Source organism: Macrobrachium nipponense, chromosome 30 (assembly GCF_015104395.2).
Source record: "Macrobrachium nipponense isolate FS-2020 chromosome 30, ASM1510439v2, whole genome shotgun sequence".
Classification (NCBI taxonomy): Eukaryota; Metazoa; Arthropoda; class Malacostraca; order Decapoda; family Palaemonidae; genus Macrobrachium; species Macrobrachium nipponense.
Window position 1 is genome coordinate 62233413 of NC_087218.1, and position 72089 is coordinate 62305501.

Consider the following 72089-nt stretch of genomic DNA (forward strand, 5'->3'; position numbering starts at 1 on the left):
AGTCATGAGGCATGAATGAAGGGCGATAGGCTGGTGAAACAGTGCATAATTTAATTAGTGTTAAGAGGAAAGAGCACAGGAGGCCCCAAAAATACATGGATAAATGAAATAAAAGAGGGATTGAAAAGAAAGCATAAGAGTGCATGCAAGTAAGAAGTAAATGCTGCAGTATGTGAAAGGTGATCTATGTGCCTTTGTGTTGATGTATGAAGTGGCTAATGAGAACCTTTTCTATACACGGTGGATTTATTCTTCAGCGAATCTCGTTTCATATCCAATTCGCTCTACCGAAGAATTATAATTGATGAGTTTCGTCACCTGAAGAACTCGAATCCCTGATAGCAGCTACCTCCGGCTTCCGTGACGAGTTTTACTTCTATTTGAGCCTTGTCACTTCGAGACGAGAGACAGTGCGGGAAGTTTCTCAAACTGGCGCCACAACATCAGAGGGAAGGGAACACATTAAAATTTATCATTTGTTTCTTGATAAGGAAGAATGCCACTAGACGTAAAAGCTATCATTTAAGCCTTGTTATAAAAACTTGCTGATGTAATAAATTGCATTATGGTTAAACTCTTCAGAAAACTTGAACTGCTAATCATGGACATATCAAAACGCAAATAAAGTTTTAGAAATCATCAGGAACAAGGCATGCTCCGACCTCCAGCTTTCTCACCAACGAAAATTAAAACAAATATTAGAAAAAATTTGTCTGTACTGCTTAATATGCACATTACTTATTGTTTACAAAGTCGTTTGTAGGCTTACTCCACGAGTAAGCGAAAATGAGATCTCAAATGAGAGTTCAGTTCTTCGACTGGTCATCAGGCAAGACTCAGACTTCATGCAGACGGGCTAATAGCGGCAATTCCCAACACCACCTTTCATGATTGATTGTCAAGGCAGCGTTTGATTGGAGTTAGTGGAGCTAGTATATGCCGTCTAGACCTATAAAGAGTACTGTATGCATGAGAGAGAGAGAGCACATACGTAATGTGTTACGATTTTTTTTTTTTAGCTTGAAACAAAAAGAATGTATGCATAGTACAATTAGTAATGAATATTATCTAATGCCTTAGGCAAACGTGAACAGAGCGAGAGAGAGAGAGAGAGAGAGAGAGAGAGAGTGTCAATGTAAACAAATGCAACAAGAGCAATCCGTTACACAGAATGTTATTACACAACTTGGCATTCGAAAATGTCCGAAGTTGACAATTTCAGTCACTTCGGACAGAAATAATACTACTGAACGAGCAATTTGCATTATCCTTAAGAAAGGAAAGAAATGAAAAGTAAATAATATATAATATTAAAAGAATTTTGGAAAGGTTTTACACTGTAGAAATGTTAACCTAACGTTCAACTCTCCATACAAAATTGACCAAAGTATATGCAGCCTTGAAATGGTCCACCATAATTAAATACTGGATTAAAATAATTAAGACTTGTGATTCGGTACGCACTTTATTTGTTAGTCGCGGCTATACATCAGAATCAATAACACGTTATCATATTAAAGAATTAATGATAGCTTACTATCTGCGAAGCAATGAAAAAAAAATGCTACCATTGAAATTATTTGCCAATGGAAATGAAAGTAATCTGTTAATGGATACTTCGCTACTTGTGTAATGGGGGAATAAAAACCTGGTGACATTTGAATCACTTCGATACAGTTGGAATTGTTTGGTCACTTTAATAAAAAAATAAGCATACATATAACCCCCCATATATATATATATATATATATATATATATATATATATATATATATCAATAAAACGTGTGTACTTGACTGTCGTCTAAATGGACCCTTCTTCCTTTATATTTAGGTCTATATATATATAATATATATATATCAATAAAACGTGTGTACTTGACTGTCGTCTAAATGGACCCTTCTTCCTTTATATTTAGGTCTATATATACAATATATAGATGTGTGACACACACACACGCACACACACACCACACACACACATATATATATATATATATATATATATATATATATATATACTATATACGTATATATATATATATATATATATATATGCGTGATACATATACATATAAATAATATATATATCTATACTATATATATTCATATATATGTATATATCGAGCTACAATGTCCTTTAATATCTAATTCACTCTACCTCGGAATTAATATATTTTCATATATGCTTACCGAAGGGGAATTTTTTTCTCGATAATAGATTTGCCTGGACCAGGGCGCGAACCTATGGATCCTTTCAAACCCAGGAACGTCAGTGAAGCGTTACCTACTACACCACCGCGAGTAGGTAACGCTTCACTGACGTTCCGGGGTTTGAAAGGATCCATAGGTTCCGCCGCCCTCGGTCCAGGCAAATTATTACCCCCCCCCCCTCGAGATAAAAAAATTCCCCTTCGGTTAAGCATATATGAAAATATATTAATTCCGAGGTAGAGTGAATTAGATATTAAAGGACATTGTAGCTCGATATATGTATATGAATCACGGAAATGTGATATGACTTATATATATGTATATATATACATATATATATATATATATAATATATATATAGATATATATATATATATATATATAAAGAAAGAGGGGTTCATTCAGGCGACAGTCAAGTACACGCGTTTTATTAAGAAACGTTTCAAGTTGTCACCGACACCTCGTCATCTCTCTCTGGCGAGCAGTTTACGTTGTGTGCAGACCTTAATGTTCATAGTCACTCAACTTTCTTCCCTTTCATTCTTCTAGATTAGGTAGTTTTCTCCTCATTCTCTATTTAATCTTTACTATAATTTGCAAGTTTACTTTAATTGAATTTCAATTGCAGACTGATGATGATGTGTTGATGACACGTGAAACGTTTCTTAATAATAAAACGCGTCTACCTGACTGTCGTCTGATTGGACCCCTCTTCTATTATATATATATATATATATATATATATATATATATATATATATATTCATTATATATATATTCGTATATATATATTGTATAATTCAAATTATTTAAAAAAATCAGCAATGCAAAATCAATGCAATCTACCGAATAAACTTTTGTACGTCTCAATATACTTGCAGAAATGATGAGAACAAATAAATTTACAAATAACTCAAAAAATGACTTAAACTGAAAGGGAACTGTTTCAAGCGCACGAGCTCAGTTGATCAGGTACTGCTTCCTTCGTATTTGACCTTACTTGGACAAATTCTGAAAGTGGTCAATTCCCACCGAATGATATTTGCTTGCAAAGGTCACAAGTTAGGTTATTTGATCTCGTTGACACAGGTCACTTGATCCTATACAAAGGGACTAGATTTAGAGAGAGAGAGAGAAACTAGTTGTTATGAAAGGAAGACTACTATTTTCTGTCTTTATTTCGTTATTACCTTCTTCATAAACTATAATTTGATCCCACAAAATTGCTCCTCTCCAACACATCATTGGCAAAAATAGAAAAAGCAAAAAAGATATTAAGCCAACGTTACGACTCTTCTACATTCGCAAGAAAAAGTCAGAAGTAGGAGTGCGAAAGAAAAAATGATTATCAACAGACTTTTTATTGAAAACATCAGTCGCCAGCCATTTAAACTGCGAGTTAGGGTGTGGTTTAAGGCAACTGTGTTCTTTATAAAGGTGGGAGCTGTTCTGGCGTAAGCCAAACAAGGGAGCCAAGCGATAGGAGGAACAAAGGCCATAATAATAAAACTCCTTTTCAGCATCGTGAAAGATTTCATTTTCTAATGCAACAGCTTCCAACCAACAACCTTCTCACACATTCTTGGCCAGGGTCTGGTAGTTCCGATGATGTGGAATTTTTTTTTTAAGGTATTAACGGGTTAGCACCTGCTCTTGCAACCTGCAACGGCTGTTGTGGTCACCTTGCATCAGCGGAGCCAGCTTCTTGCATCTGCCTGCTTGGAATAGCCAATCACCAATGGGTAACCCTGGGGTGATGGCGAACATGACTCCAGGGCGTTTGCGACCGGGTTATGGGAGCCGGATAGGGTTGGATGTTCTTGGGGTCGGGTTATCCGGGTTGCCAAGGAAGTAAGGGAGGGAGGGAGGGAGGGAGGGGGAGGGAAACTGAGGCTGCATTCATCATAAGATGGTTTTTTTAGGGACTGTCTGAAGAGGAATGGGAGAACGAAATGACGAATGTACAGCAACGGAATGAGAGAAATAAAAACAAAAGACGAAAGTGGTTGCGAGAGAGAGAGGTTCGGCGAAACCAAGGGTTAGGAAAATGAGGTGAGGTTGCACTGAAGTCTTTATATCAAAATAGAATAGCCAGCGGAAATAAAAGAGAGAGAGAGGAAAAACGGTGGAAAATCTGAATATATGATATTAGCAAAAGGTGATTCTGTCTGATTATGAGTTCGGATTTTGTGAGCAGCTGCATCCGAAACAAAGGTACTGGACGCTTGGCATTTTCGTATATGTTCCTCCACCTCTCCCCACATTTTTTTTTTTCTTTTGCGGAGGTGTAGCCGGGGGGGGGGCCCTTGGGGGGGGGGGGGATACTCACTCAGGGGTTGTGCGCGTGCTTGGCTCGCTCAAGGACGCAGAAAAGGTGTCTCTCCTGATATCAAGATGTTGCAAAGATGCCAGAGCGAATGAAACGACGGCAGAAAAATGCCAGGTGATGGGACTCAATTGCGTGCTAGTTTTCTGAGAGAGAGAGAGAGAGAGAGAGAGAGAGAGAGAGAGAGAGAGAGAGAGAGGGTGGGCGATGTGAGGGTAGAGCGTACTTCGTCAAGGCCGTTTCATTTTAATTATAATATGACGGTATCCATTTTTCACGGAATACCAATTATTCATATCTGTTATTTCTCCCTAGCCGCTTCATTTGTGGCCAACAACAGTCGACTCAAAGCCTAGTGCTATCTCATGCCAGGGGTCAAAAGAATCATTCGGTATTAAAGGAAACGTGCCCATAGTGATCCTTTCCTTGAGCAGCATAAGGTATCGATTGCGGGTTTCCCGACTCTGAGCACCACGAGAGAGAGAGAGAGAGAGATTAGATTTATGAGGAAAATGCATCAGGAAATATGCTGAATTGCGAAAAAAAAAAATACTTGTTTGGTTCTATCTATTATTAGTGGTCACAGAGTGAGCATTTCGACCAGCCTCTCGTGCACCTCCCTTGACGACGCTCACAGCAGCCTTCTGGCTCTCTCTCCAGCGACTTCATTCTTGGACACTTTCCTCCCAATGATTTATTTAGCACTGATAGATTACACCTCGAGCCTATAGAGTGGTGCAAAGGAGCTGTTGTGACTTTCGTCTCATCTTTTCCGTTTCTGCATACAATATTTTCTTCGAAATTCGACTGTCATCCATTCTTCCAAAACGATTTATCCAATAGCTTTTTCCTACTTACACGAGAATAGACTGAATCAAAATCTGCACGACTCAGAACTTCCACACCGGTCGCCAAGTTTCTTGATCTGAAACGCAAAGGTGAGCCATCTCTCACTACTATAAAAACAAGCAGGATAATGCCCAATCATTGCGATACTAACCTTTTCCTCTTACTGAGAGCATTCTGTTGAACCAAACTCTCCAAATATCTCCAGCCGTCTTTCTAATTTGGGTGGACATTTTTTTCCCAAACTAAGGTTTGAGCAGAAGACAGTAGAACGAAGATGGTGGACATTTCAACTGTTTTCGCTTACTCGGGGCAGTAAGCCTACAAACTTTGTTGTTGCTGTTCTTGCTCTTGTTGGGGGTTAGGAAAGTGTATGGAGCCTAAAAAGGTCTGAAAAATGTGTTTCGTGTTGAGTTAAAGATGCAGGAATTATAGGATAGGGTATTTTTGCTTTATTTATTAGAATGAAAAATTTAAAAAATAAATAATGTACAAGTTAAACTAAAGAAGAATGATTTCTAATAAAATAAAATATAGTGTATTATAATTTTCGTTGGTGAAACGAGGCTCTATTTGACCATAGATTTTAGCATTTTTAAGTTATTTGGTGAACTGAATTTAGAGGTTCTGTTCATTTACCTTGTGTTTCCAATTATAATTGAGAATATATGATCGTGTTTAATTTGCCCTTTTTATTTGACACTTGCTGTTGGTATGAGTGCTACTAATTATGAGTATTAATTACAAAGACCACTTCACTTTAAGTTGGGAGTATAATGTTTACAACTTATGAGTCAGGGGAAAATTTTGCACGCGTCTCGAGTAAGCTGGAAGTCGGATCACGCCTTGCTAATTAACTCACCACCCATGCACAAATCAATCTCCCAATGCATTCATTCTACCAAAACGACAGCTTGCTACAACCAATAGTGAGGCAAGAGATTTCATATGAATCTGAAAATGACATTCAGACCATACTTATTCCGCTCAACAAAGACATCCTCTTAATTCTCTACCATGCTAGTATAGTTGACATTGTAAATCACTTTCTTACACATGAATATCAACGTAATCAGTGGTTCAATGGCAGGATAATTGCAACCCTCATGGTGTCTGAGCGAAGTATGCAAAATTATTGACCATATGATAACAGAAAACTTTTTTCTCTCTCTCTGAGGTCAGCGCCACATTTCTGCCAAACCAATTTAAGCTTCAATCGTACTTTCACGGAGAGCTCTCTCTCACACGACAGTATAGATGATGATGTGAATGGCTTGTTTCCAAGCAGAAGCAGTTGGCTATAATAAGTAGGGAGTGAATGTAATGGATGATGACAGGAAGAGAACAGGTGAGTCACAGCATAAGTGAAGCTAGAAAGGTAGCAGGTATGAGCAGAACATTGGGAAGAGACTTGAATTGTTTGTGGAAATAAAAGATGGAATTTACAAAGGTATTATTGAACAACTCTCATTTGTAGTATAGTTTGGAGACTGAACTAGAAAGAGAGTGCAAATAATTTTTAAAGATGTTTGAGATGAATTGCCAGCACAGTATTTGCAGAGCAAGAACTGACTGAGTGAAAAACGTGGAGATACACAGAATTGGTAAAAGAAAAAAAAATAGCTACAAAATGAATCAAGGGCATTTTGAGGTGATTTGGCCATTTGAAAAGAATGTACAATATTAGCTCGGTGAAGAGTATATAATTCCAAATTGTTAAAGGGAAGGATGAGAGAAAGACCTAGGAACGGTTGAACAGATGGGCATAAAAAGTCACTGGGTAGGAAGGGCCTTCATATCCAAGAAGTTCAGGAATGAACATAAGATGGGATAATAGCGCAGTGTGTATGCAAGGGTGTTCAACGTGCTGCTGATGAGCCTTCTGTGTAAGTGCATGAAGTGGCAAATTTGGTAGAAGTTTTACTAACTCAGAGGTTTGTCAATGATTAAAGTATGAATGGGACAGTGACTGAAGCGGTGGACTGCATGTATGTATCTAGGTATACTATACTATGAGCATATAATCCCATGGTCACGCAGGGATCGTGTTGGACTATATGCTTATTCGAAAACCTTGGGATGAAAAAGCATGAAACCGAGTGAGTGGCGCAGTGTACGTAGGGAGGACAGGTTTCTACCGATGAATCTTATGTACAAGTATATGAAGTGGCTGATATCAAGGACGTTTCTGCACAATGGCTTCATCCTTGATTGGGCTATGAACAGATATACATGGTCGGCATTGTTGTCGGGTGTTTTTCTATTCCAAACTGGTTTTAAAAAGGGGGATCAGTGGGTTGTCATACATCAATTGCCATTCTTGGCATCTTCTGTAAGAAAACCTGCATATTCTTATTGGTAATAAAATCCGAGCTTAATCTACAACGACTTCGTTTATAATACAATCTTGCAAACTGAAAACATCGTAACCGTAAGGAAAATACATCCAGTATGCCTAGATCAACTCCTCTCTTCGTATACCCCTCACCTTCCTATACATCAGGAACAAAACGCGCGAGCTCTTACACACACACACACACACACACACACACGAAAAAATTGCGAGACTGGAAATAATTTGTGCGACAAGACCGTGGATCATAGCAGAGACGAAAATGATCATACTTCAGTTGCAGACTCTATGAAACCATGACATTGGCAGGGAGCGAGGCTTTCTTTAACTGCTGATAGTGGATCTCAGTGCAAGGAGATCTAGAATAAACCAAATTCCAAGATTAGTAACCTTCCGGCGTGGCACCATCGATGGGTAGTGGGAATGTGCTTGTCTTAAGGCTGCGATTACACCATGGGAATCGAATCGATTCGATTCATGAAGCATCAACACAATTCATGATTCCTCTAGATTCTCCACACTCATTTCAATGTAACCGTTTACACCGAGCGAATCTGCATGATCTGAATGGACTCTATTGGCTTGGTGTAAACGGGTTTCATTGAAATTAGTTTGGCGAATCAAGAATCGTGTTGATTCTTCATGAATTGAATCGATTCGATTCGCACGGTGTAAACGCAGCCTTTAAGGAAGATGACATACGCAGTGCTACAAATCTTTTCGCTTTTTCACTTCTCTTTTAGTTGGTCCGCTTGAAGCCACTGATTGGTTTTGATACCCTTTTATACATCCTCTTCACCACATCACTTTTATTATTCAGCCTAGTTTCAATTTAATACACTTGTCTCATTGTTTATCTGAAACTGGACTAGTATTGACAGCAACTGTTAAGTAATTATCTCACTGATATCCTCTCTCCCGGCTCTGCCAACGCGGATTCAGAGGAATTTATCTCTGCTGATAGAAATTCATTTATCGATATAGTGTGGTTCGGATCCCACAATAAGCTGTAGGTCCCGTTGCTAGGTGACAATTGGTTCCTAGCCACGTAAAAATATCTAATTCCTTCGGGCCAGCCCTAGGAGAGCTGTTAATCAGCTCAGTGGTATGGTAGAACTAAGATATACTTAACCGATATCTTTCCACATCAATTATTCAACAGATATTCTATGGGCATACTTATATATTTAGCCATCAATTGACATCCTAGTTTCTGAGAATATTCAACTTCAAAATATACTCTACTGACCTAACTATCCACTTACAATTTTGACAGACGGGCTTTACTACCACATTTCTTTGCAATGATATCATCAACACCTCAATTGGCCGTTCACTGTTAGCAGTTCAGGCGAAATAAGAAGTCATAATGAAATAGGCATGGCAAGATCTATCTGTACATGAAGATGACCCTAGACAAGATGGATAAACTTCCGTTAACTTTTAGGATACAAGTGACAGTTTGACTAACCTGTGACCTTGTTCAGTTACCTTCATATTTCTCATGTTTTTATTCTTAGAATCGGTTTCTCGACTGACTGTTGTCGTGAAATGAATTGGGTGTTCATAAAACTGACAGAAACTACGCTGTCAACCTGAGGGGGCTGTTTTGACAAACCTCGCCCACCTTCCTTTCACTCTGCTCTTCCGCCAGCGCCTCCTTTCCGCGCGAAAACAATCTTTCTTTTAATCACTCCTCAACTGACATGTATCGTGATTTAGCCATGACACATCAATGAAAATCAAACGTTCCCAACCATCAGACCTGCAGGAAATTAGCCAACATACGAAATAGAGCAGTGGTTTCCAAACTGGGGGAAATAATTACACTTTTTACTAACTAAAAAAAAATCACCCTTCTCACTAATTTAATTCTGAAGTAGAAGAGCAAATAAAGTCGTTTTATTTGTTACTAACCGCTCTCTATGGCTATGCGGTTAGTTGTTACCAACCGCTCTCTATCCACTTTACTCTGTAACTATATGTTTATCAGTATATTTGTACATTTGAAAAATAATCTAGTAAATAGTCACAGTGTGTTTTACCTGCTCTTTCCCTCATACACAGGAAGGGGGAAATCTGGATGGCTGTACTAGGTGCAGGGGGAAATGACAGAAAAAAGTTTGGGAACCACTGAACACGAGGATCATCACAATTACCTCTCGATTTTATTACTCTTTATCTTTTTTTCTTTCTTTCATCATAGCATTTAGGCTACATAACAGAAGTGGCATAACACTGCTTATTCTGTTACTTCTACAGGATCGCATCATAACTGTTAAATCTATAAGCATCCGAATTTCAAAAGGATATGATTCGGAGATGAACCGCGTCGCCCTGAGATCATCGGGTAACTTCGGTCACTGCTCAAAATATGATTACTGCTTGCAGTAGATAACGTTTTGCAGCAACAGCGCTCGGATATGTTAAGTCAAAATCGAAGATTTATCTTTAGAAGTCGGGTAACTTCATTATGCTTGTACTTTGCTCCTGATTTGTGCGACAGCCTATTTATTGCATTCACACATCTGTCTGTTATTTTCCGTTTCTCTGTATACCCACTCACATCGCATCCACTGTATCAACATATTTGCAGATTGCCAAGGGCCTGAATGATTCTTCGAAATCTTGAAGTTATTCGTTGAAAGTTTAAAAGTATTACATATTCATAAAGGAAGAGAAGTATGGCTTCAATAAAATCCATAAAAATAACTAAAACTGAAAAATAACCGCAGCATATTCAAGATGTATTCGATCATAAAATATCTTTTATTGATTTAACTATTACAAAGATGCATTTTTAGGGTAAAGAGACCGGAATAGACATGGCTGCCAAAATCAGACTCGTGTATTGAAAGCCAAACTATATACTACATGTAAAAATAATTTTCCATTTCTTCTCTCTCTCACTCTCTCTCTCTCTCGTTCAATGTCTTTCTTATGCACAGCACCGTGAGATGAGAAATAGACGCAGCCTGAGGATTAAAGGGAAAAACAGAACCTCGCGTAGTGCCAAAAAATAATACGTTGGGTTGCTCTGTTTTTCCACGTTCTCAGTATTTGGCTTACTTTTTTCCCTTCCATAATCCTAAGTCAAAGTCTCTCTTCGGGAAACTGGTTTCGTTCAGTACAGATACCAAACAGACAACAATCACTATTGACAACTGTTATTTGTAAAATGCAACGAAGAATAAGAGGGAAAAAGTAATGACAGATGCACAAAATTGAGAGGAAAAGATTCAAGGAAGGAGACCATTCCAGAGAAGCTTCAGATACGCCATCCGAGAGTCATCGAATAGGGGCGATTTACCATAGCGATATTTCCGTTCACATACAGAAGGGATGACACTGCAAGGACTACGACCTATGTATGCTCTTCCCTGCCTGCCCGACTTATAAATCACTACTTATTTATTCTACTTATAATTTCATCTACTTAGATGAAAAGCACCATTAAACTTTCAGATTATACATATGTGTATTATATATAATATATATATATATATATATATATATATATATATATATATATATATAGTTCAGGATTTAAGCCCAAACCATGGCAAAATAACTCATTTTAGAAGAAAATTCAGACTTTTTCAGTCGCCCCTCTTCACCAGCCTCCGTTCTCTTTGAATACTTCTTTGTCTCTTCCAATTGGCTGCCATGTGAGACTTTGGGCAGAGCTTATAGTGCAAGGAGAAAGTGGACGTTGGGCAGAGCACATGTTGGAAGAGAGCTGGAAGCGAGGTTATAAAGCCAGGAGGCAACCAACGAGCAGCCTTAGAATTTCTCCAGCAGCCACAGCGACCACACCTTGTGTTCATATATTTTCCATAGTGAGAAATTTCGGCCAGCAATTCGGAAGAAGCCAAGACCAGCACAGATACCCAGCTACTGTAATGGAGTAATTTCGAGTGCAGTCACTTACCGTTTTTACTTCTTGTCTGTACTTCAAGACAACTTTTCTCCTATTGGCTCGGCATTGCATTCACTATTTGGTTACTGTAATGCAGTTCCCTATTTCTACCTTTGATGATGTAAATAATTCCCCTCGTTGTTGAATCTAATTGTGATATTCCCATTTGGACTAGCTTCTGCTACATCGGGAAGTAACATTGTTGTTTCATGCTAAGTATCCCCTTAGTTAATAAAACAACGCAGTATTCTTTTCTGTGTAAGCTCCCAGTCATTCTATAACCCTGTGAGAGAAACTTGGAACCCCTTGGAAGCAGTGCCAGGAACTATTACACAATGTGCCGTGCACAAACCTTATATCTGTGTCTGGATTATTTTCCAGCCATATGGCCCGGTTGACCTTCAATCAACCACATTACATTTAATTTCTAGACCATTACGAGTCCCTGTCATCCTTAAGGAGTAAATCGCTTACTCATGTAATTTTGTGTAAATATACTTTCGGTAAGACTAAATCTCTAGTTTTATATCATTATTCCCTCCATTGATACTGGACTTCATCCATAGAGTTTTTTGTTTATGTTTTCTAACAAGCCTTTTGGGAGTGTCAGCAAGTCACCACCACAGTCTTCCAGGCACACAGAACTAGAAAACAAATATATATTAATATATATATATATATATATAGATATTATATATATATATATATATATATATATATATATCCAATGTAGCATGAATGAATGCATACTTGGGAATGTCCCAAAATCCAGCAAGAAGGTGAAAACTGGGACTCTGAACATGAGCCAACTACCCCTTGCAAAACCATTAACTTCTGGCGTGGGTATGTTTGACCTGCGATTGGTCAGATATCCCTGGTAGGAGTAATCAGCAAATTGCCTACCTGAGAGGAAAAACGAGGGGCTGAGAGAAAAGCCTGTGTATCAACATTAGACCACCATTGAGAAGATTGAGTCTCAAGCACTCGTAGGGCAAATGACATGTGTCCATCGCCTTCCTCTGTTCTCCGGCTGTAGCTTGTGCCCTTGTGTGAGTTTTAGATAATAAAGATAATTGTAAAATTTACCCACTGTGAATTATTTAAGCATGACCCTAAGTACTGCAGCTGGACCAGAGTAAGTAGACCTGACAGGATGGAGTCATATTTATGGTGTAATCCTTTCTGGAATGGCTCATATATATATATATGGCATAGGGCCAAGTACATTAGACACTTGTGGACAAGTGCAAGTACAGAAGATTTTCCTGAGACTAGAATCCAAGTCCAAGTACTTGACAATACTATACTTAAACACAGGTACATTTCAGTAGATTTTCTATTATTATTAGTGATATATTTAATTTAGAATCAGTAGCAAAGATCTAATAAAAATTCACATGCAAATATCTAATGGAGTGAAAATTTGGTGTTATACTATTGCAGTCTTTATAAAGAGAAGCCTCCAAAAAGGACTAAGTCAGTGAACTTTAGCCTATAGTGCCGGAAAGAGGTGAAGCGATATCCATAGGGTTTAATGAACAAGTGATCAAAATTGGTCTACCCACAGGTTAAGGTAATGAACAGAAATTTTTTCTTCATTTTCACAATTTAATTTTACAATGCTATTCTTAATACTATAATACTAAGTAGGTTTCCAACGCAAAAGAAAAAAAATGTGGTACTGTTCAGAATAATTTAAACAAATTGTGTTTTTCAGAAAAACGTAAACTAAATTATACTTTTCAGAAAAGTTCTAAACAAAATTATATTTCTTTCTCTTTGATACAATTGATAGTTCTCTATTATCTACTTGTAGGATTTATCATTGCATTTTACAAACATCACAGACTCAAAATTCTTGTCAGTTAGACGACATCTATCTGGGCGAAATACTTTTCCTGCAATACAGAAAATCCTTTCTACTTGGGCAGAAGAAGCAGGGACTGATAAGAACTTTTCTGCCATCTTAGCAAGAGTTGAAAATGCTGCTCTGTGGTCTTTCCAGTATGCTAGCACACTCTCTCTGTGGCGGGATCACAAGCTAAAAGAACAAGCTGGCAAAATCCCCCCCACATAAACCTAATCATTCCAGCTGCCTAATTCGCACTCAGCCACACTTTCCTCTTTACACAACAAAATTCACGCAGGACAATTGACCTATACCAACACAGAAAAAAAAAAAAAAAAAAAAAAAAAACACACATGTACTTACCAACCACTCCAGATACTCCGGGCTATCCTGTGCTGTCCGCTGGTCGAGGTCACAGAGATACCAACAACAACAACCAAGAACCACAACCCAACAACACAACAACCAAGGACTACAACCAACAACTCAACAGTCAAGGACCACAACAACAACCAAGGAACACAACCACAACTCAACAACACAGCAAACAACCAAGGAACACAACCACAACACAACAACACAGCAACCAACCAAGGAACATAACCACAACCTCACACATAACAAAAACTCAACAACACAACAAAAGACCACTGCACAAACAACACAAAAAGTCACAACAGCACAGGCACAACAACTCTAAGCAAACAATATCAAAGCAAACAAAACAACAAATCAATAACACAACTCAACTGACTTTCAAGTCCTCCAAGACTGCTCCTGACACTACTAACTGTCACCAGCCCACAACAAAGACTGACCCAAAACTAACCAAAACACAGAACTCCAACAACTAACAGGACCAGCAGACAACCCAGAACTCACCAACAGCCAATTCAGTCGTTAACGATCCATACACTAATTACACCCTCTCTCTCTCTCTCTCTCTCTCTCTCTCTCTCTCTCTCTCTCTCTCACACACACACAGACGTTGTCAAATGGAACTCCATAACTCCTCCATATCTCTTATGAAATGCATACTTGACTCAGGTATCTTTGAAATTCAATATTAATAGACTCCTGAATCTGCTTCACATCTGCTGATTGTCCAACTGGGTTACCCATAAAACTAAAGTTTCTTCTTTTTTGGTTCAGTTGAACTAGGTCCTGGTGTATCCTCTGTGGCAGGATCCATGCTTGCACGAGCTGTAGTATTTTTGGACATAAACTGGGCTGCAGTTATGACAGAAGGCTTAAGATTCACCTTTTCCTCTTCTTTAGAACACCAATCTAATTTAAGTTCTGGATCAAGAATAGTTGCCATTCGATATATTTTTCGTTCTTCAAATACCTATAGGTGTTTCTGTAATGACCTCTTTAATCCAAATACCAAGCGACTGCTGTACTTAGATTGTATTTTCTCGAAGTGAAACTTGCGCCCTCACGGACATGGAATGTCTAGGCTATAGGAAACAGAATTCTGCCTTTGGACACAGTCGGTGGCCTCTTCAAATGGCTCAAAAACTTCTAGCATGTCATCAAGAATATTTTGGTCATAAGTGCCAAGCTTTGACACACCATCCAAGCTGATCATCTTTAATTGCGAATTCTAACGAGCAGCACAACCTGATTCTTAATTTTCTTTCTCCTTCTAAAACACCTGTTGCTCTTGTTGATTTATGCACATAAGAAACCAATTTTGATGCTTTGCTCAGTGATTAACTGTCCTGCTTCTTTGAAGCCATCTTTCACGACCAGTTGCAATATATGTGCAAAGCAGGAATTATGCTCAGCTGGTAAAACTTCCACCAGTTCAGCACAGTCAGTACCACTACCATCCAAATCATCGAGATCCTCTTCTTCCTCATCAGTGTCACCATTTGCTTCTGAGATAGCATCAGGAAATCATGGCAGAGAAAATGCAGTGATCATAATAGTAGCATGGTCAGTTATGATGTTTATAATATTGGAGCTTAAATCAAATTCCTTGATGGCAAACACATACGCTTCCATGATACTGCTTTCAGTAAGGCGTCCACGGAAGCACTTGCAAACTAGCATTACATTTTCAAATGACCAGTTTCTAATGTAATGAGCTGTGATTCCCAAGTGTGATCTCATCTGTTTGGATGTAACCTTTCTGGAACATGATATACGACAATCACACTCCTTACAGATTCCCCGGAATGTGCCAGAGGATACCTTGAATTGGCTCCATATACCCGAGTCCTTAGGTGATGCCATAATGACACCAGCACAGCTGGGAATGATGGCTACTGAAAGACTAAACTACTGTACTACAGAACGGATCATATTGCCTGCAGCTGCAGACAGGAGGTGAAGAAAATATTGCAGGTTCATTCTTGAATTGATTGTATGAAAATTGACTGATAATCTGTTGACACAATAGTAATCATAAAAAGTTTGAATTAAAATTGGTATGTCTTTATTATTGTAATACATAATTCATTATAAAAAAATCACTGTTAGTGATGTTTTTGTTATACGATTAGTTATGCAATACAGCCTACTAAGTATGTCATGTACTTAAAACATACTTAAAAGAACTTGATTTTTCAATTATTTTTGACCAAGTACAAGTACATTGAATTCTAAAATATCAAGTACAAGTACTCAAAATTTCGTATTTAAAGACAAGTCCAAGTAAGAATACTTGTACTTGGACCCATGCCTGAGTTTTATATTATTTTTATATATATATATTATATATATGGATATATATAGATATATATATATATCTATATATAATATATATATATATATAATATATTTTATATATATATAGCAGCAAATGTCTGTACAAAAGCCAGATGATAGAGTCAGCCTTGATTAAAACAAAGAGGTAATGAACTTCTCAAAGGGTACTTGGGATTCAGATATCATAGATAAAATCTTCCTTCAACCAATGTTTAAGATTGAAGAGGAATTATCAGCGGGGGTGACTTAGTAAAATGTGCTACCTGTGGATGGATCTCTTGGTATATACTGGCTTTTCTGTAACTTTCCTCATTCATTACCTACCTGAAGAGAGAGACAGCAGTCTCTGAAATATAGTACTTACATTCTATATTTTGGTGTTTTTATGGGCTCATTTTATTAGATACATGCGTATATATATATATATATATATATATATATATATATATATATATATATATATATATGTATATATATATATATATATATATATATATATATATATATAGATATATATATATATATATATATATATATACAGGGTGAACCAAAAGTAGGTGGATAGTTAATGATAAAATTTATTTTGAGATTACATATACAGTTGTATTAATTAATACAATTATTTTTTTATAAACAATTATTCCACTTACAATTAAATTTTAGTATATACAATAGTACAATATAAAGGCACTGAGAATCTTATTATTGCAGGTGCTCAAACTCCATCACAATTCACGCAACTCTGAAGTCTGCCTTTCACGCTTTGACAAACATCTTTGCACAAGTCTCTTGGTGTATTAATTTCTTGAAATGCATCTCTGATATCATTTTTCAGATCACCAACACTTTGTGGTTTTCGATTATAAACTTTGTCCTTGAGTACTCCCTGAAAGAAATAATCCACTGGGGTAAATTCAGGTGAACGTGCTGGCCAATCAACTGGCCCTCTTCGGCCAACCTGTTTCTTGGGGAATATTTCATCGAGATACTCACGGACTGCTCTTGTATAAGTTGGAGGGGTCCTATCTTGTTGGAAACGAAGGTTATGTGAATTACCCTGTAGTTGTATAAGGCTAACACAAACCCTATTCCACCTTGTGTCCGCCTACTTTTATTTGGGATTCTCACCACATGTATTCACAATCGATTAAGTCAAGGATGAACCCATCATGCAACTTCCATTTGCAAGAGCAAACGAGAGTAATTAACTAACACACTGTCATTGACTGCACCAACGTTGGATTGTCAGTATAAAAAAAGATCTCTTTTCTTTTTCAAGTAAGATCTCATTATGTCGCTGGGAAAAGACAGCATGCCATACCCGTGCATGACAGTAATAGAAGGTAAGTTTCCTGAGATCCGAAGTTCCAGAATTCCTATAAGCAGTCTACTTCATAATACAAACCGTCAAAATTGCTGGTCACTTTGACTAATGAATACAATATTTTCATAGTATCAGACAATATGTTATCACAGAAGGGTATGGTATAGGAAGGCAAGCAACAGTGCAATAAAAACAGTTGCCAAAACAATATTCATTACAGTTCGATTCCTTACCCAAACTTCACAGCTTTAAAATGTGGATTTGTGGATTATGTAGGGTAGATATCTACTCGTTTGATAAAACGGGCAACCAAAATAATAATTAAAAACTAAAGGAACAGACAATAAGATATGTATACTGTTACAGGTATAATTCTATTATGGGAATGGGACTTTTGCTTTCTAACATACATTTCTACAGTTAAATGGACAGCCTTGAAACAAGTCTCAAAGCTATTTATACCTGCAACTCGAGAGATCCTTTTGAATTGTCTGTAGACAGAAAAAATTAAAGTGTTTCCTGACCTTTCTCTAGTTGGTTAAGGCGAAGGTATGTATGCCTGTGGTGAACCATAAACCATCCAAAACTACAGTATATACTACAAATAGGGCTTCAAGATCACAACTACAGGCATAAACATTTGCAGTTTTCTTGCTGTATGCAGATTTCTTCTATCAAATTGAAACTTATCTTAATATAAGAAGTTGTATAAATAAATGAATAAATTATATTGCGTGTGTGTGTGACCGCGCGTGTGTACACACACACACACACACAAATATATATATATATATATATATATATATATATATATATTTGTGTGTGTATAAAATATAAATTTACGGAGTAATGACGTATTGTTGAAATGGAGAAAGGAATACCTAACTGACTGAAATTTCTTTCTGATTATCACAGGGTTGCTAGAATAAAGAGTATCTTTCTTAAGATGTGGGAAAGTGACTTTTCTGAGCACAGTTCTGATGTTGGTCACGACTCCCTCAGCTGGACGTTCCTCAGGTGAGCTTGATGCTGCAACCAAATGAGGACAACCCTTTCAGGTTACCCTTGTAACCTGAAAGGGTTACAAGGGTAACCTGAAAGGGTTACTCATTTACTTCTTTTCGTTTTAGTTTTTTTATGTCGATAATACATACTCTTAATTTTTCGAAACCTTCCTCATTCGCCTTTATGTCCCCCTTTAGCTTTCGTGAAGTAATGAAGTAATAATGCAAAATCGATATAGGATCCCAGTTGTCGTTCGCCCCAGATTTCTTCGGGAGGAAGGAATGTGCGATTATACTACGAGTATGAAATGACATGATAACCAGTCGTTTCAGGATAAAACAAAAATAATAATAATAATAAAAAATTACCTGAAGATATTGCCGCAAAACTTTTTTTGTCCAAAATTGAAATTGATTAGGAAAATTGAAGATCAGAATATATATTTTTTTTTAATCTGAAATCTAAGAAACTTGAAAACAGACTGACTTACTGATTGATCTCCAAGCTAGGGTGACAACAGCAAAGGTCATCGTCAAAACTGAGTGGTGCTTGAAAATGGAAGATATTGTAAACAAATCATCTTTTTCAGAGGCCACTTAATTAAGCAACTGGCGCCCACGGAGGGCAGGGATATCAGAGGTCCCAGGTGGCCACAGGGAGTTGTCTTCGAGATGAGAGAGAGCCCAGGGTCGGGTTAGGAAGGGAGGGTGATAGGGAAGAGACTTTCAGCTGGGATGCAGGGGGCCGGTGGAAGGGCATCCTGGCAGCAGGAGAGGGCAGAGGTAAGCAGGTGCCGACACCGAAGATTACGACGACTTCCCAAGACGAAGAAGGTAAGATGTTTGGCCGGGCGGTTGACGGTTCTTCAGTATCATTTGGGACGCGGGCTGGGTTGGTTGGGTTGGTGTGTGAGGCCTCAAAGAGAGAGAGAGAAAGGACCCCACTCGAACCATGGTTAGTTGTCATCCTCAGTTCTACAGAGTTCTAGTTTTAGTCTTCTTCTGTTCTTTAACGGTTATATCTCTATATCTCAAGTGTTTGAAATAATATGCACCACAGATGAAAAGCATAATTTATTGGATGGATCGTAGAGACGAAGAGTGTGCCAACGTTGGAAATGGCACCACGACTGTTCCTTTTCAGGAAAAAATACGACCTTTTCGCAAGAAGGATAAACATTTTATTTCATACTTGTTGGTGTCCATCCTTAGACAGCAACAAGTTCCGGCCAGCACCATAAAATCGTTATACGAAACCGATAGATAACTCTACAAAGAAACTGGCGACCATATCGTACCCAGAGGCATTCCTCTACGAGTCTCAGGTATGGGCAGCTGGGCAAGAAAGGCCAAGATACAAGAGAAGGAGGAGGAGGAGGAGGAGGAGGAGGAGGAAGAGAACGAGGCAGGTGTTGGTTTCCATTTCTTGTTAGGAGATGTGTCACCTGCCTCTCCGTCTCTGACTCAGTGATTCGCTGATGCCACCTGCGCGCGCTCAAGCACGCGCATATTAACAGCTGCCAAAGTAGAAACTCATAAAAAAAGATCATCTTAGGAGGCCAGCTGGAACTGTAAGGTCCAGCATGTGCATGTGGTTGTGGCCTCGAGAAGAATAATAATATTACATAAAAGACAGTATCCCTCAGACAGCAGCTCTCACTCATACTCTGTCTGTCCCACCGACTCCTATGTCGGAGGCCTCCTCTACCCACAGTTCGCCACGCATACGCAAGCTCTGCCTGCCTGCCTGCCTGCCTGCCTGCCTACGTACGTAGTATGTATACTCAGGCGCCTCTACCTACACCATATATACATTTATACTTACCTATAGCATATGCATGCATGCGTAATACAGACCTGATCTTACATTGACACAAACATTTCATATACATATATGTGTATATATATATATATATATATATATATATATATATATATATATATATATATGTAATGTATATGTATATGTTAACATATACATATAAATGTACATACTACATGAATGTACACACACACACACAATACTATATAATATATATATATGAATATATATATATATATATATATATATATATATATATATATACTACATGAATGCTACACACATATACACACACACTATATATATATATATATATATATATATTATATATATATATATATATATATATATATATATATATATATATATATATATACATATATATATATATATATATAAAGCATATGTGTGCAAAGATACAATCGCTTAATTGTACATGAACATAAAATGTGAGCTCTCTCTTCGGCATTACTTTATATAATTTCATCCCCATTATATCCTTTTTCCGTTCATGCTTGGGCTCGAAAATGGCTCCAAGTTGTGCAATTAAGACTATATTAGGAAACGGAAGAACGGCGACGTTCCCAAAAACTTGGCTGACCTCTTCAACAAGAGTATCTTTTTCAAATCAGTTTTTTTTTTTTCTAAAGTACTTTGGACCAAGCAGGGATGCAACATTCTCCCTAAAATAATAAAAAATGCAATTCATATCCACGTAGTGTTCTGTGTAACAAAATCTAAGGGAAAAAACTCCATGTTAGTACTTGCCATCGTCTAGCCTAGGGCCAACCTACCCCATCAATGGCGGCTTCATAGGTACTAAAGAATGAAGAATACTTAGCTCGACCTTAGGGATGGTACGTAACGTCCCTATCGTCGAAACTTGTCGTCACTAAGCCTATTGTATATTACTGGCATTTATGACGTTGTAGGTACACTAATAATAATAATAATAATAATAATAATAATAACAATAATAATAATAATAATATACACTATCTCTACTACAATGTCTGGCTCAGAAGCTTTGCGTTTTGAAGTTGGCGAACAGGTCAGCTTCATTTGCTTGAAAATACAAAAGAAAAAAAGAAAAGTGCAGTGAAGAAAATTACAACAAAATGAAAAGTAGAGTCCTGTTGATAAGGAAATCGCTTCATAAGAGAGGAATCTGTGACTCAGAATATGTACTTTTGGTACTTTTTAATGGCATTTATATATATATATATATATATATATATATATATATATATATATATATATATATATATATATATTTATAAAGTGGGAGCAAATGTGTTCCTACATAACAATTATGAAACGAATCTTTATCACATTTTCTCTACCTAGCTAGTAGAAAACTCACAGACATGGCCTTAATACATCCAATGATAGGCTATTCGTTCACTTTAGTTGTTTGGCAGCATTGTCGAAACAGACAGTCCCAGGAACTTTAACACCAGTGAAATTAACAGAAACAGCTCGTGCTGGCATAAAGCCAACTAGATAAACAACAACAACAACAAACACAACACGAGGGTTTTATTGTATGGTATTTTTACGTTGCATGGAACCAGTGGTTATTCAGCAACGGGACCAACGGCTTTACGTGACTTCAGAACCACGTCGAGAGTGAACTTCTATCACCAGAAATACACATCTCTGACCCCTCAATGGAATGCTCGCGAATCGAACTCGCGGCCACCGAGGTTGTACGCCAACACCATATCGATCACGCCACTGAGGCGCTCACAACACGAGGATTTTAACGCTTAGTCATCTGACAAGTTGGACATTTTGCGAAAACGTTTTGATGACAAAAACTGGTGTGTCCATGACCTTGAATTATGAATGATTATTAAGAAATTCCTGTCAGAACCTTCAAGATTTGGACATTGTTTTCTTGGTTTTTCTAACATACCCTCCTTCATGGGCGAATTTCATCTTTCTCGGTTACTACGACGACTCTTTTGCGTTTTCGTTGCGTAATTTCGCTCAGGATTGGAACTTTTTTTTCTCTCTCTCTCTCTCTCTCTCTCTTTTTAATCCCTGTTTAACATAGTTTACTTCGATCTTCTTTACACTTTCAGTTATGTATCTAGTTCGTTAATATATAATATAAAGTCTCAGTGGTTAGTGCGAATTCGAAAGTTATTCCTTATTTCAAATAAACATTCTTTTTTTTTCAAAATATTTTTCTATACGTTTATGTGTTCGGGTTTGAATTTGTTCCGTATTTGGACAAACGTGTCTTTTGGGCCTCTTCAACAACAATAACAACAACAACAACAACAACAACAATAATAATAATTACAATAATAATAATAATGATGAGGGACTAGACCGAATGAATGAACTTAGCTCGGAAGGGCTATACATTACGATGCTTGTCCTGTCCGACATCCTGATCTGTCAGGAACACCGGAAATCTGAGGTGCCTGCTAATTTTCACACAAATAAGGATTCTCCCCCAAGAAGTACGACAGTGTTTAATCGCATAATCTGGCGGTATGCGGTTTTTTTTTTATTTATAAATATTTTGTTCGAGTGTGTTTACATTGACATCCACATGCGTTTGTGAGCGCTCCTGTTCTGTCTGTTGACCAGCATTTGCATTCAGAAAAATGCATTTTTTGACCTTGATAATATGAATCTTTCCCAGTCTGTTTGTTTGTTCGTTTGTTGATGCGCACTACTCTGTTTCAGCAATTACTCTATGAGAAGTGTTCATTTATTTCTAACCTTGTTATAATTTCCATCTACGTTGCCATTGCCTAACTACTATCACGAGGCTGTAATAGTATTATTGTGGTATATGAGATACAGAGAGAGAGAGAGAGAGAGAAACTGGAATGTTGGTTTTTCCTGTTTAGATTTTGAGAGAGAGAGAGAGAGAGAGAGAGAGAGAGAGAGAGAGAGAGAGAGAGAGAGAGAGAAATTGGAATGTTGGCTTTTCCTGTTTAGGTCTTGAGAGAGAGAGAGAGAGAGAGAGAGAGAGAGAGAGAGAGAGAGAGAGAGAGAACTGGAATGTTGGTTTTTCCTGTTTAGATCTTGACAAGTTAAAATTTTAGGGCAAATTTCAATTAATCCCCTTAATTCAGATTAACTCGGTTTATCCCAGTTTGGCCCTTACTCATAAACAACCCATATGCGGGTCAAGTGCTCAGACGTCCAGCCAAGATCGAGGCGAAGATCTCGTTAGCGGTCACACCGACCGGAATTTGCCTTCATTGATCGATCTTGAAGGCCATCTCGCGATAGTGACACGGAGAGCGAGATCTGGCCGGGTATCTTGGCCCATCACTCGAGAATTTCTGGGGCGTCTGGTCCCTTCTTGATCTTTCATAATGAAATGCTGCAGTTCTACTTTTATTAAAGTGCCCTTCGTCCCTGTCTTGGCCTTCGTTCATTTTTTTTCCAGAAACTGGGTTGTCGTAGATTTTCCCAGATCATTTTTTGGTGCTATGTCACGTATCCTACTTTCAATTCCAGGGTCACTTTCTCCCTTTTTTGAATTATGACGTCCTTTTCCTTGGGAACTCTCTTAAAAAGGTCATACATTTTGCCAAGCTCCATTTGCAAGTATGCTCAAGCTGAATAACGGTAAACCTCTGTTCAATTTTTTTTTCATGTTAGAAGGGGTCCAAAACGGGTCCTCCAATTCTCAGCAAATCTCCCTGGGATAAAGTTGCTAACCATGTCTTTCTCGGCTTTGACTGCATCCCACCGCATCCGAATAACCACTTCATTCTGAACTGAACTGATTAGGTAAGCACAGACAAACTGGATGTTCCATGAAATGGACCAAAAAGCATCACTTCTCTCTTGCATCGAACTCTGGTGAAGTAAGGTTGGTAATCACTGGCCAGTGTTATCTGTTTTGATATAATATATATATATATCTATATATATATATTACATATTATAATATATATATATAACATATATATATATATCACATACATATGTGTGTGTATGTATGTATGTATGTATATAGATATATATATATATATATATATATATAATATATATATACTATACGCATTAAGCTACAAATGTCCTTTAATATCTAAGTCGCTCTATTTCGGAATTGGATATTAAAGGACATTTGTAGCTCGACGTATGTAGTATAAGAATCACGGTGATGTGCTAACGATCTGATTTTCAGATAGTACTCTGGGCGATTGCAAGCGGCGAAAATTCACAAAATGATGGGAAAAATAATGGATCATGTTCAATATTATAACATACGTTATTTTTAGCGACACTTGGACCCCTACCTTCCACAGAGTATATACAGGATAGAGAGAGAGAGAGAGAGAGAGAGAGAGAGAGAGACGAGAGAGAGAGAGAGAGAGAGAGAGGATAGAGAGAGAAGAGAAGAGAGAGAGAGAGAAGAAGGAGAGAGAGAGAAAGACTAAAACGTCAACCTTCGTTTAAATATGCTCAAGTACCAATGCTTCTGTTCGTCTCCCTTGATTTGTCATTTCCATCTTCACACCCCTCGACTTATCTCATTATCTCACTGAAACATTGGGTTTCATGGAATCTCGCTTTAACAACTTAATAAGCTCATAAGCATAATCCAAAGATCTTATCCTTATTATGAATAATAATAATAATAATAATAATAATAATAATAATAATAATAATAATAATAATAATAATAATAATAATAATAATAATAATAATAATATTTTCTTAAAAATAATGGCAGACTTCACAGAATTGATTTTATACAAAATTCTTTCAATTCTCCTTATGATTTGTCTTTCTGGCACGCTGGCATTACTAAGCAGCTGTCCAATATTCATCGTAGGTCGTCAACGGAATTCCTGGCTGGTGTTATCAGAGGCGATGGGGTATCAGTGCCAGGCTGGGGGTCGGCAACAGGTATTTAGGTGTCTCGTAGGTCGGGAATGGGCCGTAGTCGTCAGCGGTCGATCCGGTATTTCTTACGTTTTTTCTTCTTTTTTCGTTTTTCCTGTAGGCGTCTACATGTTTCAGCCACCTCGTTTGGCCATCATCGGGACGGGATCGCTAAGTGCAATGGTCTGTGTCGGATGGATTTGCGCTATTTATTGCATTCAAGTGCCTTGAGGAGATAGGTACCTCATTTTCATTGGGCAATACCTGTGGCGTCACGAGCGATGTCATCAGGGGGGCGGCTTCTGATGACATCGCTCGTGACGCCACGGGTATTGCCCAATGAAAAGTGAGGTACCTATCTCCTCAAACCCTCGAATGCAATAAACAGCGCGAATCCATCCGGAACAGTATATTCCAATGGCCGAACAAGGGAAAGGCCCGTGCCAACAAGAAGTGTTGGCTCAATACAACAACAACAACAACAACACAACCAGAACAGACCATTGCTCTTAGCGACCCCGTCCCGATGATTGCCAAACGAGGTGGCTGAAACCTGTACTAAACGCCTATAGGAAAAACCAAAAAAGAAGAAAAACGTAAGAAATACCGGATCGACCCCTGACGACTACGGCCTATTCCCGACCTACGAGACACCTAAATACCTGTCCCTGATACCCCATCGCCTCAGAAAACATCAGCCAGGAATTCCGTTGTTTACTTTCACTTTCATTTGCTTTTCATTTTGCTAGACGACGCAGAGACGTCTGTCTATGACGTTCGTTTTATTCAAGTTTCTGGGAAGTTAAGTTAAGTATATCTTAGTTTTACCAGACCACTGAGCTGATTAACAGCTCTCCTAGGGCTGGCCCGAAGGATTAGATATTTTTACGTGGCTAGGAATCAATTGGTCACCTAGCAACGGGACCTACAGTTTATTGTGGGATCCGAACCACACTATATCGAGAAATGAATTTCAATCACCAGAAATAAATTTCTCTGCTTCCGCGTTGGCAGAGCCGGGAATCGAACTTTGGACCACTGGATTAGCAGTCGAGCGCGAAAACCACTCGTCCAGCAAGGAACTAAGTTTCTGTGAAACTTTAAACGATCTCATCATGAGACATCATTCAGGATGGGTTTTCAGCCGTTTTATTACGCTTTGTAATAACTGACCGAAGGTTTTTCTAAACTGTCCCAGTCCATTGTTCTAATACAGTGGTTCTTAAACTAGGGGGCGCCCCTCCCAGCGGGATGTCAGCAATTTCTGGGGGAAGCGCGAGCCCTATGGAAAAATTTTAGGTTCTCTAATTATATTCGTAATTCTCTTAACAAGTGAGATACTCATATTCAGAAGTTTGTGAACAAATGCAAAAGTATCGCCTCCTAACGTTAATTTCCTGCAATCTAATACCACGTTTTGTAATTATTTTCCTCCTCCCTATCCTCGAAACCCCTTCTCTTTCTCTTCTTTTTTCTTTCTTTCTTTTCTTTTAAATCTGGGAGGGAATTTTACTCATAAATGCAAAGGGGGGCATAGAGGGAAGGACCAATTCTTGAGGGGGGTGGGGGCGCTTGGTAATTAAAAGTTTAAGAACCACTGATCTACTGTATGGATCACGCTCGACATTCCGAATAAACCAGTTTGCCTAGTGATGCGTTTAAGCATCTACTAGTAACCATTGCTAACTCCCTTAATGAATCAAGGAATAATAATATAGGGACTGCAAAAGAATAATCACGCATTTGAAAGAGCAAATCAGCAATAAAATTAATAGACAATTTTATATAGGCTTATCTTAGTTATACCTATCCGGAAAATACTTCAGAAACACAAGGTACGATGCTAATGAGTAGATAAAAAAAAAGCAACAAGAAAAGCGCTGTATTAGTATTCTGTGCAGATTCATTTAAAGTGGCATCTCTTTCACCCATGACAAGGATTTCCCACCAACATCCTTTGGAAAACTATGCGAACTCTCATAGGCATCTGCACCACACAGGCAACGTTCAGATGCCCCAAAGCCGTGACTGATTGATTGATTATGAAATTTACTAGGTCTTGAAGACCAAGCGCCGGAACCCATCAGGATTATTCAGCCCAAAGCCATGACGAATCTACAGATAAATGGCAGCGCAATGGTCTACCTTTGAGGGGTGCTATTCACGAACTTCCTCAGGGGATACATAGAGACAGGAGCCTGAAATAAGCGGACAGCTCCATACTCTACTGCAGGTACTTCGAAAAGATAAGTATCTCTTAGTTTTACCAGACCACTGAACTGATGAACAGCTCTCCTATAGGGCTGGCCCGAAGGATTAGATATTTTTACGTGGCTAGGAACCAATTGGTCGCCTGCCTAGCAACGGGACCTGCAGCTTATTGTGGGATCCGAGCCACATTATATCGAGAAATGAATTTCTATCACCAGAGATAAATTCCTCTGATTCCGCGTTGGCAGAGCCGAGAATCGAACTTCGGAGGGTACTTCGACAACATCTTTATGAAGACCAAGACAAGAACGCCCATCAGCTACTTAAGGATGACTCTGAAGTGTCAGCTGGTCGACATTTGACCAATGAAAAAGAGCAACGACCAGCTTCCAGTCAGCACCAGCAAACTCCGGGCGCTGCCTTAGCTGTGCCAGCTAGAGCCCCCTGATTTCACCAGCTACCTGAAGTCCATCACTGGCGCTTACATGCGCCGCGCCCTCTCACCTAACAGTAGATGGGACGCCATCCAACAGCTGGTGGATAATACCTATTGAAATAATATCGAGAAGGTCACCGGAGAAATTATGAATCAGTGGCACGACAACCACCCTAACAACGGCTACAAAAAGAAAAGAAAAAAAAATCAGTGACCCTCTACCGTAGGAACCAGAGTACAGACAAGACGTAAGGAAGACCAAGGAGGCCATTGCCATCAACGCCCATAGCTTCTCGCACTACAGCAAGCTTAAAAACAGTCATATTGCAAATCCAGAGCTCCTAAGAACAAACTTGCTACATTCTACCTGATAAAGCTAGAAATGCGGGTATCACTACCGCAAGTATATCGGGATGAATATGACTCTTCTGTCGTAGAGTTTAACCTGACGTGTTCAAGACGGTACCTTCAAGACGCACTGCTCCGATAGTTACTGCCAACGACTTTCCAGGGAGCTCCAAAAATATCAGACGTTTATGTTTAAATTAGCTACATAAAAGAAATTAAAATAAAAAAGAGAGTATATATATGTATATATAATATATAGATATATGTATATTCATATATGTATATACATATATGTATATACATACATAAATACATTCACACTATATACATGTATATATTCTTATATAATGCACTGTATTGTGCTAACGAAGAAGAAACAGAATAAGACTTCACAAGGAAAAAAAAGTCATTCATATGAATCAAATTAGTTCCTTAGAGTTTTGTTTTATACTTCGTGCTGAGACTTATTCTGTCCTCGTTCGATAAACTTTGTTTGTTCCTTATATTTTTACTTTCTGCGAAAGCAACCCATGAATAATAACGTATATATACAAATGTAAGCAAACAAACTCTGATACACTGATGAATACCTAAGCATTCATTTCTTACGAACTGTGCTAAGACAATTTAAAGTTTGAAACAGACCCCATTCCTGAGAGCAATAAACAATTGATTTACTGCGGGCTGCTTTCTGTGAGAGAGAGAGAGAGAGAGCTAGAGAGAGAGAGAGAGAGAGAGAGAGAGAGAGAGATGGAATAAACTGAGCAGCAAGAACCCTTTCTAACAAATCATTCACACACCTAATGTTTTAAATGTCCCTCAATGACGAAATCTCGTAAAACCTCCACGTGGAAATGACCTTCAGTAAGATAACTGACATGACAGACCAACTGGGGAGATGCGTTGGAATCCGGAAACAGAAGAGCGGAATGCATAGTGATTCTCAAGGTCCTTTCCTCAAGTTAAAGTTCCCCTTTTTTAACTGGGATTAACGAGATTAAGTCAATTCTACCGAAAAAAAAAAGATGATAAATGATCAAGGTTTATTGTCTTTTACCTTGGTTCTTTGAGTCTTGTAAGACTCCCAAAAGGCAGTCAAGATAACTATAAAGTTCAATTTCTAATTATGCTTTTAGAACATTAACAACCGTGCTTATTTTTCTCTCATTCGTCTTGATTGAAATTGTTAATGCATGTTATGCCAATAAAACAAAAATGTAAAAGATATAAACGATTTTCTGCAAATAATCATTTACAGGTCATAATGAAAACTCGATTAACGCCATATGTGTGTCAATTGTGTTCGAGGCTGATAAAAGTGACTACATATTTAATAACAGTCGTACTCTTCAGATTGTAGGATAGTGGTAGTGTTTCTCATTCAACATAAGAGCGACAGGTGTCTTACCCGTCTCTTGTTCTCATTCCAGAATCATCCATGGTAACGGAAGCAATGCGGGATCCGTGACCAGAAGCCACCAATCTTGACTTCCTGAACCTGCGATCCTCCTAGTCCAAAACACCAATTAACGCACTGGTTCTATTATCTTCTCTTGCTTCCTTCACGTCTTCTGTTACGCCGTAGTCTAATGTAAGCCTTTGCATCTGGTGACACATATTTATTAAAGAAAACGAAAAAAATCCTCAAAAAACAGAAACGAATCGCCTTCAGTCAATGAAATCAAGAGGAGCTTTCTGCAGAGAGACAGCAGACAGAGGCAGAGAGAAAGAGAGCGGCTGGCCCTTTGCAGTTCGATGAAGTTCCTGGACAGAGGTTATCACCCAGACTGACAAGATCAAACGTATCATCAAGCCACCAGGAGCAAAATCCCGAACCCCGACAAATCTAGGAAAACCTGATCTGTTGGGCATCCTTGTCTCCCTCCCCGAAGCTCCAAGCATTGAATACCCTCCTGTTCCCCAGTCGCCCCTACCTCCCAATTTTTTCTACTCCTCTCTGCCACTACCTCTACCAAGTCCACGGCCTTCCCACATCGGCCTCCTCTGGGGGAAGCTCCAACATGGAGAGATCGCCGTCAGTAGAGTTTGCGAGTCAGGTGGGGTCGGACGCTGGCCGTCAGTACCAGCAGCATCGGGGCAGCAACAGTCGGCACCAAAGACAAAGCCTTCACCAACAACAACAGGTCTTGGTCCGATCGAAAAGCCTACAGTACCTAGACCAAGACGCCCTTGCCGCCGATGTGTTGAGTCCCGAAGAAGACCTTTACGACCAGGCCGAGGAGGAGGACGCCCTTAGCGACATGACGCCCGAAATGAACAACCCACACGCCCACCGCCGCAACTCACCGGCGGAATGCAACATCAACAAGAAGGTTAGTACTATTTTCGCATTTTGTTTCTTACAACAAACGACAGAAACAGTGTGCCGTCTTTGTTACAAGTGCGAAGAAGTGCGACAAAAGCAATCATTTTCAGATCATTATCAGGCCTGTATCGGATGCAGACAGGTCGGTCCTACAATTACACAGAAATGATACCTGTATTTTCACTTCTTCATTAGAATGCTATCCACTTCCCTTCATGATCACATCAGCCAAGGCGCGCACGTACGACAAATAATAAATTTAAGTCGTGCTGTATGAGCAAAGCCATTATTATTACTATTATTATTATTATCATTATTTAAATTATTACTAGTAAGACTGAATAAGAAGGCATATCCTCAGGCTTAGGCGAATTCAGGTTTACTAGCAAACTTGAAAAAACGCTAAACAAAATGAAGCAACGTCAGAATCTGAGTGGAAAGAAGCTTTCCACTTACAAAACGCCAACCTCACCTGGTCGTCTGCATCTTTTGGCACCGACCCCCCTTTCATCCTTACACGTATGGGACATCTGACATACAGTACAGTTATTTCCATTACTCCAATCCACTACTCTCTCGCTCGCTCTGTCTCTATAACATCATAGTTCCAAACTTCCCATCTCTTGTTGTTCTCATTTCACCTCATAAACTAACTAACTCAAGAACGATAGTGGACCTCTTCTCTCTCTCTCTCTCTCTCTCTCTCTCTCTCTCTCTCTCTCTCTCTCTCTCTCTGAGGATACCGAGTGATCATTTTATTTATTGTTTCCTAGATCATCTTGTCAAATGAACAAGCACAGCCTCATCGTCTTGCAAAGAGAAAAGAATGAAAATACTTGCCTTTCGAAACAGTCAGCAGAAGTGACTCCTGTAACGTTGAAAGAATGTGCTATGTGCAGAGCATCTTCGTACAAACTGTGATTCAATTATGAGGCGTGATTGTGGAATTCGCGAATCTCTCTCTCTCTCTCTCTCTCTCTCTCTATTCCATGAACACCCACTCAAACACACGGACATGTGAGACTCATGATTCTGTCGTTGCGGCTACCCGAAAATACGACAGCACCATAAATACAAGACCTTTCGCAAATGGCTGGCAGCAAGAGGAAAAGACTCGGCAGACTCGAGTATTACAGATTTGGGTACTGTAACTCAAAGATGACTTGCACCTACGAACTCCAAAGCACTGCGTCGAATCTCTCCTGCCTAGTTTTTGCTCTTTTACTCTCATGCCAAGTTTGGTTATAATGACGCAATATACCAGGAGATAACACAAACACACAGTTCACCAACCCAACGAAGTCTATTCCAATTTTACAATCTTCGTCAAAAGCGTGCGAGAGCAAAAGTAAGTTCACAGTTATGCCTTTAAGTGCCGTGACTAGACCATTTTTCCCTTTATGAATTATTGCTTTTACTGCTTTTCATCTGCAATATGAAGAAAGCCTTAGTAAGACTTGGAAAAGATGATACAAGAGAGAGAGAGAGAGAAGAGAGAGAGAGAGAGAGAGAGAGAGAGATCCAAGTAAGGATTTTAAGACGAGGAAATGGGAAAAAATCTTCATGCACATACTATATTTGCAAAGAAGTGAACAATATATATCACCTTCTGTACCATCTTTGTAAGAAAGATTTTTGTTCACCGATGATTCCGATTCTTTTAATTACCCTCAGAGAGGGGTATAGGAAGAAGGACTAAGCAATGTGTTTCTCATACTTAGTAAGATCCACAATCACGAAGTAAAATATTCAACGCCAAATATCGAATTTTATTCACAGCGGATTATTTTGCAAGCATACAGAGTGAGCATCCTTAGTGTGGATGCCTTACGAGGTATCAAATCAAAATTCCAGTATTGCTGTGGCTCTTCTTTCCTTCTGGGAGGTCAGTAACTGTTCAGCTTGTCAACGAAAATGTAAAGCCGATGGAAAATAGAAAAAAAGCGTTAACTGTATATGCAGTGTGCATTAATCTTGTAAGGATGCATCCGTAAGGTTACTCTGAGTATTAAAACAGTGTGTGTGGTGATTAGCGCAAAATATTTGGTAATAGTCAATTGCCCAGTTCCATTTTTCTTCATTTCTAACAGTCCAGTAAAAGGACAGCTCTTAAAAACTACGGTCCTCAGGAACAAAAGTTGTCTCTGAGAGATGAATATATTATCAAAACATGTCCCTCGAGCTACGTCTGGTCCCTTCACTTACACGAAGACGCGTGACCATGTATGCACCCAACCATTAATAAATGTTCTCGTCTGTGGAAATTTCCTTGGATTTGAAGGTTCGACCCACTCACAAAAAAACTTTTGACTACACAGGAGGTTTCATGTATGCATATCATTTCACAAGCCTTCTTTACTGCAGCAACAATAAATGATTTGCTCTCCACTATCCGTGTTTCCTATCAGGAATTAGAATTGCAACCTTAAATACTGTCTTTAATACCATTTAATTGTCAGCCAGTCAAGCAACATATTACCTTGAAAGCCAAACTTAACAAAAACGATAACGAATGAAATAAACATACACAAAAATGAATGCACACAAACAGGCCCTCTAAACTAAACGAAATACAAACGCACAAACTGTCTTGAAATAGAGATAGTCATTGTTATCCCTTTGGCATCAAATTCACAAACAACCCAACAGAATCTGCGCAGTTTTAAAAATAAGATCCTCTATTTCCTTCGTGAACCATCATTGAATAATGAGGCTTTTTTGTCTTCAATTTGTTATTCTTAGCACACTATACATTTCTAAAATGCATTGTGTGATTAGTTCGGAAACCTTAGAAAACATTACGCTGGCCTGTAAACATTGAACCAACATTAAACTGCTTTAAACTAACACTACAAAAAATCAAATAAAACTAACTTAAATCAAATTAAATAATTATATCTAGGAACCAACATATAAACAATCTGAAACAAACATTATTACATCTAAAACCAGCGTTCAGGTGACTTGAAAACGGCAAATTCCTAAAGTAAAAATAAAGCTAACTTGCCGAAACAGCCATCTTCCGCTCCCAAGTGAAGCTCATAGACCGAAACCTGCCCCCGAGCTCCGTTTTCAGGCTTTAAAGAGAGCCCCGGTATTCATCCTTCACCTTGGAGCACGCACTCGCCTAACCAGTTCCTTCTAAGAGTGGCGGACATTCTAAACCTTTAAATAATCATTGCCTATAAACTAGCTCCAGCTGCTCTGGTTACCCAGTACCTCAGTTCTACGCGGTGTCCACAGAAGATTTTTTGAGATCGAAATTCCCGCTTGTTTCGCTTTCCTTGTTAGGTAGCTTACGGTGCCTACCCGAAAATTTGCGTGTTTGGTTTTACGGAGAACATTTTGATGATCGAAATTTTTAAATATCTAGAAAACCACGGCCACAGATTTCCATATTTTATTCCACTCGCATGGACGACAGGGATTTTGAACTACCCCATTTGGGGTACAAAGTTCTGCTCCATTATGCCCTTTCGTTATCAAGTCATTCTACGGAATAACACCTACAAGGCTAGCGCAGTTAATTCCTATATATACACGTGGCAAACGTACGTCATTCTTCGCTATATTTTCTGTACATTACCGTTTCTTCTTATCATTGTATCTGGACCTTTCCTACATAATGGCCCCTAAGGTTTTTTTTTTTTTTTTTTCAAGGGGGGGGGGTGGCGGGTCGTTATCTAGGACTAATATTTACAACAGTCTTTTGTTAAGTTGTTAACGGTAATCCTCAACGGGCTTATAGTAAACATACCGGGTTAAAACCCGTGGGGTCACTATCTAGGAAATATCCTTGTATATCTTATTACAGCGTCTTATTGAAGGAAATGTTTTCTTCGTGATTATTCTAATACTTACGAGTCAAATTCATTGATTTTGAGCGAATACATCGGTCCACCAAGATTTCCCACTGACAATTAACAATGACAGGTTAGCTTATTTTCGTTCTTGGGTAGGATACCGCACCAGCTTCAACATACATTTTGTGCGTGTATGTGTGTGTGCGTCAGAGAGAGAGAGAGAGAGGAGAGAGAGAGAGAGAGAGAGAGAGAGCGTGTGTGCAAGAGGTATTAAAATCTCATAAAAACCGAGCTCTGAATCTTACAATAAATGTTACTACAGCTGCTACTACTAATACTACCAATAATACAGCGGTCACACATATTACTGCGAGAGCCAAAAGCTTGTAAACTCCTAAAGCAAATGTCAATGTGAACCAAGGACTCGTTGTACCAAACACTGAAAACGACCACCTTACGAGTCTGAAAATTTAGAAAATTCGCCAGGAATTATAGATTGCATCCTGAAATCTTATTCACGATAAAAACTATCCCAAATGATATTCTGTACGAAGACAGTGTTAACTGATGGTCTGAACTGTGTCCAAATCTACTAAAAGGTGGTCATTAAACTGTTATGGAACGGCAGTAAGAATGAGTGCACGTTGAACAATAGGCATAATTAATTACTTACTGGAATAATGTGGGAGCTTACAAACGAGTCTGCCAAATATTGTGACTTGCAAAAACAGAACATCCTTGCGATTGAAGAACTGATATAGCTGTACACAACTGAAATGCAACGAAAACTGCATTACTTAGTCAACGGTGCTACAATACGTAAAACTTCCAAACGCTTTATCAGAATAATTTCCTCAGACTGAAAGACATTACAAACATTGTATGCAACAAGTGAACTTTCACTCTGGTACTGGACTCTCGGAAACACTGAGGTAATGTTTTCGTATCATTGGTGCGAAAAGATAAGAAATATGAAGTCCTCAAGAGACACAAGGAGTAAATAAATAAAAACTGCCAGACTTTTCTAAAGAAAACTCAACAAAAGCCCCTCATGGAAGTCAGAAATTATTAGTGCCGAGTTTTCTAATTTCCTTATCCTGTAAATAAGACCTTAATCGTCATCTTCCTGAAAGCATATTCGTTTTTTTAACGTTGGCACTTTGTGAAAAAACAAAATAATTACTGAGTAAGCGTTGATAACATTGTAAGACTATTCATGTAATTGACCTTAAAGAATCTAGATATCAAAAAGGAAATTGAGTAATTTCTTTATTATCTTTTTTAACAGAGCAACAAACCAATGATGGAGAAGAAAAGGAGGCAGAGAATCAACAGATGCCTGAATGACTTGAAGACACTGGTGCTGGAGGCTCTGAAAAGAGATGTAAGTAATGTGTGGCTCCGTCCACTTGGAATCTTTCATTAACATGTAGTATGTTTACTATTTCAAGATACTGAATGACATTAAACCTAAGAATGATCTGCCATTCATGTTCTTTAACAATTCTCTCGTTCCCTAACCAGCCGGCAAAATACAGCAAACTGGAGAAGGCAGACATTCTAGAGATGACAGTCCGCCATTTGCAAATGCTACACAGGCAACAGTCAGCAGCAGGCTGCACGATGGGCAATGGTCAGTTTATAGGTGAGGATATATCCAAGTACAGGGCTGGCTTCACTCAGTGCGCTGCAGAAGTTACAAAATATCTGGCCACTATGAATGACATCCCCCATGATCTTCACAGTAAGGTGCTAACTCACTTGAACTCTCTCGCCACAAGTGTAGCAGCAAGTGTAAATAGTAATGCTACTTGTGTTCAGAACAGTATCAATGTAATGCCAAACCCAGCACCTATAATACTAGTTGTGAATAATGCTACTACTGCTGCACCAACAGCAATCTCACATGTGGCAACACAACCCATCAGCTTTCACGAAAATACAGGGAATTCTCTTGGAGCACAACCAAATTTTGCAGTAATAACAACTTCTCGAACTCAGAACATACCCACTCCAATTCAACCACAACCACAGAGCAATGGACTGCAAATTCTGCCTACTCGCCTAACTAATGGAGATTTGGCTTTGGTTCTTCCAGCGACAACCACATTCCCGTTGGCAACACAAAACAAAAATATCCGATCAAGTCCAAGCGCAGCCCTTCAAGCCTCAGCACCAGTTCTGACTGCTATTCTCACCTCTGACCGAAATCATGTAACACCTGCATCAACATATGTACAGCCTCCAGCTCTATCGACCAGCAGTGAAGACTCTGCTCTTGGGCCTGAAACACTCGAAGTTTCAGATAGTGACATAAGCTCAGGCATTTGTACTCCAGTGTCATCAATGAGCACAGCTAGTTCTCCCCTGCCCGCAGAGGAAGCTGGAAGATTGTCACCTAAAAGAGCAACAACTTCAAGATCAGCTTCTCCTTTGAAACCTCAGATTTGGAATAGCAGCTGCTTTAGGGAAGAGCTAAGCCCAGCTGCTTGTTCCAGTCAAAATGCTCATCGTCACCACCAAATGATTGCTCCAAAGTCCTCGAATCCACGGCCTCCCAAATCCAGTTCGCCAGACATCCACAAGAGGAAGAAGGCAAACACTCCACCCCCTCCAGAAGCAGATTCACAGTCAATGTGGAGGCCATGGCACTAGTCATGTCTGGGAGTAATTTGTCCCACCGTCAGTCAGTGTTAACTCTTAACCTTATTTCAGTAACAAAGAAAAATGAAAGTTTTAATTCTTGAGTTATTTGGAAAGTTTACTCTAGCGATAATTCTGTCCATAACAATGCTAATCACCATATAGCTTGATTTATGAACGAAGCAAGATTCCAATGGGACTAGAGTTCTTGTTTCTATAAGAATCTAGCCAAATTATCTGAAGGAAGAAAACTGCACTACGATTTGAACTTCTGTCTACCAGAGACTCTTGATGACATAATACTTTCCTAATGACAGTTCTGTTATGAATACTGTTGTACCTGCAATCTTCAAAAGTCTATTTAGGATATGTTAAACCTGAAAAAGCTGAAACGGAACATATTTTTATTATCTGTACATTACAAAAATTAGGAACCAGAAAAGGCACCTTAAAGGACAGAATTCTTCTGTTCTTGATCTCATTTCTGTTGTTAGGACAAATTAAGTCTTAATGTCACGTGAGGGACCAAACTGAAGAGAACTCAGAGCACCTGTGTTGGTGCAAGTATTATATTTTTATACTGTTGACTTCTTTACTTTGACGAAAAAAACTTGTCTTCCATCCCTCAGGTGTTGATTAAGACATTTTTACCTTATTGATTTGATTTTTTTATTTGTTATCATACGCTTAACCAAACTAGGGCCAACTAACCGGCACCGCTAAGCACAGTGTGTGTTGCACTGCACTTTTTGCACTTTGCACCGTGTGTTTTTTATTGCACTTGTACCTTGCACTTGTACCTGCACGCCCCAGCACCCGCACCTGCACCACATTACCTCACAGAGGTTATTGGGCGACCTGCTGCAGCCACAGAGCTTACTAAAGATTGTCTGATCACATCAGTTACAGTACCTGTACTTCAAAAACTCTTTTAAAATTGATCACCTGAATTATACCAGTCATTTACCAAGTCATCCCTTATGATTTTAGATAACACCAATGTTTTGGTGCATTCTGTATTTTAAACCAAGGATTTCATAAACGATATTCAGTTCACAGTTATAGTTACAAAGATAATATTGTTCAGTTCACAAGACAATCTTTACTGAGAGAATTACTGTGATGGCAACAGCTCGCTCGACCTCCTCGCCAAACCCGTGGTGGTGTGTTATCTGTGATTTTTAAGGGACCCCTCCTGCCACATCTTTGTGCCATACCCATACCCACACAATCCACTTTCTTCATTTCCTTCAATTGACTGTCTCATGAAAACAAGCTGCTAACTTCTTGGTCTTTCTTCTTTGCATGGATAACATCTAAGGGAAAAGTTAGCAGCTACTGCATTCTCTACCCACAAACAGAGGACCCACAAATCAAGTTGTCATACCTGATCAGTTCCGCATGAGCTATGGTGTCAAGGCTGAACTCGTAAAACTGTCTTTTGTTCTGTCAAAACAAGTGAGCCAGACACCAATCTAATTGACTTTTACTTGCGGATTTGATTTTCTTTTGCTAATTTTTTGGTATTTAACAAGAGGCATTCATTCTTATCGCAGTAATTACTTTCGATGCTACCAATATGGCAAAATTACATTCCAGATTTTAGTGTGTATGCTTTACTTAGAAACTAAACTGCCAATTGAACCATGAAAGCTGATCAGGTAAATGTACATTTCTTGTAAACTTTCGTGTGGTCTCTCTCTTTCTCTCTTGCATGACTGGGTGTCAAGTTCTTTACCTTTCGTCTTTTCATTATTTTACTCTCGCAGATGTACATGACTTCACCTGCGCACTTGAGGTGATTTCCCTAACGCTAATCAACTTCGTAAACGCGCAAATTATGTTTCCACAACTTTGGCGGGCTTCTGTCAGTTTGTTTGTCCTTTTTTCTTAAAGTAATGGACACGAATGAAGTTCTGATTCAATCTGCTGCACCCATATGCACTTGTTTTCAACGTTCTCTTTACCCTTTGCCCTATTTCATTCCGACTCCCTCTCTCCCTTGTTTTACTTTCCATCTCCGTTAGGTTGTCTTACGTCAACGTCTAGTCATTGCTTCTAGAAGCAGTCTATTTATTTTTGTTTTTGCTCCTTAATTGCTATCGTTCAGATACCGTCTGATAGTGCAAAGATATAAATCAAAATGTGCTGTATTAAAAGCTCAGTTTCCCTCCTTGTATTACTCTCTGGCTAACGATATTTTTATACGAACGTTTTTGTACCTCAACAGCAGATCACAGTTCTACTCCCTTAACAAACTCAAGTATGCGAATCGGCAACTTCAGCATGACCATGACACTACCATTATAGTAAATCCACAAGACTTCTTTCAGAAGCATTCACCAGCCCAATCTATGCTGTAACTAAAATGTCATTCCTCTTTGTATAGCATTTAGTTAAAACTATTCGATTCTTTTTCTTTCTTCTTGGCAATATTTCCTATCATAAACGATAGTCTACAGAACGTCGCAGATCGGTCTGGTGTCCCCACTTATTATTGATTACAATAACGAAAACGTTTCGGTCACACGGCGATAAGCAACTGGCGACAGTAGATGCGTAGAGGACAACACAGGTAAAATGCAGTGGAAGTCTCAGTGTTGTGGAAATGTTGTTATGCACGAGGCGTTCTCCTCTCCTCGACATCTGCCAAGTGTCACAACAGAGACCCTTTTCGAGGATCCTTGGCGACAAGGCCTCGGGAATTTTATTTGCATGCTGGCAATTCTGTTCAGGATTCCGCACATTCATACAATATAACTGCACGCATATACATTCATTCACATTGCTTTCTCTCTTGCATGACACACTATTCGAAGTTTTATTGATAAATTTGGGCCATTCTACTTAAAATAGATTTTATATTTCAAATAATTTATTAGGCAGATCTGGGGTCCCAACTCCACTAGTGTATTAATCTGTGATGTAAGTGTGATGGATTCTAATGTAATAGATATGAAATAAATAATTTAAGGGTTGAATGACACGTTTTTTCTTCATCCTAAAATTGTAATTTTATTCTTAGGATCTTCACCTTTTAATAACCAGAGGCTTATTAGGATTAAATGACGTCCTACCTATGCAGTCACTAATGCCGATTTCTACAGAGATCTTCTCCGAAAAGATAATTAATGATCACTTTTTCCGACAGACTCCATTAGGGAAATAATGAGGACATATATGCAAAACGGTCACAAATTCTAATCTAGTTGTCGGCGTCATGCATGTGTTCCGTAATAGAAAAAAAAAAAAATTCAGTGTTGGTCTAATTAAACGAGAACAGTTTCCCACGGTGGCATGTCAATAGAGAAAGAGCAGCAAGAATGAAAAAAGCAGTTGTCCGTCAGAAAACTCGTCAGGCGGACGATAATCAGTGCTGACTTAAGGCCACATGAAGGAATTAATACTATACTTCTGCAAGGTGAGAGCTCTCTCGCGCTCTTTCAGGGGCGCTTTACGCTCTTTCCGGGGCACCTGACACCGTGGGAAACGATTCTGGCTGCAAGAGGATTCTTGAAGGAGGGTCGCCAGGAACGGAACTTTTTAAACGATTTATTGGCTTCCTCTCACCTGCATGCACACACTTGTCTATCCACCTGAGATCAATTGTTATCCACAGTGTCCTCGGTTTATTCTAATACCCGAAATTCTTTTGGTGATAACGTCAATAAAAGCATTTGCCTTCATGTGGTAAAACTTGGCAAGAATAGGCATGGTGCCACACACGCGTCTGAGCGCAAGGTCGACCACAATGCTCTCCGAAGCTGTCGCTCATTTTCATTACTTTCAGAACATGTTCCCAAATATCTGCGTTCGGCAAACCTGTTCATTCTTCTTCCCAATTACTCTGTAATCAAATATCTTTATTGTAGAGAATTTGTTCAAAATATCATACTAAACAGAGCAGCGGAGACGAAGTGTGTCGATAAAGTAAACGAGAGAGAGAGAGAGAGAGAAAAAAAATCATTCATATTTTCGTCACGGACGTCTCTGGTCTTGGTTCTGGTAGGTTCCCCAGTGCCCTAGTGGCCCCGTACCCAAGTTACGCCATCGACAGCGGCCCACAGGATGCATCAACACAGGTAACCTATGCATCCACGCCCTCTCGAAGTCTCGGGTCTCTATGCCCATGCCGTTTTCGAAGCTTCAAATTGTTATGCCCAAGTCCCTTCAATCAACATTTTCTAGAAATCAAACTGAGAATTTCTACTTTCATACGGTTCCTTTCAAATTGTTAAAATCGAACCTTACTACGGCCCAGAACATTTGGCCCTTTCAACCAAAAGCTGTCTGCAAATATTTTCGGCCTTCAGACTTCTACAGCCACGCCCCTATCAACCAAATCTGAAACCAGAATCCCTAAAATGATCTGAATTTGCATTCCTGAAGAGTTCTTGAATAACCTATTTCTTCGATGTAACCACAAACAGCATATTTATAAAATAGTCAACGTTTGTGAATCAAGAGCACAGGCCACTCCAGTCTTTCCGAATAAGTCTACTGCGCAACTCAGCGCAAAAACAACAGCACGCATCTGTCAACTGTGAGCATTCACAGACAACTGCATTCGTTGCAAGTATTCTACAGTACAACTTAGGCACAGAAAAAGACAACTGCATTCGTTGCAAGTATTCTACAGTACAACTTAAGCACAGAAAAAACAAGTGATCATTTTCGTTCTCGGTTTACGGAAGGAATTCAAATACAAATAACTTAACCTAACAAGCCAGCCTACACCATGAAAACAATTTGGAAAATATCAAAACAGACACAAATATGAGTCGGACAATTGGAAGAAAGATCGATATGAACCAGAGAAATATTTAGCATAAGAAACAATTACAAGATGGTGATCTCACCCACTCATACCTCCAAGCCATTGTGCCCACAAAGATATATATTATATATATATATATATATATATATATATATATATATTATATATATATATATAGAGAGAGAGAGAGAGAGAGAGAGAGAGAGAGAGAGAGAGAGAGAGAGAGAAAAGGGGGGGGGAGGCCCTCTTCCCCCCCGAGATGAATAGCGTCAGAACCAGGGCCGATTAAGGGGGGGGGGGAGGGGGGGGGGGGAGGGCAGGGGCCTATGCCCTTGCCACCCACCAATAAAAATAATACATTTTTTAATTTAATAAGGTTAGTATTGTAACCGGGCATTTCAGCATGATTATGAGCAGATTAAGGAGGTACTTAAAAATATTGTTAATGACATTGAAGAAGAATGGTTTGTGGGCTGTGAAGCAGAGGGACTTGAAACAGATGAATCAGCTTGAAACAGGAATTGACACCACTTTCTGGAATGATATTCTGTAAAGAACAGATGCAACTAATAAAACTCTAAAACACGCAAAAAGTTAAAAGTATATATCTTAGTTTTACCAGACCACTGAGCTGATTAACAGCTCTCCTAGGGCTGGTCCGAAGGATGAGATATTTTTACGTGGCTAGAGACCAATTGGTTACCTAGCAACGGGACCTACAGCTTATTGTGGGATCCGAACCACTTTATATCGAGAAACGAATTTCTATCACCAGAAATACATTCTTCTGGTTCCGCGTTGGCCGAACCGAGAATTGAACTTCGGACCACGGGATTGGTAGCCGAGCGCGAAATCCGCAAAACTTGATCTAAATACTGCTGTGGCATCACTGACTGGCTTGAAAGACTATGAAAAAGAGGGTGAACAGCTGTCTCAGTCTGGTTCAGCATACTAAAACCAGACAGAATCTCGGCAGAAACGCAGCAATGTGCGTCTTATGCAGAAGAATTACAACTCAGCCCTTCTGAAAAATACAGAACACAAACTTTCTTGCCTGACATTGATCAGTTTATCTCTTCTCTCGACCAACGTCTGGATGCATACAAGCAGATATCAAGTCAATTTAGTTTTTTTAGACATTTTTTAGACATCTGCAAAAGCTTTCTTCAGACGAACTTCACGACACAGCAGAGCAACTCGTCAGGGCATATCCAGATGACTTGGATATTACATTAAAGGAGGAACTGTGCCAGTTTGTAACATTTGCTAATATATTCACAGATGAGGAGCCAACAGATATCTGTACTGAGCTTTTCTTGTATAGATGGATGTGTGATACTTGGCTAAAGCCCAGGCACTGAGGCCAAGAAGGCCATTCAGCGCCGTAATGAAGGTTAAATAAATTGAATTCTGATCAATGAATGAATGACTTTGTGAAAGAAATGATTCATCAAATCAGATATGACTAATAAATAAAATAAAAATATGAAGTTTAATGAATGGCGCAATATATGTTAAAAATAATTTAATGTCTTTAAAATTCTGTATCATATGATATATAAATAATTAACTAAGTGTTATTAAAAATCTTTATACACTTTAAAAAGATGAGAGCAGAAATATCTGCTTCATCTCCCAAGATGCTCTAGAGGGATTTACCCTGGAAATATCTTTCCACTTTTCCTTTATAGACTTATATTGGACAAGGGTGTGCAGGACACTTTCCCAAACATAGAGATACCCCTACGAATATACCTTGTTTTGATGGTGTCAAACTGCAGTGAGGAGCGCTCTTTCTCAAAGTCAAAATTAACTGAAAACAGATTACGGACATCCACGAAACAGAAACGTCTGGCAAATCTGACTATAATGAGCCTCGAGTCTGATATATTGCCTGAATTGGACTTCAACGAAATCATCAGTGAATTTGCAATACAAAAAATCAAGAAAGGTGTCGAGAAAGTAATCCTGGCTATACATATAACTCCATGAGAAAGAAAGAGCTATTATAATTATATGTGTTAGTTACATTATTATTTTTATATAAATAATTGTAACTGTATGTGTAAAAAAAAATATGGTAAGAAAACTTATGCTTATTTTATTTTGTGTTTATGCATACTAATAACTTCAGAAGAATAGTCCCTTTATAGTATTTCGTTAATAAAACTGTCCTGCTACCATATTAGTATTACTGTATTTTGGCTACTAGAGTAATTAGACTATAGTTTGTAGTGTACGCAATTGGAGTTGGAAAAGGGGCCTCCCACCAGAGTGGAACCCAGGCCTCCCACCAGCTTAATCCGGCCCTGGTCAATACGTACACATAATTATGTCTTTTGGTTGTCAGAGGTGCTGAGATGAGGTTACTAGCCATATTCCTCTGCTTAACTGTAATTGTGATTACCATTGATGTCTAACTACCAGGTACATAGTTCATTAACTAGGACAATAGATGCACAGCGAGTGGAGAGTGGCCGTTGTCCATCCTTGCCCGGGAACCGCAAATTACACTACCTCTCTCTCTTTATATATATATATATATATATATATATATATATATATATATATATATGCATGCATACATATATATATATATATATATATATATATATATATATATATATATATATATATATTATATATATCCTTAGAAGACGGACCTGCAACTCTACTAGGGGAACCACAGGGATAGGCATTGGATTCAAATACATTTATTTTGCCAACGTTTCACATATTCATAGTCGCATCCTCAGGGCTACAATGAAGATTGAAACGTATATATTGAGGCCAAGAACTGCATAATCCATAAAAATTATGCAATATTTAATCAAATTAAATGAACATCAGAATGTAGAATATTTGAAAATAGTCTAAGAACATCTTATAACAGGAAAATATACCAAACATCAAAACTATGAGCAAAATATCTGTAAGATTCTAAACACTGTAAAAAAAACTAAACAGAGGAGGATTGTATATTTAAAGATGGAACTATCTTTTTTTTATCATAATGGACTCCAAAATTGTTAGGTTGTTTTCATAATTACAGTTGCTGATGTCCTGTTTTTCTGGGAGATGTCCCGAATTTAATCATTTTGTCCCCTGTCCTGCACTGATCCTTCTGGGACACCCTTACTGTCCCGATTTTTTTTCATCATAATAAAAATTTCTTTTTACTTTGTACGTTGAGCGTGTATTCTCAATCACGAATACCCAGTGGATTGATGAAAGAAACAAGTTGGAGGTGGCTTCTGAAGAAGCTGTCTTACAATGCACATGGTTTGTTTGTTTGTATGGTGTTTTTACGTTGCATTCAACCAGTGGTTAGTCATCAACGGGACCAACGGCTTTACGTGACTTCCGAACCACGTCGAGAGTGAACTTCTATCACCAGAAATACACATCTCTCACTCCTCAATGGAATGGCCGAGAATCGAACCCGCGTCCACCGAGGTGGGACGCCAATACCATACCAACTACGCCACTGAGGCGCTTTCAATGCACATGGTACCTTAATTTTCACGTGAAGAATTTTATCGGCAGGGGCTAGAAAATAAGGACGTATTGAAAAAAAGCAAAATCATCAGAGAAATATAATTAAAGATATAAGTTCAGTTTTCGTGCACATAAATTTCTCATTTTTATTCATACTCATATGCATTGAAAGCTTAGTGTCTATATTGTTTGTATTGATGATTAAGATTCCAAATTATTCTCCTTTTGTTTAGTTTCTCTATTGTTTACATTGATCATTAATCTTCTAGATTATTTTCTTTTTGTTTGCTTTATACCCCGTTAAAATTCTTGCTTTATGTTTTCCCTTATGTGATAATTGTCTCTAAGTTTTTACAATATACTGGTCTGGATCTGTAGTATACAGGCATAAATCTATATGTGGAGAGAAATTTTATGTGTCCCGGATTTCTAATCTTGTAATCTGGCAACCCTACCTATAATTGCCAAGTCCTTATCATCAATTTATATTTTACATAACTTATGAGTGGTCCTAATATTTGATTGTTCTGGGTTGTTAATCTACTGCCTGTTCTAAAACTTACGCCCCTGTGAGAATCTATTCCCAATTTTAGTAACCTCGTAGTTCCTCGTTGGACGAGTGGGTTACATGCTTGCCTACCGATATGGTAATCCGAAGTTCGCTCCCCACTCTGCCATCGTGGAATCTGAGGGATTTATTTCATATGAAGGTGAGTGTCTTACGAGAAAGTTCGTGCTTGTGTACGTACGAGCTGTTCCCCTACATAATAGGAAGGTAAGATAACTCGGACGGAGAAGCACCCAAGTCGGAGGAGCGGCCTTGTTTTGGGAATGGCCGTATACAGTTGTATTTTGTTTAAGTGCTATTGCTCACAGCTGAAATGGGTAAGCGTACTTTTAAGGCTGAGTGTGATTTTTTGTCTTTTTGTATTTTGAACCTTTATTTCAGAGATGTCCTTTTCCATATGACTTTTTGATTTATGTCATTTTGGTTTATTTGCAATTTATTTATGTGGAGATCCTTTCTTTCCTTTTTTTTTTAACAGACGTTTCTGGCAGGACTGGTATTGATCGGGGAAGTCTGGGATTGGAATTTCCCCTAATGGAGTGGTGTTAATTATAGACAGTTTTATGACTTTTCAAGTTGCCTAATTTCTATGGCTGATGTCTAATTACTGTAGAGAATGAGGAGGACGAGTTTTGTCCGATCCCCAGATTATTTTCTTTCTGTTTTCTGTTTGAATAACAGTGGTGCAATATTTGGATTTTGAATTTTAACTTATTCGGTTAAACATTTGTTACTTTGAGAATTGGGTTTTAGTTAATTTTGTTCCTTACTAATAAATACAATTTTTTTATAATTTGTGAGTCTGATTTTAACGACCTTAGGTAATTGAAATGGGTGCGTTGCATAGAATGTCGATTGGTTGGTTGAAAGAGAGAGAGAGAGAGAGAGAGAGAGAGAGAGAGAAACATACCTCGAAGAGGTAAATTTTATCCCTCATCCTCTCTGAGGAGGGATAACATATTATTTACTTCTAACATTTTTACCAGATAGGTAGGTAATTGTAATAACCACAATGCACTCTCCTCAACTTCTCGTTGTCTCCAAATTTTGAATAAGCTTGTCACTATGAAACCTAAGAGCCAAATGAAGATATTCTGACTTCTGGGAAGCTTCCGGTTCTGATAATCCTATTGTCCCCGTAGGTTAGGGTAGTGCTATCAGTGCACCTTACATGGTCTGATTTGATTTATATAGATTTTTGGCATCATGCCAAGCACTGGGGCAACTAAGGCCATTCAACGGAAATTGACCGTGAAAAGGTTTGAAAGGTGTTATAGGAGGAAAACCTAGCAGTTGCACTATGAAACAATTGTTAGGAGAGGATGGAAGAAAGAGAATATGAACGGAGGTACAGTACAAGGAATTCAAGGGGTTGCACCAAGAGCCGAAGGGACGCTGCAAAGTACCTTAAGTAATGCCTACATTACAACGAATGAGGTGCACTGACTGCACTACCCCCCTACAGGGGCACCTAACATGGTGCACTTATAAAGTTCTTTGCAGCGTCGCTTTGGACCCTAAGTCATCCCCTTTCATTCCTTTCTGTACCTTCGTTCATATTCTCTTTCTTCCATCTTACTTTCCACCCTCTCCTATCAACTGTTTCATAGTGCAACTGCGAGGTTTTCCTCCTGTTACACCTCTATAACCTCCTTTACTTTATCAATTTCCCTTTCAGCGTTGAATGACCTTATAAATCCCAGCGCTTGGCCTTTGACCTAAATTTTATATTCGATTCCGATAATCCTACTGTGCTTATGTTGACCTAAGCAAATACGACTAGAAAAAATATGCCTCTGTTTCTTGTTACAAAAAAGAATGTTGTCACTCACGATTTATTTTTTTAATCACTGATTATCAGAGACTGGCGTTACAAAACCAACGGTCATCAACGAGATAACTTGCGATGAGTAACAAGTCTGTGCAGTTATGTGTCACAAATTTGAATGAGAGCGCAATTTCCTGTATGATTGTACCCATTAAATATAAAAAATGAGAAGTCACTGCATATATTATAAGGGTTAAGATACAAACTGGAATTTTATTAAGATAAGGGTAAATGGATGGAGGTATTTTCGATCACTGCCTTACAATAGTGAAAGTGAAAACTGGAGAAAGTTGGAAATATGGCCGTCAATGTAATCAAAGCAAGGAAGTTTGATAAAAGCAAGCAATAATAACATATAAAGAAGAAATGGATTAAAAATACGCTAGCATTAACATGACTGTGATGGAATGTTTATATGAGTATGCAAATCTCAAGTGTTTATAAACATAGGATGGTAGGAAGAAGTTATTAAAGGAGTGCTGATATGACAATGTATTAAAGTGGTGGTACAATATGAAATTTGAAGGTTAATGAAAACAAAAGTGAGAATATTTGAAGTGGGGTTGCATAAAATAAGAGATAATCATAAACAAGTTCGTCCATTACAAAGTAGGTGGAGAAAGTTGAGCTATTTCAAAAACATAAGAAGAAATTCTGAGAAATATTTAATGAAGAATAGGAAGCTAAACATCAGAGAAGTTAATATAGCTTCTTGATGCTAGAGCAGAATTGGATCTGCAAATTTGATCACGCTTGTGATGCGACTGCTGAAAATGTAATGGGGCAAATTCAAAGGTTTAAGAATGGAAGAGTATCAACCAAGGCTAAAAGCATATACAGATGTTCCAGGAAATCAGTTGTTTTACATTATCAACAATTTTTATATCCTCAGATATATATATATATATATATATATATATATATATAATATATATAATATATATAATATTATATGTATATATATATATATATATAATCTGAGGATATATACTATAATATAAATATATTAAATATATTAATGTATAGTGTATAGTATAATATAGATATAATTAAATATAACTCTTATATATAGATATATATATATAATATATATACGTATGTATATTGTTACGAAGTGCCAAGTATCTGGTTACCATTCATCAATTATTACCTCACCAAAAGCCAGACACCTGAACCCTCATAACATGTACTAAACGACTGAATACTCTAAAGGCAACAGTGATCCCTTAACAACTTACCAGTATTGCAGAAAATCAGACTAAGTTCATCAAAACAGGTGTGAGGTAATCTTGTAAGTAATTAAATTAATCAAAGGGCATCACTCCATCAACAACTTTAAAAGTCTAAGTATTTCCCTGATTTCAGAAGTCTAAGTACTTCCCTGGTTCTAAGTCACTTCAAGTAAATTGAAGGAAAGCAAATCAATTACCACTCTATGTCTCTACCTATCATCAATATAATCAAATGCAAATATACTGATATAAAAATAAAAACACTTATAAAAATTTTAAATACAAAAATTTATTATCAAATTCAAAATTTATAAGTAAAATTCACAATATCAGGGAAAATTACTGTTACTTGAAAACAAAGTAAAGTCTAATTAATTCTTGAATCAAATTAAGTAAAATTAAATCAAAATTAATTTATCACAAAATTAATTCAATTGAAATTCAAAAGTGTTAGGCAATAATTGAAAATTTGAAATTAATTCACAAGTGCTAAACAATAATAAAACTTGAAAAGAATTCTAAGTAAATGTAAATTAATTCACAAATGTTAAATTTAATTAAATGTGCAATGATTAAGCAATGAAAATAACTAAGTCAATTAAATTGTGAATGCAAATGAAAATATAAAATGAAAAGACACACTTCAATAAGAAAATTAAATAGTGCACAAACAATGGAACAAACACAAAATACAAAAAATACACAATGTGTAAAAGTGTAAATCTTTTCACTCAAAACACTGTAACCAACAGTTTTTACCAAACCACTGTTCCTATCAATTATTAGTTAACCACAGTTCCTATCCGTTATTAGTTAACCACAATTCCTATCAACTTTTAGTTATTAGTTGCAACTAATAAAAATATAACACTTTACCTTGGTATACCAACTTCTTTCTTTCTTTGCTGCAGGCTTGATTCACACTTTCACAAAAACCAGGCGCCGTTACGAAACAATGTTTGTTCAGATTCCACAAAAACACTATTTAATACTAAATAAACTCTAAGAAATATCAAATATGAAATTCTAAGTTACGAGTGACCAATTTACGTTACGTTAATATAATCTCAATGATGTCGAGAGAGAGAGAGAGAGAGAGAGAGAGAGAGAGAGAGAAGCGAGAGAGAGATGTTAATGCCTCGAGGTTCTAAGATATAATGAAATCTTCTTCCCTTGCGAAAACTGGACAGGGCAGATGACAAAACGTTTTGAGACAAAACTCTTCCAGAATCTTCGAAATCTGACGCAATCTTCATAAAGAAAATGTGCAATCCCCATGTGGCTTTGATCAAAGACATACGCGTACAAGACGATTCTGCTCAACAGACACGTACCCGATCGAAACGGAGGTTGAGCGATAATTAAGATTGACATGTTTTGATAACATCGCGAAGACTCAATTCGATCGCTTATCAAATGCGTTGACAGATTTAGGAAAGCAAACGGATCTCGCAGACCCTCTAATCTTACAGTGTTGACATAAAAGGGAAAACACTCGCAGTTTCAAACGGACAAAGAAAATCTCTCTCTTTTTACATTCTACGTTATAATATATATTCTTTTATAATATGTTATGCGAAATCTGAACACACATTTTAAAACATCCTATTCTAAGCTATCTAGGAATCTGAAAAAATGTTACACAATCTTACATAACATTTTTATACAGTCACAAAGGGGATATATGCATTTTAAAAGTAGAAATATATAATAATAATATATATATATATATATATATATATATATATATATATATATATAGATATATATATATATATATAATATATACCCAGTCTTCCTACATTCTCACCTATCCTGTCCTGCACATCCTAAGATTTTTCTTCTCTAACATTGCAATAATATACATGACAAAATATATAAGTGTTAGACGAACATCTTACTACTGAAATTCCTTCTTAATAATGTAAACTTCTAACTCATACTAGTTGAGAGTCTAGATTCTAGAATATTACGGTGAATAATTCTAAACTCTTCTCGACAATCACACTTCCTCTCAGCCACCTAAGACAGAAAACGGTTCCAGGGGAAACTTCACAAATTATCCATAACAGGAATCATGTGGGAAAATAATACAAGTCATACATTGACGCACTTTTTTTCTCTTATCCATCACATCACCACTCATCAGAAACCACAAGGCTTGACATTTCATTTCGTCTCAGATATTTCACAAGTTTTTACTGGACAAAGGACCGTAGCTAATCCCCATCCTAACTGATATTCAGTGATTTTCACACCAAGAAGAGCAGTAGGCATGCTGTTATTTTTATTTACCGATATCCTGCTGGGGTCAAAAAGTGTGACAGCCATTATCTTTAGCAACTCTGAATCTGGCAAAATTTAAAGACAAGGTGCATTTCCTCAGTGCTCTTTCCCGGATCAGTTGAACTTCCAAGGGTAGTACCTAATATATGGCCTATGGCCACTATCACTTATACTACAAAAGCTTTCAGTTTTGGAGTGACTGGCCATATATACTTATGTAGATGGTCCTTTAGCATATAAGCTGTTCAAAAAAATTATTTCAATTTATTTCATTATACTGTAGTTTACTATTGTCTCTTAACTTTTTCATTATCAAGGATTTCCCTTTTCCGTCTTTTCTTATTTGCTTGGCCAGAAAACAAAGGCCAGACCACATGTTTGTACAGCCATGCTCAGAAGTGATGCTACATGACTGCACAGGATTTCATTCAAAATTTACTAACTGGTAACCCAACATGCTCCATATTTACCTCATATTTCAATGTAAAAATACGATTATTCATAAAAGAAGGCCATTCTATATTTCATAAAAGTAAAAATTGGCATACTATATATCAAAACAGTAAAAAAATATTATGTGTAACCAAGTTTCAGAAAAACAGTGAGGGAACATATCCAAAACTTTCATTCACTCAGCGCCAATGCGTTCTACATAAAATGTCAATATCAAGCCAAGGCTCAAATATTAACATAAGAAAAATCATAAAAAGTTTTCATAACATTTTTATATTGCTTGCAATGCAACCATAAAATCTTATATAGTTCTATTTGATTATTTCCCCCACTCAACTCTGAAACAAATGTAAAGAAATAAATACTTGAGTGTTACTGTAGCTAAATCACATCAACCATTATCAATGGGCGCCCTTGGCCTGTGTGACGCAACCATTCGAGTGGTGGCTACATGAGCCTGCTTGAACATAGGTCTACAGTTTGTAGAGACAATGAAATTATCTTGAAAATATTAATTTTATAATTGTTTCAGACATAGAGGCAGTATTAGAGTTGTTTATCAAAATGCATGTCATCAGATATGGTTTCTCAACAAAATTCTGAAATTTCACTTCATCACACCCGATGGGAGCACTTCAGGACAATGTACAAAATCTACAAAACAATGCGGATTTTATTCAGTTCAATGTGTATATATATATATAATATATATATATGTGTGTGTGTGTTCTTAATCTGACCTGTACTTACGTGGCCTTGTTTTGGGGACTTCTCGAGTCCTGAACTGGTCAGCAAATAACTTACCGTAAAAATAATGGCACTGACTGTAATCACTAGGGCAAACAAAAACATAAATAGAACTGAGAATGGGCTTAAAGCCTTTCTTAAACAAGGGAAATTTCAGATAGACACTTGGGTTTTACTTAAACAATCAATTATATTAACAATTTAACACTTAGATCAGAAGAATTGGGAATTTAACAAGAGTCCTGTCGAGTGATTAAAAGTAACAAAATGCAAACCACTGAAAAATTATGGTATGATCTTTTTGAAACGGGACACCATTGGGTAGAAGTCAGTGGCTACTGTCTTTGTGAAAGGCACAAGATGAACTGTGAATGGAAGACGCACACAATTACATGGGGAAAAATAGTGAATTCTATCGAATCGGGACTTGTACTGAAGTTGCTAAAAATATCTCGATTCGGATGTGAAATAGCTTACGTTAATTTTACACTCTGTGCTGACTCAGTCAGGGTATTGTGAAAAATGTACTTTGAAAAGAAATTGGAATTTAGTATAAGAATCAAGGAACATGTGACTAGATTGAAAATAACCTCAAATCAAGAATTTACCTTAGACGGAACAATGAACCCAAAGATAATTCCAATTAAGTTATTGTTGTAAAAAACACAAGAAATTTACTCTCTCAACTACAACAAACAATTGCCCCACTCCCACATAAAGCCAAAACTCAAACAAAAAAATATTCACAAGAATATGAGAGTGGCATGTACAGTCAATACACTGACAGACAAATGAGTAAAAATCCTAACAGACAAAAACAAAGTGATAAACTACAGAAATCATTTTAAGCTGCCTTTAGGCAAGGTTGTTGGGCTTGTTAAGGGCCTTTAATTCCCAGCTAATGCTCAAGACCATGCCATACTGATTACAGGGACACAGTCCATGCCACTGTGGACTGGATCATCCATGTTTGAAACATCATCTTCAGAAGGCAGCATATATGGAATGGAATGGAATATGAGATTTAGGCATGAAGCCAAGCACTGGAATCCAAGGGATTATTAAGCACTATAATGAATTTGGTCTGAGGTAAATATTTATGGTGATGAATTTATAAGTTAAAAGAATAAAATAAAGGGGATTTTAAAACTATGGTAAAAACTGATATCCTCCATAAAAATTTCAACTTCACATTTCGAGTGTGCAAACAAGAATAAAAAAAATTTATACATACATATACACATATATACATATGCATATAAACATGCTTATATAAACAACTTCAAGTGTATATACTACACTTGGCAATGTACCAAGAAGTCAATATTAAATTTCTTTAAAAAGGTTAATGTCTCTGAGGAATCCAACTATGTTATTAACTGCTAAATCCAGACCAAGCAGTTCTGCTATTTCCCTACCAACTAATCCATGTCTCTGCCGTTCTGCAGAATACCTATGGCAATGTAATATAATATGTTCCACAGTAAGAGAGTCACACTGCATACAGACTGGTGCAGTTACCCACTCTAGAAGGGACCAGTGGGTCAATCGAATATGGCCAATTCTCAAACGACATAATATAGTTTCTACCCTATGGTTTTGTTGGAATCCAGATGGCCAATGTTCAATACTCTGTCTGATTTTCCTGTACTTTTCATTGTTGGTCAGAAGGGGAGACGACCAACGTGCTGGCCATTTATTTTTTATATATGTGCGAATAGTCCATTTCATGTCAATAGCAGGAATATGGTGGAAGAGAATGTTTTCTTTAGTAATGACATCTCTTGCTTTCATGGTCAGCAAGTTCGTTACCAGCAATACCTACATGTGCAGAGACCCAGAAAAAATGGACTGAATTGACTTTGGAAGCAAACCTATACAACCATTCTTCAATATATTGAATAATTGGATGTTTAGGGTTATATTGCTTAATGGCCATGAGTGCACTATAAGAATCTGAGTATATGATGAAATAATTACCCTGTAGAGCAGAAACAACCTCAACAGATTTGGCTAATGCAATTAATTCAGCTGTAAAAATAGAGGCATTATTAGAATGTCTGCCTGCGTATGAGCTATTACCATGAACAACAGCACAACTAACACCAGTTGATGTTTTTCATCCATCAGTGAATAGTTTAACGGAAGAACCGGAATACATTTGGTCATGATCAAGAAAGCGAGCCTTCACGTCTTGGACATTAACAGATTTTTTAACCACAGGTTTTTGACAGACTGATGGTTCTTGGGTCAACCAAGGAGGCAACTTAGAGCAACGTATTGCATTCATTTTTTGGTCTTTAATAGACACACTGTCAACTGCAGCATTAATTCTTACGTGAAAAGGCTTGTATACTCTAGCATTTGCAAACTGCTGTGGATCGTTTTGGTTAAGAATAGATGCTGCAGGGTTTTCTGGGCAACCTCTTCATTTGAATATATACTGCAGTCCCAGTTCCTCTCGATGTAAGTCTAGAGGGAGCTCTGCTGTGTTGGTTTATAAGCTTTCAACTGGAGCATATTCTTAGACCAGCATGATGAACTAAATCCAACTCCTTAAGTTTGCTTGCACTTGCTGAAGAGTAGACTTGGCAACCAGACTCAAGCTTTGATTTACATAATGAGTCATATAACAGTAAAAGTGACTTATCAGCACCCCAGTTAAAACCTGAGACTACTTTTAAAATGTTGAGGGATTTCTTCACCTTAATTTTCAAGGAGTCACTATGACTAGTACATGTTAACTTCTTATCAAATATCATCCCTAAAAACATTGCATTAACTGACTTTTGCAGGAAATTATAAGCTGCAATAGAATCATAAATAGTGACATAAATAGAAAGGTCATCCACAAACAACGACGCTTTTACTGGAGATGAGACATTCAACAATGCTGTTTATAGCCACAGCAAATACAGCGACATTCAATACATTGCCCTGTAGGAAGTCTTCCTTCAGCTCAAAAGCATTAGACAAAGTATTTCCAATTCTAACTCTAATATATCAGTCACTTAGAAATTATATGATAAAATTTAACATACTACTTCATATTCCCATGTCATTAAGCTGCCTAATAATACCAAAATGCCAAGTAATGTCATAGGCTTTTTCAAGATTGAAGAAGACTCTAATAGTCTGACAGCATTTTAAGAAACCTTGCTAAATTTGGGTTGATAATCGTACCAGCGAGTCCAGAGTGGAATGATTTCCCCTAAAGCCAAATTGAACAGGTGATAACAAACCATTTTTCTCTAGATGCCACATTAGTCTAGAATTCACCATCTTCTCAAACAATGCTCACAACTTTTAAGAGATTTTGGCCTACAGCTTGTAGGAAGATGTGGATCTTTCAATGGTTTCTTAATAGGAACAACAACTGCAATCTTATAAGGGGGAGAGTGCCAGTTTCCCATATTTTGTTAAAGATTTTAAGAAGACAACATATAGCAGAATCTGGAGAATTTTTAATCATGTTATAAAGTGTTATCATTCCCGGGGGAAGTGGAATTAGAAGATGATAGAGCATCCCTTAATTCCCTAAAGTTAACTTGGCATTGTAAGCTTTCACAATTTCCCGAATTTAAATCAAGGGAAATGGTTGTTGAATTCCTGATATTCCGGAACCGACTTGAATAGCTCCTAGGACTCGATATTTCAGGCAGCATATAAGCAGCAAACAACATCTCTGGTAATCTGTGATGCTCTACAGCCATAACCTACTGATTGGGGGCTTCCAATATAGTTTAGGATGAACTAAGACAACATAGAGAGACAGGAGTGTAAAGGGCCTGATGCTAAGGACAGATAAATTCTTCCCACACTGCAGTGCTTTGTCCTTCATCAGTTTAACTGCCGTGACTTCCTTATCAATGGCAACATGGTTGTTCTTCAAGAGGTATCCCTGTCTTTGACTGATGGGTATTACAAATTGGAAGACATTTAAGAGAGCACCCACCCTGGGCAGCACCCTGTTGCAGATTAACTCAGAAGTGTACTAATACTGAAGAAGTCCCATTGTTGCATTATCATGATGTAAAAAGAGCTTTGCCTTATATACGCGCACAAGACACCCTGTTTTACCTCAGTTTCTGGGCATATACAAGACTAGAGATTCAGTGCTATATGAGACAACTTGGATGAATGTTTATCATGCAGTGTGTATATAATACATGATATCACGAGATAATATCATGAGAGTTTGGTAGAATGGGAATGGAGTATAAAATTTAGGCCAAGGGCCAAGCGCTGGGGCCTAGGAGGTCATTCAGCACTGAAAAGAAAATTGAGAGTAAAAAGATATTAAAGGTGTAACAGAAGGAAAATCTCGCAGTTGCTTTATGAAACAATTGTTTGGAGAGGGTGGAAAACTGATGGAAGAAAAAGAATATCAACAGAAGTATAACAAAAGGAATGGAAAGGGTTGCAGCTAGCGGCCGAAGGGACGCTGCAAAGAACATTAAGAAATGCTAACAGTGCACCGTATGAGGTGTACTGATGGGGTTATTCTCCTATGGGAACTGGGAGGGGAGTTTGGTGTTACTTCTTTACAGCTCTTTGTCATGTCAGGTAAAGCTATGGAAACATGTAAAGGCAAAATTTCCACTGCTCATAATGCTCTTCTCACCCCTATATCCTTGCAGTCGACAATCCTATATCACACCAAAAAATGTACTTTTATGAATTTTTCAAATATAAAGAAATATTTTTCACCAGGCATTTGTTTGTAATGCCAAAGAACGTGTGAAAAATAACAATGGTCCACACACAGGATTAAAGTTCAACAAAGGATAACAGGTGCCCATGTCTTAGTTGATTTAATAATTATAAATTCAATCATGATTATGCTAATTTTCTTTTGTATATATGTGTGTGTATGTGACTGGTAAAAATTTGCTGTTACAATAGAATTCCAGCTAATAAAAGGAACCCATAAAAATGCCAAAATATATAAAGTATCTTCAGGTAGGTAATGAATGAGAAAAGTTACAGAAAAGGCAGCATTTATAACAAGAGATCCATCCACAGGTAAGCCGTTTAACTGGGTCACAGTGGTTAATAATTTCTCTTTAATCTTCTTAAGAGTTGGTTGAAGGAAGATTTTATCTATGATATCTGAATCCAAGGCACCCTTTGCGAAGTTCATTACCTTTCTTTGTTTAATCAAGGCTGGCCCCATCATCTGGCTTTTGTACCAACATTTGCTGCTATAAATTATATGCAACAAATTCCAGTTTATTCAGTGGTTATGGTTATTTATATATGTCGGGAATCCGTTCCCTCTATGTAATACTATTCATGTATTTTCGTTTGTGAAGAAACACATTCACAGCAGGGGCCCTGTCCTTTTTTGTTTATGTTTGTTCGTACGAGCGTGACAGACATTACACCTCCGCCCGCAAGCCGCCTTAAGTACAGCCTCATTTGCCGAATAAACCTACAGGCTGTTCTGTGAGCAAGAGCCCGTGCTGGCATAAGGCCAGCTTAAATCTCAAACAACAACAATGAATAAAATCAGTTCGCTCTCTCTCCTCATCTTGCTCACTCCTCACAATTGGTGACCCAGGAGTAGGTGACCCAAGCGGTTTTGGCTTTGCCATTAAGGGACTAATTAGTGCCACTCACCTTCAGAGAACCTTTAACGGACTCATACGACGCCTAGTCTAGGTTCTCTGGTACGTACTCCTCAACTCCATTAGCGGACTAGCAACGGCTTTTCTTCACAGAAGTGTTTTGGCGTTCAGTCTTATGGTTTGGCCCGCCATTCACAACTTTCGTCGACCATAAGCATGAAACTGACAAGACGATGCAGAGTTCAGCACATTCACTCAACTCCTCTGTGTCCGCCTCGACCCCGTGATCTGCGAGACGATCCTTCTTCGCGCTCGAGTCCTCCTCAATACCAGTGCCCGGCCCTCAAGACAACGAGGAAACACAAGACGACCCTCAACCAAGAGAATCACGAACCCGAGGACTCCTTCAGCTCCCTGCAAGATTCTGTTAGTCATCCAACGATTCTCCGTAATCATTGCCTTGGCGGGGGGAGTATTAGTAAGGACGACATTCAGGCGAATGTTCGCCCCTCCATTGTAAAAATCTGTATATCCATATGTCCTCTCTTTTTCTTCCAGGAACTAAAATGTAGAGCATTTTACGCCCTTTCTTTTGATGTATATATGTCGGGAATCCGTTCCCTCTATGTAATATTATTCATGTATTTTCATCTGTGAAGAAACACATTCACAGGGGGGGGCCCTGTCGCTTTTTGGTTATGTTTGTTCGTGCGTACATGACGGTCACCACGCCTCCGTCCGCACACCGCTTTCTGTACGGCTTCATTTGCCGAATAAACCTACGGGCTGCTCTGTGAACAAGAGCCCGTGCTTCCATGAGGTCAGCTTAATCGTCAACAACAACCGTTTTGCTCAGTCCTCACAGTACCAATGAATTTCTGACCCTTCCACTATCAATAGTGACACAGACATCCTGCTCTCATGTGAAAGTTGTTTGAAACTACTGGATTCTAAACCTTTATGGAAAGCAAAATAATATTTATTTCTATTTAAATATTTATTGTTGCCTTGGAATGTTTTCTCTCTCATGGTAAGTAAAGTTAATACTGAAAAAAAACAAGGAACTTTGAGAATGTTTTTTTTACATGAGAATACATATACAATGTATTAAGCAAAAAAGAAATCTCACCCTACCATACATGTACAGTTTGGACAAAACACTTGATAAAGTTAAATTAGGTAAGAGTGTCATCTGGTCACTTTTGCCCTCCGGCGTACTGCGCATGCGCCAGATGTTTCATTTGTTTACAAACATAATCTCTCAATATATACATAGTGTGAACACACATATATGCATATATAGATATATCAACATTTATAATGTATGCGCACACACCATTTATATAGTTACTGTTTTGGTTGCTGTACTACCGTTGTTGTTGAAATAATCATTAATTATAGACATTTTTAAACTACTAATAGTGATTTAATGAAAGAAAATGTTCTGTTATTCATGTCCATGGGGGCCCACATGACCATGTGCCGCCCCCTCCCCCTCTCTAAATCCGCCACTGAATGTCATGTTTTCCTTCTGTCCTCGTTGTATGCTTGTTCGTTCATATTTAACGAAACCAGTTTTGTGTTGGCAAGGTCTGCCTTGCTCTTGGGCAGCCAGTCAACTCTCTTGATCCTTGACCATATATATATATATATATATATATATATATATATATATATATATATATATATATATAATGAAGCAATTCTCAGTCATTCAGTTTATGCATTCCAGAGCTCCACATTGAGACGTTACGTAATCCTGGTCAAGTCGGGCTGCCTAAAATATTTCGAATAAAAAACTTGCGTAAGGTCATTAGAATAATTGTAATCTTTGTGACTTTAAAGCATTAATTATATTAATTATAATAAGTAAAATTTAACTAATGTCCTATTAAACTGTTGGACGAAATTAACTTATATGCCAGTCTCACAGTTATAGAAAATGAAAGAATTCATCAGTCTTACGGCACTGAAATAGAAAATGGTGCTAGGGGAACTATACTAAATAAATAATAATGATCTCGTAAATTAAGCATTGACATCTAGAAATTATAATGATCTCGCACATTAAGCACTGACATAACTAACTAGATTCTCTGCCTCTTGCAAAGCTAGAAATGGCAGAATTCACATACCAGAAGTAAGTTTATACTTTAATATGCCTTGTAGACAAATAACCAGAAACAGAAAATTATGTTGCCATTTTTTCCACAAGGGGTCTGTATTGCACTTAGTTTTGTTTTTCCTACTCAAAGCTCAACTTTTCCCTAGTGGTCCCAAATAACTGTGAAAGGTATGGATAGGTAAACACGAAATATGTAAAGTTCACGGCATAAGTAGCTACCTAGTTAGACAAACATCGTTTGCCATATGCTAATCGAATGGACATCTTATAAGCCAATGGACGATGTAACAAGCTTCATTATTCTTTCCGAACATGCCATCCTCCTTTAGGTTAAGCGGAAAATGTACCGACAGAGATCTGGGCAACAGTGGCAATTCAGCAGAGGTACCAACCTCTCTTAGCACGTGCCCTAATGGATATGGAAAGTAGAGACCGTGCAATTATGCATTTATTGGCAATTTTTCTCAGGCGAATGCCTTTTGGTTTGTCAGGTAGTCCTGACTTATACGAGGTTAGTAAATACAATTTTGAATGGATTATTAGGGAAGTTTGTGTTTGCATACATGGATGATATATTGACTGCTACAGACTCCACAGAGAACCATTTAGAAGTGCTTAGGGAAGTTCTCAGAAGACTTAAGTTCACCAGTTTGAAAGTTAAACTAGCCAAATGTGATTTCCTGAAGAAACAGTTTATGTAGGTCATGCTATTTCTAAGGAGGGTGTTAGTGTAAATGAGGATAAGGTTATGGCTAGAGTAGATTTTCCCATCCCTAAGACTAAGAAGCCAGTCCGTTCCTTTATGGGAATGGCGGTCTTTTCAGGCGATTTGTGAGGGGTTTTCTACTTTTTCAGCTCCCTTAACGGATGTTTTAAGGGATGAAGCACAGTTTTGCATGGGTTGAAACTCAACAGGTAGCCTTTTAGAAAGTTAAAGATTCTTTAGTAAATCCCCCCATATTGAAGTTCCCAGACTTTAGTTTGCCTTTTACGTTAGTGACTGATGCCAGTCAAGAGCAGAATAGATGCCTGCCTTACTTAGAGATTTGGTGATAAATTGCATCCTATCTCTTTCTTCAGCCACAAGTTCAGAACATGGGGTATTAAGGAAAGACTGATGTCCGCAATTGATAAAGAAGCTTTTGCTGTGGTTTCTAGTTTACATAGTTCATTTCAAGATATTGTTGTTCGGCAAAACAAAGTTGAGGTTCTTACTGATCATAAGCCATTGTTGGATCTTTTCAATAAGCCAGATCTTTCTCCTACAAGGGCTAGGTGATTTTTGATAACTAGAGATTTTGATGCCAAGCTTAAGTGTATTGAAGGTAGACATAATGTCATAGAAGATACCATTAGCAGGAGTTTTTATGATGTGGAGGGTTCTCATGTTTCCTGTATAACTGGCGGTCTTATAGAATGGGATATTAGCTTAGTAGAGAAGAAACAAGATGACGATGAGGTTTAACAGACGCAAAAGCATTTCTTAGAGGCGAATTAGATAGGAAAGGTTACAAGTTGCCTTATGCAGGACTAGATTAGAGGATAATTTGTTAGTTAGGAAGGTTAGATATAGGTTCAGAAGCAGTGGGAATAAAGGGGATACAACACAGATTGTAGTCCCGAAAAGTTTGGTTCCTACGATCTTCAGGATTGTTCATTGTTAGTTTGCTAGTCCACATTTTGGGACTCAGAAGACATGAGAAACGCACGAAATACTTTCAGAAGAATACGTTATCTTCAGTGGAAGATTTTGTAAGGGGGTGTTCTGTTTGTAATGCAAGTAAGCCAGTGAAGATCACTTCTCGTTAGTAAGGTTATTTCCTATTCCTAGTAGACCGTTTCTTATGGTACATATGGACATTCTTAGGAATTTTTGTGTCGAGATATGGTTACAAATATTTTTGGGTGTTGTTGACAAGCTGACGATGGTTGTTGAGATTTTTCAGTTGAAGAATAATACAGCAGAAGTTGCTATTGCATTTTTCCAGGGTATGTCTGTCGATATGGTGGTCGTCCAGAGGTACTTTTTATAAATAATGGGAGAGAATTTGTGAACAAGACTTTAGATGTCTTGCAGAAGTTACAGGAATTAAAAAGTTACAGTTATTTTGTACAGACCTAGAAGCCAATGGTTTATGTGAACGAGCCAATACGAGAGTACTTGACACTGAGGGTCATTGTAGGTGGCAATCATGTAAATTGGGATCAATGTATTGCACAAGTCCAGCATAGCATTAATACTATGGTTAGTGCTACAATAGGGATGTCTCCAGCAGATGCATTGTTTGGTTATCCGGCATGAGGCATATTTGATTTATTGTCCGTTCCTGTTAGTTGTATTTTGCCATGACAGAATGTTGGTTGTAGGATTAATATTTAGCTTTCTGTGACCTACAACACGACTGACTAACTGAATGTGACACACCAATTCCTCATAGGAGCGCCATCATGGAGTGGCTTCTATAAGCCATAATGGATACAGTTTGGAGGTGGGAGCCATCTGCCTTATGCCTGCCAGCTTCCACATCTTAACCTTTTGGAAGGATCTGGGGTCTTTTGGATGATGATGGGCGGCACATATGCAGTTGCCGTCCATCGCTCACGAGATGTCTGTTTCTATGCTAAGGATTCGCAAGCGCCACACTCAAAATGGGTTTGTGCAGTCGCAGGCCGTAAAAGAGTTTTGAGCCATCAAGATAGCAACTGTGTGTTATAAGGAACTGAACTTAGTGCTTACAGCTGTTTCTTAGTGGAAATATGATGAACCTAACTGCCTAGAGGACAAGCAGCCTTCATATTTGGCTTTTATATTTGCTTTATTGTGATTTTTGAGCTGGCCCCATGTGAATTTTTATTTTTACATAAAGTATGCTTGGACGAGGTGATTCAGCAATCTTTTGTTTTGCCTGGCTATTAAGTGAGATTCTTTTCACATTTGGTAATCGAGATTCCGCACTTCTATGAGGTGGCATGATTCTGGAGTCATTCGCAGAAGAGCGAATACTCAGCCTGCTCTGGACATTCATGCCAAATTATCAGCGTCTTGATTCGTGTTCGGAAGTATAAAAGCAATGTATTTGACGGCATACAAATTGCAGGTTCTGCACTCAGGACTTATCACGATGTTTGTGGCCATCATGTTGTCAGATGATGCTTATGTAATGGAATGTCCCACCTCAAAGAACTCGTTATGTGTCAGTGATGTCACACTGTAAGGGAGTGGCTTACAAGGGAGTATGTGCACTTGTAAATAGCATTATCCCCTTCTTGTGCACTGCAGATCTAGAATTCGCTATGGGCGTGAGGGTTGACAATATCTTGATGGTGAAGGAATTGCCATAGAAAGTAAGTAGGACATCTTACTAATTAATATTTTTTACAGTGTCCAGTGTTATGCAGTGACCTTCATTATTCCTTTTTGTGTCATGTTGTTAAATTTTAATGGGGACCATGTCTTCCTTCTGACAGGAATGTGGAATGTATCCCATAAGAACTTTTGATTAATGGAGGAAGGTGTTAATGGATTCTAGTACTATGTAATAGAATGGTCATGTCAATGTTTAGCTGGAGGTGCCTCATTTTCTACATGATAGCAGGATGAGTTTTAACATACTGTGGTTTTATAGATTATGGGATTGGTCTTGTTCAGTTTCCCATGTGTTGTTGAACAATCCACTCTCTATTTTAAGATTTCTATAGGTTTAATTCTGGTTCTTCTATGATTTATTTAATCCTGTTTCCTTGATAGATAGAGCCTTGCTTGTTTTCTTGAATAAAGACTATTTTTGTAGTTTGGAGTTTAAATCATTAGCCCACACTAATTTAGGGTTGTCTTTGTTTGTATTAAGATTAGTCTTTCAGGAGGGCCAATGCTACTAGGTCAGATGTTGCTAGGGTAACATATATGTTACAAGCTGATGGTGAAACCATGCATTTAGTGAACTGCCTGAAATTTCAGGCAAATAGTAAAACATGACTTACTAACTTTCATATATTAATATTAATGTTAACACAGCAAAATATCTATAAAATGTTTAATGCAAATAAAAAACATTTAATACAAATTGTAAGCTGATAAGGTCATTCTGGGCCCCCAGAATGAGCTTAACAAGTTAACGATCTCTCTCTCTCTCTCTCTTTTAAGGGTAAAGTAAGATGTACCATATATTACCAAGAATAAGATGATCTTTAAAACCTAAAATTCACCCCTAAAAATTGTGCCGTCTTATAGTAAAATTCAAAAATTCAAACCTTGAATTCTGAGATATGCATCGATAGGCTAGCCATCAACCATAGAACTATAAACATGGAATGGACATACGTGAAATCGCCATGTGCTGCATGCCGCCATTGCAAAGGGTGGAGAGAGCTTTGTATCACAATGCCTACCTCGTCATATTGGAGTGTAATCTCTTAATTTTCCATGACAATATCTTGGCATCTATGACATTTGTTGCATTATGTTAAAAGTAAATTTAGTAGTACACATTATTCAATCTAGTAATTTCTGTTTACAGGAATTTAAAATAGACCTAAAATTATTAGTATTAAAATAAGATTAATATTAATAAGTGATCTGTAAAATAAATTATTTTTATCAACAAGTGCGTTTCTTTTTGTAGAAATGACTGATATAAGTAAGCAATATGCATAAGTCAACATAATTACAATTAAAGTCCATTGTGTCATGGTGATATGGTTAATCCTCAAGTGACACAGACTGGATAGTGAGGTAACAAGACCTAGGTAGTGCATAAAATGCAAAATAAAGTATAAAGACTTTGATACTTAGAATATTAAATATAAGGGGTTCAACAGACTTTAGAAGTAAAATTTATTACACAACCCCTTGGCGAAGACATGAAATCATTCAGTCTCAGGACATAGCATGCATGATCACTTCTATTGTATGAGACATACAGGTGCTTCATTGGGTTTGTGAGGCCTGAGTAAGACAAGGAGAGTGAGCGAACTAATTTTATTCAGCAAATGAGGCTGTACATAAGGCACTGCACGGACAGAAGCATAGTGTCCGTCATACACGCACGAGCAAACATAAACAAAAAGGGACAGGGCCCCCAATGTGAATGTGTTTCTTCACTGACGAGAATACATGAATAATATTACACAGAGGGAACGGATTACCGACATATAAACATCAAAAGAAAGGGAGTAAAAGCTCTACATTTTAGTTCCTGGAAGAAAAGAGGGGCATATGGATATACATATTTTTACAATGGAAGGGTGAACATTCGCCTGAATGTCGTCCTTACAAATACTACCCCCCCTCCCCACCCAAGACAATGATTACATAGAATCGTTGGATGACTAATGGAATCTTCCGGGGACCTGAAGGAGTCCTCGGGTTCGTGATTCCCTCAGTTGAGGGGCGTCTTGCGTGTCCTCGACATCTTGAGGGCTGGATAGCAGGATGCTGACCTGGTAGTGGGCCTGGGGCCTTCGACTGCTTTACTTGGGCGGCCTCGACGACGTTTAGTGGCACTGTCAGGAACCAGCAGCATCGGGGTTTTGCGAGGGTCTTCAGTGGGGTCGTCTTCATTAGGGATGATGGCAGGCTTGAGGCGATCTGTCGAGACCCAGTCTTCACGGCCACCAATTGACACAAGGAATGCCTTCTCCCGACGGATGACTCAGTGTGGGACCCGGTAGGGCCTCGTCAAAGGCAGGCGGGCAGCGTCGTTCCTTATGAAGACGAACCTGCAAGAGTCCAACGATTCATCCTGTCAATGTATGTCTCTCAGCAAGGAACTAACTTCTGGGCGGCCAGAGGAATATCAGGATCATCACTGTCAGCAGGGAAAAATTTGCTGGCACTGTCAGGGTCTCCCCCATACACCTTCTGTGCTGGGGAAGGGTTGCCGTTGGCTCTTGGAGCAGTGCAGAGACCAAGGAGGACCCAGGGAAGCTGTGTCTTCTAATTGGGGCCCTGACAGCGTGCTATTAAGGAAGCCTTGAGGGAGCAGTGGACCCTTTCCACCATGCCACTAGCTGCGGGATTGTAGGACGTCGTGGTGTGGTGCTTGGTCCCCATCAGGCATGCCAGGGAAGACCAGAGCTCTGACGTGAAGGCAGGACCTCTGTCAGTCGTGACGTCATCATGAGGTATCTGGCACCGTCAGTTAGAGGAAGAGGCCTGATGACGTTGACGTGGATGTGTCCAAATCTTTAACTGGGCTGGAGAAAAAGAGCTTATCCCCAATTCGGTGTGCCTTTCCGAATTGGTGCATTTGTCAAAGCGGACAAGTCCATTCTCCTGTAGGCGCTTGAGGATGGCCCGGACATGGTTCAGGTGCTCCTCTAGCAATCTGAAAAAGATAAGAATATCGTCCACATAGCAGACGCAGAAGGTTAAGTCACCGAAGATGCTGTCCATGAGGCGTTGAAAGGTGGCTCCAGCGTTCCACAGGCCGAAGGTGGAGAAGGCAAGCACTAAGGTTCCAAAGGGTGTGATGATCGCTGTCTTCGGAATATCATTGGGATGGACGGGGATTTGAAAATACGACTTTAATAAGTCGGTCTTGGAGAAGACCTGGTGCTGTGGAGGGGCCTGGTGAGGTCCTCCATGTTTGGCAGGGGGTAACTAGCAGGTGTGGTGACGAAGTTCAGTCGCCGGTATTCACCGCAGGGCCTCCATGTATCATCTGCCTTCTTCACCATGTGGAGGGGGAAGCTCACAGACTCGCTGCCTTTTTACAGATCCCCATCTGCTACATTTCTTTGAACGAGGTCTTGGCTCCCTGGTGAAGCTTCAGCGGGAGGTGGCAGAACTTTGTGTGTCAGGGGCTCTTGGTCTCAATATGGTGGAAGACACCGTGTTTGGGCATGGCCCCAGCCACCTGGCGAAGCTCGGGGCAGAAGACGTCCGGAAACTCCTGGAGAAGGGAGGCATATCTGTGGTGGGGAAGGAGAGAGCAGATCGTCCTCTGGCAAGTGGGCAGGAGAGGCAGATCTCGGTATCGAGAAGGCACTGGCGGGTCACATCCACCAAGAGGCCGTGGTGGGCGAGGAAGTCCACCCCCAGGAGAGGGGTCCGTACATTGGCAAGGACGAAGGGCCAGGTGTCGGTCCAGCCCAGGAACGCAATGGTCTGGGACCTGGTGCAGTAGGTGCGGATGGGCATCCCATTTGCAGCTACAAGGGTGGTCAGGTCGTCAGGGGCATGGCTGTCATCCTCTACAGATGAAGGGAACACCGACTGCATGGCACCAGTATCAACCAGCATCCTGAGGCTGGAGATGCTGTCCTGGACGTAGAAGCCCCTGGGTTGGGACTTCATTACTGCCTCTGCCTTGGGGGCTTGTTTTGGGCACTGCCTCCATCATTTTTTGAAGGGCAGAAGGAGCAAGGGCGCTTGCACTTCCATGCCTTGCTGCCGAACTGGCGGTGGAAGCGGCACCACCCGACATCAGGGAGGGGCTTCGGCTATTGCAAGTATGCTGCACCAACCATGTCTCCTGCTGTAGGCTGGTGGCTGGCGGAGGAGAGGAGAGTTTTGCAGCTTGGATGACGGTAAACAGTGTGAAAGTCCACTGCACCAGACTTTCCATTTCCATGGTCTCGGCATTAGGGATCTGGCCTCGGACTTCGGGCGCGAGCTGGCAAAAGAAGAGTTGACGGAGGATGCTCACCTCCAGCCTTTGTCCTTGGTGGTCCACCTCTGGCAGGAGGACCAGGTCCTGGAGCTTGTGCCAGGCCAGTCTGGGATCCAAGGTGGTTATGGGGTTGACCACGAGGTCTAAAATTTGGGCGGCTCGCTGGGGAACAGGGGAGGGAGAAGACCTGGATGAGGTCCCTCTTCAGGCCTTCGTAGGGCAGCTCCCCATGATGGCTGTGCATCCATGGGGTGAGGCATTTAAAGGCATCCGCTGTGAGGGTCCCAGTGATGAGGTCCGCCTTGGTGCTGTCCCGGGTGATGCTGTGGATCCGGAACTGTATTTCTGCCCATTGCAGCCATGTTTTAATGCCCTTATTGCAGAAGGGTGGCAGTTTGATGTGATGGGGCTCCAATAGTGCGGTTGTCCCGGGGGCGGGCATGGGCATCGAGGAGGACTTGAGCACGAAGAAGGGTCGTCTTGCGGATTGCAGGGTCGAGGAGTTGAGTGAATGCGCTGAACTCTCCATCGTCTTGTCAGACTCACGCTTACAGTTAACGAGAAGTTGTGAGTGGCAGGCAAAACTGTAAGACTTGAATGCCAAAACACTTCTGTGAAGAAATACCGTTGTGAATCCACTAATGGCGTTGGGGAGTACCAAAGAACCTAGACTAAGCGTCATATGGGTCCATTAAAGGTTCTCTGAAGGTGAGCAACGGTAATTTGTCCCTTTATGGCAAAGCCAAAACCGCTTGGGTCACCTACTCCTGGGTCACCAATTCTGAGGATTGAGTAAGACGAGGAGAGCGAGTGAACTAATCTTATTTGTCAAATGAGGCTGTACATAAGGCGGCGTGCGGATGGAAGCGTAGTGTCCGTCATGCACTCACGAACAAACATAAACAAAAAGGGACAGGGCCCCCTACTGTGAATGTTTCTTCACAGACAAAAATACACAAATAGTATTACATAGAGGGAACCGATTCCCGACATATATACATCAAAAGAAAGGGCTCTGCATTTTAGTTCCAGGAAGAAAAGAGAGGAGGGTACAGATTTTTACAATGAAAGGGCGAACTTTTGCCTGAATGTCGTCCGTACAGGTTCACTGGAAAGTACTTTTCAAGACCTTTTAACCCATGATAAATTTATTGAAATTTATAATAAAAAAATTTGGAACAGTAAAGTAAAATAGCAAACCTAGGTAAAATGCATATCTGGTTATCTTTACTTAAAACACTGCAGCGCTGTATTTTCTACACGCTTAATTTTATACACAAAGGGGATTTTCATGAGCTTCCCCAATGAGCCTATAGTTATTGAAATCGGCGGAAAATTAAGGACGACAGAGTGAAAAAAAGCGTTAGCTTAATTCAGCGTCTTCTCCACCCTTTCCAATGGCGTCGCGCAGTGACGATCAGCACATGTCCATTTCATGTTTACAGTTCCATGCCACCAACATACATGAAGATTCATATTATAAAATCAACTGAAACCAATTTTACCTTATATATTATTGGCATATCTTCATAACATAACAAAGACCCTATTTGAGAAATAATTCTGTATCAATGAAACCAACTCTTATATGCCATCCCATCTGAGAAAATTAAAACATGAGTTACGGTTGCGCTCACAGCAACCTTTATCTTTCGGTAACCTTTCAGAAGTTTCAGTGATAGTGTAGTTACGGTAGTAATTAACATTAAGGATAACATAATATTGATTTTCATTCATAGTTTCTCATGCATATCACAAGATGCATCACATATGCTACCATCATAGGGATTCCGGTCTGATTCTGGTGAGTCAACTTGGCTTCATCGTCACTATCATACAAATCATCTTCGGTACTATCAATGGCATTTTTTAAATGATTTTATGACACTTTCTATGTTCACGTTCCTCCCAATACTTTTATAACAAAAGCGCAGCGATAATCAGGTGAGGCTTCACGCAAAGCTTTGTAATTGTTTGGAACAATTCAGTCATGTGAACGATAATAATCGTTCATTCTTGTATTGTTATTGGCGGTTGTTTGAGAATGGCGATGAAATGTAAACAAAACAATGGTTTCCCTTCTAGGCAACGTATGTATGAAAAACAGGATATAGAATTGGCTTTGTTTTGATACCTTACGATAGGAATGTATCTGAATTAAGTTCCATTCGGCAACTAAAGACAGTGATAATATCGGTAAAATGCGATCAGCTGAATGCAAATGGCGAACCGTCGCTCTGTTCATATATTGTAATACGGTAATACATGCAATATGATTAGATACAGTAAAACAAGTTTTATCAAAATTATCATTATTCTCAATACAACTATTATTCGAATTTTGCAGATGGATATCTATCAGTATAACAACCTAACTGAGGTATTAGTCTCTCTCTCTCTCATTTCATCAAAGGTAAAAAATTCAGGTTCTTTTTTTTTTTTTTATTCTGGATGCAGCGATTGTAAACATGTATAGATATAAACAACCGAATTGAGAAACAGCTGATTGCTGACGTCTATAGTTGTTAAACCCTGCCGATTCTCAATGGTGGCTTCGATTCTCAATAGTGGCTTCCATAAGTAAAAATAAAATACATTTTTGTTCATCTCTCATGCAATGGAGATCTCAAGAAAGAATACTTGTAAATTAAAGCTGCAGGTTATAGCCGAGGCTGAATAACACGAATAAGTGATGTTCGGAACTGGGGAAATCGCACACAATGCTTACATAAGGAAGTAACATGTATAACGTTACGAGAAAATGTATTTCCAAATTATTTCTCTTCTAACTGCTAATGGCAATGAAGATATAGATAATACTCAGCCGAGATTTTGAGAATGTAAACAATATCAAATGCAAAGTACATGTGACGATGTTCATATTCTGTATTACAGCAACAATATGATAATAGCAACAGTATTACTGTAACTAGATACAACAAGCAAAACAACCTTTATTTAATGTATCATTATTATAAATATAGTACTGTTCAATTTTTGCAAATGATCACTAATCTCCAAATCTTATCTAAAGGTCATCTTATGCACGGAAATATACTGCATTTGAAATTATATTACTGTAAGGTGTTTTTGGATGATAGTATTGTACAGTACCTAAAATATTCATTTACTAATCATTTTCATTTCATCTTCCAGTCTCCTTTTTATTTAAATGCAACCAGCTGTAATTATAGCATGGAAAAAATGAAAAAATGAATGACAAAGTAACATCACGTTTATCTATAAAACTACGTAAATGTACAAAACAGATAAAACATACATGCATAAAAAATTAATCTTGAGAAGAGAGAGAGAGAGAGAGAGAAATACACATGCACATCAAAAGCATTTAATCTACTAGTGGAACAATATTTGTTTTTACCAATGTAAAAGGAAAATGGAATTACTTCAATATTATGAGAGAAAATGGCTCTGCAGGGGTAACTTGATTAGAGGTCACACGTTCTAAGAGAATTATTTTTACTTTTATTTAAGTTTTATTTAATTTGTATTAAAACATTTTACGGATATTTTGCTGTGTAAATTATTATTATTAATATTTGAAAATTATTAAATCACTGTTATAAGCATTTTAGGGGTATAGATACTTAAGGGACTTTGCATTTCCACGGATTTTGCATTTTTGCAGTGGATAACAAAATCTATAGAAATGTAAATTCCCCTCTTATGTATAAAAAATACCCCTAAAACACTTATAACAATGATTAATCATTTTCAAATACTAATATTTATGTAAACATAGCAAAATATCTATCAAATGTTAATACAAATTAAATTTGGAGGGCGGGAAGGGGTTGACATGTAAAACTAACCGAAAACGACAGATATTAGTGTCTCATTCATAGTTTTTGAGGTCGCTGAAATGAACAGTGACATTCCTGATGCCCATTCGGTCATCTTCAGCCCTAAAAGGAAGGGGGTTGAGAAGGTAGAAAGGGGATGTCATGTAAAAATAACCAAACATGACAGATATTAGTGACTAATTTGGAGTTCTCAAGGTCGCTGAGAGGAACAGTGACACTCTTGATGCTCTTTAAGTCCAAGTACAGCCCCAAAAGGAAATGGGAGACTGAAAAGGAGTAGGAAGGGGGCGACATGTAAAAATAACCAAAAACTACTGATATTGTTATGTGCATTTATTCATGTCAATGCATGGGCAGACTCAATTATCTACATTTGAAAGAAAAGTAAAGTAAATGTGTGTAGGTGACTAGGACACATAGCAAGTATCAGAAACGATGTTCCCTGCCAATTAGTGATTCGCTACAACAGGGCATCCTCATGGGAAATCTCCAACCTACTCTGCCCTCTCAGCCTCAATGTCTTGACTATGCATTTCTTTTGTCCTCTCTTGTGTGAGTTGTCAC

The 72089-nt window shown here is 38.5% G+C and overlaps 1 protein-coding gene across 1 annotated transcript; it reads left to right on the forward strand.

Annotated features, from left to right (window-relative positions):
• Positions 1 to 19372: 19372 nt before the first annotated feature.
• LOC135202571 (protein hairy-like) lies at positions 19373 to 39985 on the forward strand. Its single transcript, XM_064232069.1, has 4 exons — positions 19373 to 19504; positions 29663 to 30565; positions 35650 to 35745; positions 35886 to 39985. The coding sequence occupies exons 2-4, from the start codon at positions 30254 to 30256 to the stop codon at positions 37014 to 37016; spliced, it is 1539 nt and encodes a 512-aa protein (XP_064088139.1). The 5' UTR covers positions 19373 to 19504; positions 29663 to 30253; the 3' UTR covers positions 37017 to 39985.
• Positions 39986 to 72089: the final 32104 nt, after the last annotated feature.

Excerpts from the sequence above, each read along its gene's own strand:
- LOC135202571 (XM_064232069.1), top strand. The coding sequence starts at position 30,254 with ATGGAGAGATCGCCGTCAGTAGAGTTTGCGAGTCAGGTGGGGTCGGAC. Across the intron at positions 30,566-35,649 it reads AATGCAACATCAACAAGAAG|AGCAACAAACCAATGATGGA; the intron begins GTTAGTACTATT and ends CTTTTTTAACAG. Across the intron at positions 35,746-35,885 it reads TGGAGGCTCTGAAAAGAGAT|CCGGCAAAATACAGCAAACT; the intron begins GTAAGTAATGTG and ends TTCCCTAACCAG.